Source organism: Brassica napus, chromosome C5 (genome assembly GCF_020379485.1).
Source record: "Brassica napus cultivar Da-Ae chromosome C5, Da-Ae, whole genome shotgun sequence".
Taxonomy (NCBI): Eukaryota; Viridiplantae; Streptophyta; class Magnoliopsida; order Brassicales; family Brassicaceae; genus Brassica; species Brassica napus.
Window position 1 is genome coordinate 47,267,730 of NC_063448.1, and position 72,089 is coordinate 47,339,818.

At 36.9% G+C, this 72,089-nt stretch overlaps 3 protein-coding genes and 1 pseudogene across 3 annotated transcripts; 3 read left to right on the top strand and 1 right to left on the bottom strand.

Moving 5' to 3' along the window:
- Positions 1-10,885: 10,885 nt before the first annotated feature.
- LOC106397155 (condensin-2 complex subunit H2) lies at positions 10,886-14,818 on the top strand. Its single transcript, XM_013837720.3, has 11 exons — positions 10,886-11,463; positions 11,564-11,663; positions 12,094-12,200; positions 12,292-12,434; positions 12,514-12,946; positions 13,029-13,201; positions 13,278-13,451; positions 13,528-13,629; positions 13,701-13,802; positions 13,896-14,051; positions 14,116-14,818. The coding sequence occupies exons 1-11, from the start codon at positions 11,289-11,291 to the stop codon at positions 14,428-14,430; spliced, it is 1,980 nt and encodes a 659-aa protein (XP_013693174.2). The 5' UTR covers positions 10,886-11,288; the 3' UTR covers positions 14,431-14,818.
- Positions 14,819-16,024: 1,206 nt separating this feature from the next.
- LOC106397400 (RING-H2 finger protein ATL2-like) lies at positions 16,025-17,251 on the bottom strand. The gene has a single exon (XM_048756876.1). The coding sequence runs from the start codon at positions 17,133-17,135 to the stop codon at positions 16,329-16,331; it is 807 nt and encodes a 268-aa protein (XP_048612833.1). The 5' UTR covers positions 17,136-17,251; the 3' UTR covers positions 16,025-16,328.
- A 1,103-nt stretch (positions 17,252-18,354) lies between these two features.
- On the top strand, positions 18,355-19,953 carry LOC106397399 (cyclin-A1-2-like). The gene is made up of 3 exons (XM_048757563.1): positions 18,355-18,358; positions 18,531-18,650; positions 18,764-19,953. The coding sequence occupies exons 1-3, from the start codon at positions 18,355-18,357 to the stop codon at positions 19,840-19,842; spliced, it is 1,203 nt and encodes a 400-aa protein (XP_048613520.1). The 3' UTR covers positions 19,843-19,953.
- A 26,538-nt stretch (positions 19,954-46,491) lies between these two features.
- On the top strand, positions 46,492-48,635 carry LOC125587316 (annotated as a pseudogene).
- The last annotated feature ends 23,454 nt before the right edge of the window (positions 48,636-72,089 follow it).

Sequence of the window (72,089 nt, forward strand, 5' to 3'; positions counted from 1 at the left end):
GGATGCAAAAAGTGGTATGTTAAGATGTTCCTGCTCTTCTTGCAATAATAATAAGGTTATAAAAGAATTTGATGTTTGGACTCATTTGTATATGAAAGGGTTTTCACGTAATTATAAAGTTTGGTACATTCATGGGGAAACTAGTTATGAATATGGTAGTACTAGCGAACCTCAGCCTGTTAGTGAACTTCAGCCTGATATTAGGTTAGAAGAATCTAGAACGGATATAGATTATGGTGTAGGTACTGAGCAGATGGTACATGATCATTATAGAGGGAAGAACCAAATCCTGAATCTAGGAGATTTTTTGACATGTTGGATGCAGTAAAACAACCTTTGTATCAAAATTGTAGAGATGGTCATTCAGTCTTATCATCTGCAACTAGATTAATGGGTATTAAGACAGACTAAAATTTGGCTGAAGAATGTATGGATGCGATTACTAATTTTGTCAAAGGTATTCTACCTGATGATAACCTTGCACCGGGTTCATACTACGAGGTTCAGAAACTTGTTGCAGGTCTTCAACTACCGTATGAAGTGATAGATGTATGTATTGACAACTGCATGATCTACTGGAGAGCGGATGAGACATGGAATGTATGCAAATTTTGTGGAAAACCTCGTTATCAGGAGACGAGGGGAAGAGTTCCGATCCCATTCAAAAGAATGTGGTATTTGCCTTTGACGGAAAGATTGAAGAGGTTGTATCAGTGTGAGCGCACAGCAAAAGCAATGAGATGGCATGCAGAGGTTGGGGAGTTTGATGAAGATTCAGAAGATTCTGATTAGTTTTTTTTTTATTATTAGTCCGTCGGAAATCCCGCGCAATATACCGACGACATAGCGACGACATTGGGTTTCATTGAAATTTGGAAAGGTCGTCGGTAATTCGTCGGAATATACCGACGACATTCCGACGAATTGGAAAAGTTCGTCGGAATGTCGTCGGTATATTCCGACGAATTACCGACGACATGTGTTTCTAAACAATTTCAATCATAAAAATCTATAAATTTAGATGCCAAAACTATGAAAATAACACATAATAAGTGTTTAGTATAGTATTAGCTCGCAACCGTTCAAATATAACAACTCATTAAAATATTTATGTATGCATATCATTCTTTTCATAACATCTCATCTTAACATTATATACTTATACAATCATATTCATATATAAGCTTACACTACAAAAAAAGTTGATGTGTAAAATCGTGTTATAAAACATTTTTATTGTTAAATCTTTATGCAAATACTATATATATTATCAAAGATTTGGATTTTGCATTTAGAAACTTGAAATCAACATCCTAAACACAATGTCGTCGGAATTCCGTCGGAATATACTGACGGACACATTCCATCGGAATATACTGACGGACACATTCCGTCGGAAATTAAATTTGCCCGGGAGAACCAAACCCCTTGAAAATTTTCGCGAATCGGCATTTGGTATATTTTAATTATACCGACGGAATACCGACGAAACCGTGTCCGTCGGAATCTTCAGATATAATAACCCTCCTTCTTCCTTCTTCGTTATCTCAGCCTCTCTCTCAAAACGAACTCTCTCCGGCGATTTCTCCATCTCTCCGACGATTCCGGCCCTTCTCCACCTCTCTTCACCGGCGAATCCTCTTCTCACCCTCATTTCTCTTCCCCAAGCCCCAAATCATGTGAGAATCATCCCAAACCTTCTTTTATATCAATTGTTTAGGGTTTTGGAAGTTAGATCTCAGATTTTAGGTTATTTGATTGAAAATTTTAGGATTGAATGGATAGTTTAGGATATATAAGTTAGGATTGTTGTTTGGATTGTTGTTTTAGATTTTTTTGAACATTTTTTGATTTTTAAAAACGTTTTTTGATTTTTAAAAACGTTTTTTGATTTTTTTAAAACGTTTTTTTTTTTATTTTTAAAAATGTTTTTCAAGTTTCCAAGAATGAAATATATATAATAAAGCGTTTTTAAAATTTTTTAAAAATATTTAACAACATTTTTCTATATTTACAAATTTTTTTATAATTTTGTATACATATATATATATATATATATATATAAATCATGTATAATAAAAATTTTAAATTTTTTTATAATTTTTTATAAGTTTCCACTAATAAACTATGAATAATAAAACATTTTTTAAAAAAAAATTATAAATATTTAACAACATTTTTCTTCATTTATAAATTTTTATATAATTTTGTATACATATATATATATAAATCATGTATAATAAAAAATTTTAATTTTTTTTATTATTTTTTATAAGTTTCTAGTAATAAACTATGTATAATAAAAGGTTTAATAGTTTTTTTAAAACGTTTATAAAACCTTTTGTAAATATATAAATGAAAACATTAAAAATAGAAATGATTTGAAAATATGTTTGATGTATTAATTTTTTTTTTTAGGGCCGAGGATGAACCCCGCCCCGCAGCCCGTCTTCGACGTAGTTCGGTGAGCAGTTCCCGTGCATCGGGATCGTCTCATGACTCGGTTCCCGCATATATTCCCGCTCCAGCTCCCGCTGCCCCTCACGCTGCTGCTCAACAGGATCCGGGGGTCATGCCGGTTCATCTATTGGTTCAACAACCAGGTCGAGAGCATCTCCCGGTTCTCCAACCCAACCCACGACGAGGCCATAGCACTTGGTTAGTATTTTTTTTTATTTGTACCGTTATGTTTTTTTCCTTTAGTTAACTTGCTAACTTGTATTTTTTTTAAAGGTTCACTAAGTCGAAAAATGGCATTAGCCGGAGCATCAACCAGATGATGTACTCCATGCTCCGTTTTGGATATCCAAAGTGGAGTGTGATCCCTTCCGACGAACGAGAGTTGTGGTTTCGTCTGTTTGCGGTATAGTAACTCTTTATTTTTTTAAAGTTTTTACATTTTTTTAATATATTTACTTATTAAATTGTGTTTGTTTTGTAGCAAGAGTTCAACTGGCACTCCGATCTTACGGAAACAGTCCGTAAGAAATTCAACGAAAAGGCCATGGACTCTTATACAAAGCAGATAAACGCGTGGAAGACAGTTTGGCAGAAGAACAAGAGGCCACGGTTCATCAACGGGACGGTGTGGGAGCAGTTGATAGCTCATTGGGAGAAGGAAGAAACTGCAGAGACGTCTTCTAGGAACTCCAAGAACCGGAAGAGCGATCGTGGCGGGAAAGGTATGTATGTGCACAACCTCGGCGCTTGCTCTATGTCTACTAAGGAGGATGAACTTGTAAGTTTTTTATTATTATTTATTTTTATATTTTTTAAATAAATATTTTATATATTCCTTGGCTAATAATGGCGGTTTTTTTAGATCGAAGCAAATGACGGTAATCCCGTTATTCGTCTCCAACTCATTAAGGTGGCTCACACTAACAAGACGACGGGTCAAATTCAGGACCCCGTGATCAAAGGTGTCGTTGATTTGGTGGAAGCTGAAATAGTATCTCAATCTCAGCCTCTCTCTGATGACGGCGACTCTACGAGAGCTTCAACCAACTTGTCTCTATTGCAAATAAATGAGATGGTTGAAAAGGTAATTTTTTTTATTAATATATATTTTTTATAATGTCGATTACTAACTTGTCCATATTTACTTACTTTAAATATTTTGTAGGCGGTTCCTAAAAGGAAAGGAGGCCGTTTAGTTGGGTTGGCCCGCCGTGCTTCTTCGTATCTGGCATCTTCTTCGCAAGCTCCGTATGCCGATCCCATGATTCTCGAGGAGATACATGACAAAGATGAACGGATTGGGGCATTGGAGGAGCAGAACACCACTATCCTTTCGGAGAATGCCACTATCCGTTCGGAGAATGCCACTATCCTTGCTGAGATGGCATCCCAGAAGAAGTTCAACACCGAGATAATGCAGAAGCTAGATCGCTTGATGTCTTCGAGTTCATCTTAGTTTTTTCGGCTTTTTAAAACTTTCGAAATGTTTTTTTTCTATTTCAGTTTGTATGAATTTTAAACTTTCTGAATGTTTTTTTTCTATTTCGGTTTGTATGAATTTAAATTATATAATATTATTAGTTTTAAATTTCTGATTTTTTTAATTTATTAATATAAAAAAATATATAAAAATGCAAAATTAATTCATTTTTAAAATTTATATAATTCGGTATATTCCGACGGATAATGGTCGTCGGAATATACCGACGGACAAATATCCGTCGGAATGTACCGACGAACCAATTTTCGTCGGAATATACCGACGATCAAATATCCGCCGGTATATTCCGACGACCATTGTCCGTCGGAAAATACCGACGCCCAAAGTTCGTCGGAATACACCGAGGAATCCACTACGTCGGAATTGTCCGAGGATTGTTCTCCGTCGGTACCTAATTTTTCCGATGAACTCTGGTCTCGTGTGTCCGCATCGTAATATCGTCGGAAGTTCGTCATAATGACGTTTCTCGGTATTCGTCAGAAAGTCGTCGGAAGTTCTGACGAAATTCCGACGAATTTTTTTTTTCCGACAAAACGATACCGACGGACAGGTTCGTCGGAAATTCGTCGGAATCTGTCTATTCCGACGAATTTCCGACGATTTCGGCCATCAGAAATTCAGAATCCCCTTGTTTTCTTGTAGTGCGTTATTAGCCTTTCGTGAAGATTTTGATCCGAAACCAACCAAACAACCAAACGGATCCTTGTCCGAAGGAAGACCAGAGCCACTTAGATTGCTATGCTCCCAGACATACTCTTAACGTTACTATTAGCATTAACACCTTAACCTGAAGCTGGAGGTGCTTTCTTCGACGGCACGTTTCCACTAGATTTCCCAAACAAGCTCGGATCTTTATTTACAATCCCAATACCCGAACCGGATCCGTTTAGAGGTTTGCATTGGCTCGATCCGAGACCGAGATCAAAATCAAAGGTATTGATCGACGACGACGATCCGGATGATCTCTTCCCCAAGTTCGAATTCATGTTAAAGTTTCAGATCGCGAAGAACCCGCCGCGGAGATTCTTTGAATACATAACTAAAATAAAACTTTACAAAAAGACCCCTCTTGTTTGAGTTTCCATTCAATTTACCCCATTACTTTTATTTACCATTATATAACAATTTTTGCAGTAAAAACTTTATAAAATCTAAAACAAACAATAAAAAATAGAGAAATTCCCTAGGATATACCTAAAAAAAGTTTTTTTTATCACAAATATAAACCTTAAAAATAAAAATGACCAAAAATAGACTTAAATGTTTTATCAAAAGAAGTAAATATACACTTATAAAAAATACATAGACATTACGGTTTAGAGTTAAGGGTTGGAGTTTAGTGTTTAAGGTTTAGGGTTTAGAGTTGAGGAGTGGGGTTTTCAGGATATGATTTCAAATTTTAAAAAATTAAAAAAAAATTAAAATTTTCAAAATAAAAATTGTTATTTTGGTCATTTTAGTTTTTGAGGTCTATTTTTGTGACAAAAACTTAAAAATGTCTATTTGAGAGAATTGCCCATAAAAAATATCTTTTTTAATTACATAAACTGTACATATATATATATAAAATATTAATTTATAATTTTAATGGAACTACATATTTATATATAATTTTTAAAAATGTGGTATCTTATTAATCGGTAAAATTATTAATTTATCAAGTTAATTTATAAAACTTATATTGTAAATTACTATGTTATAATGATAAAGTATGTTTTATAATTCAGTTATTTCATAATTTGATTACCCTTAGTTTTACACATTAGAAGCTAATTTATAGTATAGTTAGTTTGTTACAACTTACACGTCAACCTATGTGAATTGTTGATTCTGTTTCTTTGTCAAAAAAAATTATTGCATATGTTCATATTATGTTAACTGCATCTTTGTGATTGGAATAAGTTTGTTGGTAAGATAATGCAATGATTATGTGAATTGCTGATTCGGTCTAAAATTAAAATTGTTAGGTGAATCGTTCATAAATGGTAAAGGCTTATGTCTATACTGACAAGTATCATGGGCTTGGTATCAAAACAACACAAAACAATATATGCTTCACTAGAACACTGGTTTTATTTCAAAGAAAAAGTTGATAAAAACTTTGAAAGAATTCATAAACGATGGAATCTCAGGATGACAGTGGTGGGACTGGGAGGCAAATGAACATTTGCAAAGATGGTGAAGCTATGTCATTATTATCATCAACTTTGTTATCATCATCACAATAATTTTACCATCATAATCGCATCAACACCACTACATTATTACTACAACATTATCCCTTATCACTATAACATCATTATCATTTTTGATCCATGCATAAGCATATCACCATACAAATCTAAACAAAAGAGAGTAAATAATATTCAGTAATATTTTTAATTTGTACTGCACTATACATTGCTCATAATTTACTCATATTTTTATTAATTTTTGCTCCAGTGAGTTACTATTATTATCATCAACTTTGTTATCATCATCGCAATAGTTTTGAAATATGATGTAGACTTATGCACTACATATACACACCAACTAAATTATAAACAGATTTTTATCATTAGAACATTATTATCTCAATAGAAACTCTATAAATTAATATTCCATCTCTCTCTTTTTTGGCCGCATCCCTTTTTTTCAATTCTAAAAGTCTTCTTTTCATCTTTCAATCATCTAAGTAAATGTAGTTCTTACGAAACACTAGTTTTGTTCTTCGTGATCTGTTTATAAATTGCTAAATTTAAAGGGAAGCTTCTGATTTTGTTGATCAACAGGCTTCTCTTCCAAATCTACAACACGTAGAAATGAGTTTGTACATTGTATTTGAGTATCATGTTTTTGGTTCTCCGGTTGAAGGTATCTGGAATGATTTCCAGGTTCCAATGTACGACGACGACGAGATCAACGCCGTTGATACTTCTTATGAAGTTTCTCCTGTTAGAAAGCCCATATTGTTGAAGAAGCTAGTAAAAATATCAGTTCTCAGAGACAATACAAAATAATCGGTTAAGAAGAAATCATTTAAATTCTTGAAAGATATTAAAAAAAAAATAGCAAAAAAATTAAATCTTCAGAAGCAGCTGATCCAGTCTCAGACATCTAGAATTGATAAAGATACAGAAGGGACGTCATTCTCTATCATCTGTCCATTCTTTCTGCTGCAATGAATTCAGTCAACCTCCAAGACTATCACTCTGATCTCTCTAGAGTTTGTAAAGCAGCTCAAGTCAAGTATCTTCTACTCCGTAAATGATGAAGCTTTTTATGAGTGGCAACTTGGTTTGTGATGTTAACTCAAGCTTATCTTATCTCTCTCTTAACCCTTTTATGATAGATTTAGAATCTCTGATGTGATTTCACATTAAACTAGACACATCTCAACTGAATATAATATTATTAGACAATGTCTTTATAATCAGAAAAATTAATATTCAGTACATCAATAAATCAATAAAATTTAGCTTAAACATGACATAAGTTGAAAAATAATAAAAGAAAGATTTTTAAAAATTTATATAAATACATAGCCTCGTAAAAATCATTAATAATAAACTTAATTACGTGAAAACATATCATATGAATACTATGATGGTTGTGGTGGGAGACGAAAGAACGTTTGCAAAGATTGTGAAACTACGTTTCAGGCAATTGGAGAAGGTGATAACATCGGGATGAAGTGTATGTATGTGACGAAGCTCACACCTCTGATGGATGTAGTTTACGTTTGTAACATCTTAAACAACTTTGGAGTATACATCATGTGAAGGTCATTAGCAACTTCCATACCAGTTACGCATTTGTCAACTTCTACAAGGAAGAAGATATGTTTGATGTTATTTTGGAGTTGGATGGATCTATTTGGGATAAACAAGTCATTCGAGTGGAGGTTTCTCGAATAGGATTTTATAAGTTTACTTGAGGATATGCTGATGTAGAAAGGTTGATGGATAGTTTTGTTATCTTTGATGGTTTTTGTAGAACTTTGGATACCATTTTTTGGTTAAGGTTTTGTAAAGAATACAATGCTTCAAAATAAAATTCGATGATCATGTTACTCTTTTAATTTTTCTTGTATGATTTATGAAAATTTTCCCTTACAGAATATATGTTCATGTATTTTGTGCATGAAATGACTAACTCTAGTCTACTAACTCGTACCAGCCTAGTGCAAAGTAAACATCCCACTTTCTTGTGTAGTAATTGTTGGACCCAATTTCGGTCAATATGATTAATGGACCACGATCAGCAATGTGGGCCGTAAAGAATCAAAGCCCGCAGCAAGCACCCGAGCTCGAGACGGAAACCTCAAGGGCCCAAAGATCACGGATCGGTTACAGAGATCACGGAGTCGACCTACTATAAAGGAAGGAGAACGGACCTGAAGAGGGGCACATTGAAAACCCTAAAGAGAGCTACACACATACATCGACCTTGTTTTCATCCAATCTTAGATCCTTTCTTTTATCGATCTCGTTTGTAACATTCGATCTAGTCCAACTCATTGTATTCGATCTTATTCATCAGTAAAGTCCATTTTTACCTACTGGAAACTGATTACATCGTTGTGTTCTAAAGATATCGTTGCCTACATCATTTCTCTTCCCCAGATTGAACTTCCGGTCACTATTAAATACTTAGTGTAGATTTTAGGATCTATAGTCAATCTTGTGAATCACAAATTCACATAATTATTCAATTATCTTACCATCATATTTATTAAAATCACAGATAATGCATTAAACATAATCATGAACATATGAAAAAATTGACAAAAAATAAAACCATTAATTCATATAGATCGACTCGCAAGTTGTAATCAACTAACTCCTCTATAAATTAGCGTACAATGTGTAAAATTAAAAGTAATTGAATTATGGATACGCAATAAATTAAATATAAACACATTTATATCACTATAACATTGTTATCTACCGTATAAATTTTATAAATTACTAAACACAATAAATTAATAAATTTTGCAGGTTTCGAGTCAGTACAAATCGATAAAATAATAAGATAATAAATTTTCAAAAATTCTATATAAATACATAGTTACATTTAAATAATTAATAATAAACTTAATTACGTGAAAAGCTATATATTATAAGAATACGTACTAAACTTTGGATTAATAAATACTAGGTGGTTGTCCGCGATTTCGCAGGTATAAATATTTCATGAAAATTATATATTATGTTTATAATTTTATAATTTTGAATAATAATCATAAATATTAAAAATAACCTTTTTATTTTAAATAATTTGAAAATCAAAATTTTTGGTATTGTATAATCTTAGAAGATTATTGAGATATATTGTTAATTCTAATAATTTTGTTATAAGTTTCCAAAAAGTATTTTTATGACATAGTTTTTTATTAATAAAAAAAGATAGAGATTAATGAACAAAAAGTTATTTTATAACACTTTCTATTTTCGGACTCAAAGCTATGGAACTTGGTTGGGGATGGGTATTTTGTCGAAATAGTTTTGTCTACCACTTTATTTTTTTTTAGAAGTAAAATAGTTACAAATAATTAATTAACAGTTATAGTAATTCGTAAAACACATGTATTTCGGCATACATATAAAAAATTAACTACGTAAAAATATAAAATAACAAAGAATACAACCAAGAATATAACAAACAAGTTTTATTATTCTTCACTGATGTTTTATATATGTATCCTTCCTTTTTACCTATTACAAAGTAAGCATGTCAATTTTATTATAATCACGACTATATCAATAAAGTCTTAACTCTAGTCATGTATTAATATATTGTTCTCGTTTTTTTTATTTATATTATAATAAAATTTTTATTGATTAATATTATTTTAAAAAATTTACCATATAATTTTATTATAATCAAGGCTATAAGAATTATATTAATAGAGTATATTAACTTTAGTCTCGTATTAGTATAATGTTCCAATTTTTCAATTTTATATTATAATAAATATATTCAATAATTAATATTATTTTAAACGACTTACTATATATTTTTCTGTTTATAAATATACAAATAATTTAATCATTTATGAAAGTAATAACTCAACTATACAATCAATATTTGTCACTGAAAAATGAATGAATGTTTTTAAAATTGTATATTTGACTGTTTTGCATTCATTGGACACATTTTAGAAAAAATATATATAGTGAGTATAACAAAATATTATTAGGTGTAGGTTAATTAGTTTTTTTCGTAATCTATAATTTATTGCATCCACTATTAATATAAATATGTTAAAATCGTTTATATAATTATTTCTATCATACCACATGTATTTATTTAAATTTATATAATGTAATCTATGATATTTAATTGTTTCTATAAATAAATTATGTTAATTCTTTTATCTTAAAATGTTTAATTGTTTGTACGGTAATATAGGTTAGATTAGGAAGGTTGACAAAAAAAAAGGTTAGATTAGGAAGTTCTAGGATTAGTTTCATTTTTAAAATTTTAATTAAATAAATAAAAATTCAAATACCAACAACCAATCAAATTAAGAGAATTAATTGTAAACTTCACCTGTGAATGACACTGTCACTTTAGGGGGATATATTCAACTGAGAGTTTCAGGTGATTTGTATTAAAATGACAAATCCACTGTTATTGAAACATGAATTTTAAAAATTCATTTAAAATCCACTGTTATTGAATTTGACATTTCTTAAAGTACTCTGAAATCTAGTGTTTTTGAAAATATTTTAAGTTGTGGAGTTTTAAAGTTTTCAGATGATTTTAGGGTGTTTGGGTATGATTTTTTAGTTAAAAAAATTAAAACCCAAATGCCATAGTTTTAGGTGATATTCTAGAGTAGTTTAACAAAAATCAATTAAATCTCTGCAACTTATTAAAATCATCTAAAACCCCGTCAAAAATCAAATAAATGAATTGAATACGTCCCCCTTCGTATATTAGTAGGATGAGCCGATCTCAGACAGGAGAAGCCCAACAAATGAGTTAAGCCCAACAATATTTGGCCTTTTATGAAAAGCGGGAAAATCTCGAGAGTCCAAAATATTTCGTCTCTCTCACTTTACTTACCCCCAAACATTCTGTCTCTCTCTCTCTCAATCTCACAGATTTGTTCCTCCTCTCTCTTCAGTAAACCACTTGAATTCTCTCGAGCTGGATCCTTACGCCCATTCGCCTCCCAGAAAATTTCTCAAATTTAAATTGAAACTCTCTGATTTGCTTGGAAGTTCCCAATTCACTATTTCTAGGGTTTTTGCCCTTTTTCTCGGGGGTTTACGCTAAAGGGTATGAATCATCCGATCTCTCCCTACAGAAGCTTAATTTCGGAGCGTCTCTACAGTAAATGACGAGTAACGGCGGGGAGAGGATTCACACGGTACAGCCGGAGAGAGATTTGGTGGCGAATTGGGAAGTTGATTTGTCGGAGAAGCTAGAAGAGTACCTCCTCAAGATATGTACCGGAGAAATCACCGGAAACGAAGAAGAAGATGGGAAGATTCCTGTTAATTTCGCGGAAGGTCTGTGCTTTGATTCTCAAGCTTCTTATCATTTGATTTTTTTAGGGTTGTAAGAAAAAATTGGGGTTTTGAGTTTGTGTTGTCGTGGGGGGGTTTGTAGCTGCTTTGTTGCTTCAGGGCTCGGTTCAGGTTTACAGCAAGAAAGTTGAGTACTTGTACAATTTGGTCTTACGTACATTGGAGTTTCTATCCAAGCAAAGGTTTGTCCTTTTTTTTTCTTAATTTAATGAATCATAGCTAATCGAACATGATAAAAGATTATTACTTTGTGTTAGAAATCATGCTTAGGCATAGCTATAAACTCGACTTCATCTTTCTCTATGTGTATGGGTTTGTTTTGAATTTATACAATAGCTGCACCTTAAATGCTTTTCACTGCATAGGTTCTGTGTCTAAGCTGTGACTTGATGTTTTTTTTTAGTATTCAAAGTTGGTAATCGTCAGCTCTAATCACCTTATCACTCTCTTGATTTCAATTGGAAATTTGCATCATTAGCGGTTATTGGTGAAAGGATAGTGTAACCATGTATCTAAATCAGACAAACGCCACATCTATGATAATTTCAGAATTAAAAGAGGAATAACAAATCTTCTCTGATTGGTCAATTGTTCTTGCTATTTTTCTAATAGAGACCAGGAAGAGTCCAAAGGTACATCAAACGAGGCTGAGGCAAGCTCCTCTCGTCAGGTTGATGAAGAAGAAAATGATCTCTTCTGGAACGTGGATGATATCCCAGGTAGGTAAAGTTTTGAAATGGTAACTAAACTTGATACCTTTGTGCCATTCAAGATAGCAGAAAACTAACCCAGTTGGTGTTGCTAATATAGTGGACGCAAAGAATAGCTTGGACGACTTCGTTGGTGGAGATTCCTGCCCAAATCAGTTTGTTAAGCCTCCAGCAAATCTAGTTGTTCTTGAAGGTGACTGCTTGGATACTAGCGGTGACGGAGGAGAGCTGGAATCTTATCTGGTAACAGCTTGTTCCTCCACTTCTCAAATAATAAAAAGAGTCTGTGTTTGAACTGCTTTTTTACTTTCATGTCTTGCAGTTGGCAACTACACATCTCTACCGGGATTTTATTCTATTAGACCCATGTGATGCTGTAGTGGTAAATGAATTTTTAGGTGATAGCTACGCTGGTAAAAGAAGGAACAGTGCTCGTAGAGGCAGCTCAGCTCGTAAAAGTTTTCACTCACCAGTAGGACGTTCTGGAGGAAGCGCTCGCAGATCGTCTGTGGGAAAGAATCAAGGAACCAATTTCAACCAGTCACCAGTAAATGGGAATGGTCCCGATGCTCAAAACTGTGACCAAGGGTGTCAGTCTCCTCCTGCCTTTGGAGACAATGATCATGGCTTTGACATGGATAACGACCATGGAGGAACAATGGATTTGAGTGATACAGATGCTGATGAAGATGATCCGTGGAAGCCATTGAATCCCTATGAGCCAGGGAATTTGAAAGTGAAGCCTTTTAAAAAAGGTTGGAAATGTCTTCTTCTTTTCTTTTCCTGATGATCTGCGCCTTACTTCTATCTCATTTTATACTTTTATTTATTGAGCAGTTAAAACTTTGAGAAAGTTTGGAGCGAGCCTTACCAAGGACCATATGACTACCATGTTTCCTCTTGCTAGACCCAACGGTCCCATCAGTGCAGAGCTGAGCGGAATTTGGGAGAAACGCCGTCCTTCTAGTAACAATGAGAGAGAACCACAAGACATTCCCTATTACGAGAAGGTCTGTGTTTTCTCTATAGCTTTACATGATATTTAATGTAGGCACACAACAAAAAAACTGAGAGTTTTGAATTCAGCTTCGAGCATTGCTTGTGAATGGAGGAAACCAACCTACTGATGCTAACAGCAATCACAAGGAGGGCGTTAAGGATAACAATGATGAAGCTAATAATGGCGACTTTAATGATTTTGGAGATCATGGTGGTGATGATCATGAACATGCGTTCATGGATGAAGATGGTCCAGGCATGGTGAGTTGTTCACCAATTTGAACACATTCTAGTGGAATTATATGCAAACCTAATCCGTTCATTTGGATTCATGTAGAATCATGATGGTGGAGCTGCAGATTTCCCCAACCACGATGGGTTTGGAAACGACGACTCGCATTGTCAAGAAAGCTTGGAAGATCTTTGTCGCTCACACCTGGTAACTACACTAGTTGGTGTGTGTGTTTTCATCTATTTTCTTAAAAGATCTGTTTTTTTTTTTTTTTGTAGGATGCTCTTCTTGCTAACATAGCTAAAAGTGAGAAGCAAACGAATCTAGCTGCTCGAGTTTCAACTTGGAAACAGAAAATCGAGCAAAACCTAGAAGAACAAGTAAAATATATTTCTTCTACTTTCTCTGACCATTCACTTGAAGTCAGAGATCTGATGCATTTTTCTACATTGTCTGGTTTATTATATGACCAGGAGCTGCACCCTCCTTTTGACATTCAAGAATATGGAGAAAGGATTGTCAACAAACTCACTGTTGAAGAGAGTGGAGACGCCGAGACCTTTACTGATCTCATGAAAGACCAAGAAAAGCACGATGTAGCCCGGGCTTTCTCCGCGCTTCTCCAGTTGGTAAGTGACAGAGCAAAACATTTTTCTGTATGTTCACCATCATTTGAAGTAAATGTATATCCAGGTGAACAATGGAGACGTTGAGCTCGAGAAACCTGGGAACTCGGTAGGCGAACCAGTGTGTTATACAGCGGTGAATCCTTTCAGCGTTCGGTTACTCAGTGATCGTAACAGAAAGGCTGAGAAAACTGAAATGCGCTTACCCCGGAAACGAGAAAAATCCCCCACAGCCAAAGGCAAATCTCCAGAGTCACCACCACCAAAGAAGGCAAACAACACATGTTCTGTCTCAAGCCAAGAGACTAGGAAAGTGTCCTTAGAGATATCAAAGATGAACAATGTCGGCACTAAGTGCACACGGAAGAGCAAGAAGAGATGAAAAAGTTCGATCTGATGAGGTAGTAAGGCTAGGTAACTGAAGTTTCTTCAGAGTCAAAATCAGTCAGCGGAAAATTGTAAAGCTAAAATGGGTAATGACTACACAAATTAGATTATAGATTTTATCAGACAGTTAGGAAACTCCGTAACTGTGAGTTATGTATAATGAAGGCATTGTCTGAAGTAGTAGCAGCCTATTTAGTTGTAATAACAATCAAATACCACTTTTGATGATCTTTTTAACTTATTAGAGAGGGTGATTTTGGAATTTCCTTAAGGTTTGGATTGTAGTTCATAAAGTGAAGTTCTTTTTATCTCAAGGGAATAAGAATCATGTTCAAAATTGTTCATATATATCTTTTATGTATTTAGATGCCTTGTTATATCAATTTCAACTTGTTTGCAACTCCATGTTTAGATGCCTTGTTCAGTCAGTTTCAACCTGTTTGTAGCTCAAGTTGTATCGGTTCAATATTGTCGTTCGTTTATTTTCGTTATTTTTAAAAGAAGAAGCATATATAGTGCCAAATCAATTAAAGAAAAAAAAACACAGTAAACGTTCTATATAAAGTAACAAAAAGGCAAAGAAAAATACCAGGATCAGTGTCTGACACTGTATCTACATGTAAATTCCTTATTTTCAACACTGGTTTTGGACTTTTTGGGTCGCAACAAAAGACTTTCAGGTTATCTAATTGACAATGGAAAGTTCCTGGAAATTGTATTCTCGTGATATTTTATTTGTCCTCTACTTGTATGAGTTAACATAAACACGTACCTTCAAATCGCCCCTTCATTTACGTTTCTATTGTAGTTGCTTTACCCACCTTTGATTAGTTGTTTAATTTTGTTTTTAGTCCTCAAAATATTTGTATCAAACGCTAATCATTTACGCATACTTCTTAACGACAATCGTCGACATCAAATACGTTCTTTAAGTATTTTTTTATTTGAAAAAATTGATTATTGGATCTGGTCCTTTGTATGTAGTGCGAGTTTGTTATTTTCAATTAAACAAAAGATGATGATTGGAGTTGGAGAGTTAGTGCAAGTTGTTAATCCATTTTGGCTATGAAACATGTAAATTAATTAAATACCCCACGTTGTGGTGTGGTTAGGAGGCATAAGAGACTTGGTCCACTTACGCGTAGAAACCATGAGTCATATTACAATATAGTTTACAAATCTGATACCAATGTACATTGACATAATTCCTTTCTTTTCTAAGGGGTTTTCTTTGGAGGAAAACTAACTAAAATAATAATTTTCGTAATGAAGTAAACTAAATGGCGTCAAGACTCGAAAGTCATAGTCGTGTTGAGCATATAGTTCTAATTTCTTAACGTGTGAAGACTCTTTTATAACATGGATTCAGTCGTTGGAATCTAATTGCCTGCATGTTTATAACTATATATTACTCTCATTTGCGCAAACATTATCACTTCATCTATGTACATTATCACCTGCTTTCATAGAGAGACATTTTTTGTAGTGAAAGTAGCGTGTCATAGAGTATTAAATATGGCTTTGATTGTTCAAACGATGCATTTACATTTACGATGGATTAAAGATATTGAATTGGTGATAAAATAAAATTAGGTTAAGTCTCTATCATGATTTCATGACCATTGAATTGGTGGTATTACATAAAGAGTCTATAGAGACTGGGAATAAAAACAAATGGAAAAAAAAGATTCAATATAACATCATCGACAACTGACAATTTTATGTACATCTTCAGACAATTCTATCTAAACTAACACAAGTAAACACTCGGTGAATAAGATTCGTTCAGACCACGCAACGTGTTACTGGAGCTTAAATCAACCGTCGGCAAAGGCTAGTTGACTTTATCAATCCTGTAATAAAATTTATAGTTTTTACTTTCCGACCAATAGCTCACCTAGTCTCTTCTCCTCCACGCTCTATATCTGACTCAGTCATCGCTATCCGGCAGTTAGACGACGGAGATTGAGGCGGAGCTCCGGCTATGGGCGACGAGGAGTTTCCTCTGCTCAGCATCCGAGTGAAAGATAACATACGACTCATCGGCGACCTAAACGAGTGATTCGCCGGCGAGTTCCGATCGTCAAATTCACTGAAGTTCCTCCTCGGCACCTCAATCGCCGCCGGTTTTCTCAATCCAGAGCTCGAACCCGGTTCAATTGCAACAGAAACCGGTTCAGGAGAAATCGTGATCGCAACTTGCTCCTCCACGGGAGGCTCGACGAGAGAGCGGCAGAGAGGACACGTGGAATGAGAATGAAACCACATATCTATACAGTCAACATGAAACGTATGCTTGCAACCGGGCAAAACCCGACCCGACTCGCCTTCCTCGAACTCGGAGAGGCAAACGGCGCACTCGGTCAGATCTTTGTGAGTCAACTCGGAGAAAGCGAAAACGGGGAGAGACTTGATCACCGCGGGATCGAGGCCGCGCGAGGCGGCGGCGGCGGCGGAAGGATCCGCGGCGAAGAAAACCATCGTGGAGCGACGGTTACGGCTGCGGCGGCGGAAATGACGGCGGCGAGCGCGGAGGAGGTACCAGCGGGCGTAGAGGTGGAGGAAGACCATTAGGATGACGACGAAGAAGAGGATGACGATGGCGCTCAGCATGATCTTCCCGCTCATGGCGTAGGTTCGAGAAGAGCCGGAGGTGGTTTCGTCGGGCCTGCCCATTGGATATTGGTCGTTGGAGTTCATGAGTTTGAAGATGGTGGCGAATGAGAGATTGAGAGGGAGAGAGAGAGAGAGAGAGAGAGAGTCAAGTGGTGGAAGGAAGAAGAAGAGTGAAAAAAGTCAGTTTAGAGTAATGGCGAGAGAGGGAAGGTTCGTGAGAAAGCGCGCTATTTAGAAGACGACGCCAAAGTTGACGCGCAAGTTTCGTATTTGACCTTTCTACCCTTATTCTTCTTTCCTTTTCTATTGAATGCTAAAGTTATATACTATTTACTAGGTAATATGTGATTATTAGTTTCGTTATTTTTTTAATAAGGAGATATTAATCTGTTTAATCTGGATATCGGTTCGGTTTTAAGTTGTTTTAGGTTTTTAATCTCCTAAAATATAACTATCATTTTAAATAAGTATTTATTTGGTTTGTTCGGTTAAAATGTTTGATGTTTTTGTTTTTTTTTCCTGTGATAATAAAAAATTACTAATACTTGTTTGTTTTCATGTTATGAATCTTAGATAGTCGTGATGTCGAACCAATGGTTTCATATTATATTTTCTAAACGGATAATAGTTAAAAAAGAAAAGAGAATTATGAAGACAAATCATTTTACTACAATTTGGTTGACAGTGAAAGAAGTATTAAGAAAAAAAATATTTTAACTTCCAAAAAAAAATATTTCAGTTGTGGTAAATACTTAGTTATAAGGTGCTCACGTCAATGTGCACATGTATGTGTATGTAAATATATATAAAGATGGTTAATAAATATATAAAGATGATGTTAATTAATATTAAATGACATTTTTTTTCGAAATAATACATGAAAAATAAAATTCTTGAAATGAAATTATTTAAAAACAAAAAATATTGTAAAATTTATATAAACTATAATATATAACTTATATATAATTCTTTAAATATATGTATATAAATATATGCATATAACGGATCAAATTGAATATCCGTTCCTATAAATATTGATATTTGTGATTTGTTTTTTTTACGGATATTTCATTTTAGTATTTGATTTGCTTCGTAGAGTAATAGATATCTGAATTTTTCGGTTCGAATCAAAACGAATAACGAGTCGAATCAAAATTTATGAATAATTTGTCCAGCTCTATTCGTAAACAGTAAAAATAACGTAAAGAAGAACCATGCAAGTGAGTTTTATATTAAAAAAATTTAAGTACATAGTGTGAACATATTTATGTAGAGTTTGGTTGAGAAGCTTTCTACATGTAACATGTGTCCATTTTAGTGTGAACGCATTTATTATAATGTTTCTACACGTGACATGTGTCCAGTTTAGTGTGAACGCATTTATTGCAATGCTTGTTCTTTAATATATAAAGGGATTATTACCTTTTGTGTTTTTTACTTTTACCAAATTATTAATTGTACGTTCTTATTTTTTCACAGATTCTTCTTCGTTGTTCACTCGCTCAAGATCTCTCCCTCTCAGAAGAAAAACCCTAAAGATTGACGACGACACGGCCTCCGAATCGGAGATCTTCTTCAACTTCCTCGTCAACGAACACTGTCTTCCACGGCTAAACGGACTTCTTCTTCCAAGGAGAATCCACTCGGCGACGTCCGTAATCCTCTCTGAGATATCACAAACCAGAAGAGCTGATCTCCGTTGTCTACTCTAGTAAACTTCTTCTCTTCTTTTCGGCAGCGAAAATTAGGGTTAGGGTTTAGTGTGATCTGTAAATTCGTTCAACTACTCAAGTTGTTCAGTTACAAAAAAAAACTACTCAAGTTGCACCATTGTTCCAAAAAAACCAACCAATCAAAACCTCCCAACACAATTGCGAAATCAAACCTACTCGTTCCTTACGAAGATGCTTCATCAGAAGGATCATTCTTCCATGCAGAGTCAGATTTGGGAGATGATGATGATGATGATGAGGAGGATCCACAGCTTTGTGGTGCCTTTGCATGCGAGGCGAAGAAAAGGCCTGCTATCGATTACATGGAGAGGTTTCAAGCAAACATCAACTCCACCATGCATGCCATCCTGATCGACTGGCTCGTGGAGGTTGCTGAAGCGTTTAGCCTTTCGCCAGAGACTTTGTACCTGGCGGTGAACTGTTTAGACAGGTATCTTTCGGGGAACGTGATCACCGAGCTAAACCTGCAGTTGCTTGGTGTTTCATGCATCATGATTTCAGCAAAATATTATGGTCGAGGATCAGTGCGTGCGCCTCCTCGTCAGGTGGAGAGTTTCTGTTACATCACCGATTACACCTACTCGAGCAACGAGCTCCTGGAGATGGAGTCTTGTGTTCTCAACTACTTGAAGTTCGAGTTAACAACTCCAACGGCAAACTGTTTTTTAAGCCGCTTTGTCCCTCAAGGCAAAAGAGAGGAGGAGGTCCTATCCCACCTCTTGTTTGAGTCGCTAGCGAGCTATCTTTGCGTATTATCTCTCTTGGATTACGCTATGCTTCGCTACGCTCCATCACTCGTCGCAGCCTCTGCTGTTTTTTTGGCACGATACGTGTTACATCCTTCGAGAAAACCATCGTGGAGCTCTACGCTGGAGCATTACACACGGTACAGGGCTGAACATTTGGAAGCGTGCGTTAAGAATCTTCTTCGGCTATGTCATGAGAGTCCCTCAGGCGATAATGTAGTCGCAGTCAGAAAGAAGTACAGTAAAGCCAAATACAAGTTTGCAGCAAACATGATTTACCCCACCTCACTGCCACAAGAGCTCTTCCTCTGATTGGCTTCCTTTTTGTTTTTAATTTCCTCGTCTTGTTGATAGAAACTCATTGGGTCAGAGACCAATGTATTCAGTTCGATTGATGGAATCAACATAAAACAATTTATAAAAGACAAGTAATCCACACCAAAATTTTTTTTATGGCCTTTCTTATTAAAAGATTATAAATCTAATGAGATATGTGATTTTTGTTTTTTAACACTGGATTTGTATATCAAAATAAAAGAGTTACAGAAAGGGAAAATTCCTTAAAAGTACACGTACTAATTTTCATTTGATAATAAAATACACGAACTATTTTGGATCTCCATTTAATACACGAACTAATTTTTGTTGCCTATTAAATACACAAATTTTTGAAATTCGCAGATTTTACACATCATTTACACATATATTAACACATGTTTAAATTGTGAAAATAAAATTCCTTAAAAATACACAAACTATTTTTCATTTGCTAATAGAATACACAAACTATTTTGGATCCCCGTTTAAAACACAAACTAATATTTGTTTTCTATTAAATACACAAACTTTTAAAATTTTCATATTTTACACATCGATTTAGACGATGTCAATAATGTTTAGCAGAAGTGAAGAAAATGTTTGTGTTTAATTGAACAAGTGGTTAAACTGTGAAGACAAAATTTTTTAAAAGTCGTCCAATAGATTATATTGTTAGTTTTCTTCTCCATTACGCTTCCATAATGTAAATTTTTTTTTGATAAAATTTCAAAATTTTTGATCATAGTAAATAGAATATATGTAGAAATTCATAACACTAAACTTATTTATCATAGTGTAAATTAACCTTGAATCATTATCACTACTATTAAAGTGAAGAACAAGAATTAGAAATGCATAACACTAAACTAATTCCAAAATCAGAAACTCGTTTAAAATTACGTAGTTTCTTCGTCCTTTTTTACAACATTGAAATCGACTCCACTTCAAATCAATATAAAGGGAAATCAAAGTAAAAAAGAAGAAAATAAACATAGTTTAGAAAATAAAGGAGGTTGGAACAGATTATAGTGTCAAAATTGAATTGAACCTAACTCAAATTCATTTCAATTGGCTGGGTGAGAGTGCTTTTCACAGTTAAACCACTTGTTTAATTAAAACATTGTCTTCACTTCTGTTAAACATAATTGACATCGTCTAAATCGATGTGTAAAATATGCACATTTTAAAAGTTTGTGTATTTAATAGAAAACAAAAATTAGTTTGTGTATTAAACGGGGATCCAAAAATAGTTCGTGTATTTTATTAGCAAATAAAAAATGGTTTGTGTATTTTAAAAAAAATATTTTCTAAACTTAAAAACGTGTTAATTAAACACTAACGCCGTCGTCACTGCCGTTAAATATAGTTAACGCCGTCTAAATAGATGTGTAAAACCTGCGACTTTCAAAAGTTTGTGTATTTAATAGGCAACGAAAATTAGTTCGTGTATTAAACCGAGATCCAAAATAGTTCGTGTATTTTATTAGCAAATGAAAATTAGTCCGTGTATTTTTAAGGAATTTTCCCTTACAGAAATTATTAAGTGTGTTATGAATCATGAAGTGGATGGTCCATAACCTAGACCATACAAGTTCAAAACTAGAGTCCATTGGAGATTTACATCCAGTCACATGGAAGACCCATTCAACCTTAGTCTTTATGAGTTTGACCATGTCATTATGTAGAGTATCTTTGTAATCAATTCTCCCTTTGACTCCACCTTGTATGAACCACTATATATTGTGGTGTAAGCAATAAGAAATATACAACACATTCTCACAAATCTTCTCTCAAATCTTAACACGTTATCAGCACGAGACTCTCTCCACCTGAGCAATCCCATCCGCCGGCGATCATCTCTTTTCCGGTCATCTCTTCCGGCCCTCAGCCTTGCTCCGCCGGCCAAGTCTATCTCTCTCACGGTTTTCCGGCCAGCTCCTCCACCTCTCTCTCAACCAGCCCATCCGCGGATCAGCTCTCTCTCACGGTGGTCCATTCAGATCAATTTGGTGTTTTCTAAAAGGTAAACTAATCAAAACCTAAAGATCTAAGAACATCTTATATCTAAATCTTGGATCTATATGAATCCTAAAACTTATAAAAATCTATAGATCTAAAATTATCTCGAATATTAATCTTGAATCTAAGATCTATATGAATTTTGATTCTAAAATTATTTGAATCTCTAAAGATTTAAGAATCTTTAAAAAATTATAAAACTTATTAATAATCTAAGATCTATATGAATCTTGTTTCTAAGAACTATTTGAATCATAAAAAATATTAGAGAAAATCATAAAATCATAAGCCTTTAAATTGGCTCTCCCTTTTTCTCCTATTTGATCTGACCTTAAATCCGGATTGTCTAAAGGATCAAAACCCATAATCAAACCCTTTGATCATCCGCATCACCAGCTATTCTAGGAGGATGAATAAGCCGGCCATCAAAAACCTCACCATCAAAATCCTTAAATCTAAATATGTATCTTGATGGCCATTATACATATCAATCCCCTAAATCCTTCTTTCTTGGTTTTCTCAACAAGCAAATCCAAAATTCAAAACAATCAAAAACATCCTAAGCCATATTCGGCCAGATTCTTTGAAAATCAGTCAAACCAAATAAAATCGAAATAAATCCTAATCGATGCATATCTTTGACCATTGATGTTTGTTTTATATTGTAACTGATCAAAATTTAAAACTTTTATGATTGTTTTAAATGCATATCATTGACTAGGTAGTATTTATCAAAATATTATAACATATAGTATTGATTTAAATAGTTATGACATAAGCTAAAATAAATACTAAGTTGAAATCATTTGATCACATAGTTGTTTGTCAAAATTTATCTAAATCTAAATCAGCCTTGAAATCGGTCCATTATAGTTTGAACAAATGATATAAATTTATCTTGATCTAAAAACCAACCTTGAAAACTGATTTTGTGATGATTGAATTATATACTGATCATATATACATACCTGATAGCATCTATTAGATCAAACATGGATTAGTAAATTGTTAGATCATACACATATCATGAACTGATCATTTCCATGCATCCGCTTGTCATATAGTTTTATTAAAACTGAGCATGCATACATATAATAGATCATTCTAATCATGGGGTATTTAAAATAAAATCTAAATTGGTTCATATTGCTTGCATCTAATTAGATTAAATCGGTTATTTTTAAAGTTAAGCATGTTTGTTTAATTTGAAAACATAAACCAGCTTTGAAACCGATTGATTGAAAATCTAATTGAATTTGTTCTAGAGATATCCTGAAAATTATAAAATTTTCTTGTCTTGGTTTACCATGTAAAAGGGGGAAGAAATCGGTTTTTGCTTTATGATCTTTGAAAACCAAATATCCCCATGCATTAAGAATCACATATAGATTGTTTAAGTCCAATGCTTAGTTCTGAACATGCATTCAGGTATTTCTTGATCCATGCATTTGCTTGATTTCATCCATTTTACTTGATCTCATTTAATAAAATGATGATTGATCCTTATTCAAATTCTAAAGGGCCTTAATACCCTATATATAATCAATCCAATTTGAATTATAATTAAAAGGATTACTAGATGCAATGATCAATTGATCCTTCTCATACTAAGATTGCTTAAGCAAATAGATTATATGATTTGGGGGAAAGCCTTATTGAAATCATATACATTGATTTATTCTATGGCTTACATAGAATTCTAAGTGCTTGAATTACTCGTTAAATATTCAGATGTCGAGATTTGAACCCTCAGATTACTCTGCCCTAAATCTCTCTGGAGATAATTACCTAGAATGGGTAAGGAATACTCTTGTTGCCCTGAGATCCAGAGGACTCGGACAATGCATCAATGAGTACAATGATATCATTGACAGTGAAAGGCATAGAGCTATAACGATTATTCGTTATCATCTCACTGAGGAATTAATAGACATGTATCTCCATGTTGAGGATCCTTGTGACCTTTGGTTACAGTTAAGGAAAAGGTTCAAACCGGTATCGTGGCAAAAGGCCAACCATGAATGGGAGATCCTCATATTCCAAGATTTTGAATCCGTGGACAAATATAATTATGCTCTGATGGATATTGCTTATAGTCTTGAACTATGTGGTGAAAGGATAACACATCTATATTATTAAAAGAGAAGTACCCATTTGAAAATGTTCTTACTTCATTAATTAAACTCTTTTTTTTTGCTTGTCTTTTTCAGTTGCATTTATGAAATATCCTAAAACGAATAAAACTGCCTAATTTATTACTTGTCTTTTCAGTTACATTAATGAAATATGCTTAAATGAATTTAAACTTCCTATTTTATTGTTTGTCTTTTTCAGTTACCTTAATGAAATATCCTTAAATAAATTTGAACATAATGTCATTTAATCAACCAAAAAAACTCATGAGTTATCCTTACGTGCATAATTTTAATAATAGAGATTTTTAAAAATGTGCATCAATAAAACTAGAATTTGACTCACACAATTGTACGGAAATTATTTTCAGTTGATTAAATTTAAAAATAATTATTTATTCAAAAAAATTTAAGAATGACTATGTTTTTAAAACTTATATGGTATTATTTGCTCATAACTCATTTATCATTTGATAAATTGTTGGAAAATTTTTTTTAGCATAATATAACTCAGTTGTCATTTGCTAAATTTATGGTTTTTGCTTATATTTTTTATTATTTAATTATAATATTTTCATTTTATATTTGAAAGATAAATGAATTTCTATCAATCAATATTTTTGTAAATGTATTTTTTAAAAAATAACCAATTAAAATTGTTATTATCATTGAATATAATTTTTTTTTGACATAGTTTGAGTTTTCGTTTACATCAAAACTTATCATATTTTAGGATAATTTTAATTTAAAATGTAATTTTCATATTTTTCAAACAAATTCTAAAAGTATTTTTTAAATATTTTGTTATAATTGTTAAAAAAATATTGAGTTGCATTTAAAATAAAAAGGTAAAGATATTAAAAATATTCTAATTAAAATATGTAAAATTTAATATAGTTTTAAGGAAATGGTCAAAATAAAAAAAATTACACATAACATAATCATAATTTTTGTTAACTGGGCGGATCATTATTTATATGATATCGCACACGAAAGAAAAAAAATCTGTTTTTAAAATTATCTATTTAACTCTATACTCATTTTTTATATTTTTTATATGATATCACACATTCGTAAAAAAATAAATAGTTTAAGATGCAAAAAAAATATTTACTTAATGAATATAATATGAACGAATATTACAAATACATCATTTAGTAAAATAAATAATTAAAAACTGAAAATTCATATCCGCGCTGGCGCGCGGGTCAAGGTTTAGTTATTCTTTATTATCTAAGACCTACTCCACATTCCATCCAAAGGATGTACTGTTGCTACACACGGCTAAGAAGTTCACCACTTATAATGACCTTTTGTCATATCTTTTGGCTTCTGAACAAAGAAAGCAGAAGATCAAAGATACCATCAAAAGATTTGACAAGCTTCAGAAAAGATACATTGAGCTAAAGAATAATGAGATGAGGCCTCCTATAGCTGATGAAGCTGAAGTTGAGCGCCATATGGCAACACATGCATTGTGAAGGCCATATTATATAATTGTCTTTTGAAATTCTCATTTTCATGTTTCCTGAGTTTATGTTTCATGAATTGCTTTGATACTTTGCTTTATACACGACTTCATTAATAAAATGAATTACTTTGAGTTCATCATTATCTTATTCAAACTGTTGTTTGATAAGAAACTATATCTATATGCCTTTATTGTGCAAAGATAAATATGATTGACGATTAATACCCCAACTCACTTTTCCAAAGAGTTCAAAGAAGCCTTTGACAAATGGCACGACATGCTCTGTCATCCAGGCTCAGTTATAAAATACTCTTGAACTCAACTAGACATTCCTTGAAAGAAAGGAAAAGAAGCTCGACCAAGGCTTTGCCTAAATGGCATTATATTCACCCTATAAGGTCCATTGAATTAAGAAGAAAAATGGTTTCCAACAATGGACAAAAGGGAATAAGAGTACCTAAATTAAAAACGCCTAAGTGGTCGAGACTACATTCTCTATTGATCTAGTGATCAATATGATATTAGGCAAATAGCCAGGGCAATCATGTTTGATTAACCCACAAAATTTATCACTTAGATGGCATTACTATACTTAGCCATTCGGATTATGATGCAAATATTTAAAAGGGCACAAATGTTATCCCATAAGATCTCACGTGTGTGCAATATTTCTATGCACAAGGGAATTTATTGTCCCAAGCACCACGAATTTGAGTATGTTCATGAGGGGGAGTGAGGACAAATCCCATGATACATTACCATACTAAAATCCGTGAAACATGGTCCACAACCATATTATATATTGGTTGAATTTGATATAAATACCATTACCTATAAGGTTCAAATTCTAAAAGTCCATATGCTTGGGGACACCATGAGTTATAAAAGAATGAACCTGCATCAGGCCATAGTAATTATACCAGGCCATATAAGTGATCATAGATATTCCCACCTCAGACTGATACAGGTCATGAGTCCAGACATATATCATCTTAAGATATTATGAAAGAATCCACCACAAATATATGTGCCATCTAAGATCATGTGATCTTAGAATCTCATAAAGAGGATTGAGAATATATGTTGGATATATATTATGAATATACTTTCTCCATAAGTTTAAAAGAAACCTTGAGCCAAAATGGGTGATCTAATTATAGGCCAAGGAACAAGGATTACATAAGGTTTATGAATCCGAATATCCAACAATGAAAGGAGAAAAGTAATAAGCTGGTATAAAGAATGATAAAGAATGGTATCTACCATCTGGTATCAACCATCAATGTCTTGGCAAAGATCCTCGGACTAGAAAATAATTTATAGACGTCCATATGCTACAATAATAGCAATATAAAATGCCAGACACATTGACCCGAGAGAAAGAATGACTATGTCATCCCAGCTTAGCACCACACGGTTTTGATGTCTTAAAGACACAACCAAGTTGCTACAAAGTCTATATAAGATAGACCAAATAAATGTTCCAAATAAAGTTCCATAAATTCTAAGGAACCTCGGAAAGAAAGAAAGGTGCATGAGATAAAATCCGAGTTTTATTAAAGGAAGTCATTCCAGACATTGAGATATAAGGTTGGCCAGCTGAACAACTAGGTATCATACCATATAGCTTGGGACGCCAAGTTATAAGGTTATTAAGGTCCTAGATAATGAAATTTCAAATTGATTTATACCATGTCTAGAACTAAAAAGGAACTGTATATATATATATAAGTGTGTCGACACATACATTCATATAAAATGCGCAAGTATGTAGCACATGAATACAAAGATATGTATCGAGGATCATAAACCCACACAAGAGTACTCATAATGAATAATGAAAGAAACTTGGGGTTTAAAATGATATATAAAAGGCGTATTGTATTGGCCATGAATATGTAAACGCCATATGATGCCCATTGAATATATAAATCCTGAAAGAAGGATAAATCGTGAGACAGACCGGGAAAGGTCTATATAATCCAATGTGGTGGATACTACTACATATTTCACTACATATGATGTCTAGAAGAAATTCAAAAGATGTAGTATGCTATATATGACTCACTGGATGATGATGATAATATTATTGGTACCAAAAGGTTTACCAAACGGTATTGAGCTCAGAATCAAAAGATGAGAAAAGAAGTTCTCTTGAACAGCATTTTCCTAAAGTTGTTCATGGACTGAATTAAATTACTACATGTAAGCAAGTGAAGAGTTCTATAAGAACAATTCAAATCAGTCCATAGAGGAATTTTAAATTCCTTGTGTTTTATACTAACCAGCCTAAGATAGGTTAAATGGTTATTCATTAAACCTTAGAAAAGGTTATAGACCATCACCACAAATTAGCCAAATTTTGGTAATACTTATGGTTGGTCGAATTCTCAGCATGAACCAACCAAGCTGTGATATGAATGAATAAGCTATCATAAAGATAAGCTATAAGATCGAAGTTCATCTTTGAACAAAAAGTATAGGACCACATTATGCGTCCATATGCAACCCAACGGGTCCGACCATCATATATGAAGATAATGCAACTTGCATTGCTCAACTCAAAGACGGGTATATCAAAGGTGACCGAACCAAACATATTCTACCCAAGTTCTTCTTTACCCATGAGTTGCAGAAAGCTGGAGAGGTCAACGTCCTTCAGATCCGGTATAGTGAAAACTCAGCCGACCTCTTCACCAAATCATTGTCCTCTTAAACATTCAGGAAGTTCACGCAACAAGATTGGCACGCGTAGACTCAAGGACCTTCAGTGATGTCCAAATCAGGGGGAGTAATGTGTGTTGTACTCTTTTTCTTTTCTCTGGTTTCCTTTTTTACCACATTGGGTTTTGAGTTTTCCGGGAGAGGTTTTAATGAGGCAACATTAGCATGTTACAAACCCTATATGGTTATTGCATCCAAGGGGGAGTGTTATGAATCATGAAGTGGATAGTCCATAACCTAGACCATACAAGTTCAAGACTAGAGTCCATTGGGGGTTTACATCCAGCCACATGGAAGACCCATTCAACCTTAGTCTTTATGAGTTTGACCATGTCATTATGTAGAGTATCTTTGTAATCAATTTTCCCTTTGACTCCACCTTGTATGAACCACTATATATAGTGGTATATAGTGGTGTAAGCAATAAGAAATATACAACATATTCTCACAAATCTTCTCTCAAATCTTAACAAAGTGCATTTTTTCACGGATATTAGGAGGATTTTGTTATTTTACTTTTATTGTCGCCACCCCAGCCAGAGATCGAACCGGTTTTGGTTCTGCTAAATTCCGTTTATTTTGTCTTTATCTCCTTTTGCTAGAGTAGTTCGTAGTTTCCTCTGATCCTTTCATTTAGTAAAGTCTAAAAGGATTTCATCACAAAGTGTGTTATTTCATCACAAAATGTTGACACACTTACAAGACTGGTTAGATTCACAAAGCACTATCTCAACAGTATCTATCTATACATTGATTAGCTCTCTTAAAAATGCTCTTTGACTTCAGTACTTCAATGTACAACTTTGGCCTTGATGCAGAAAACATTGAAGATAGACACAAGTCTTCAGCGCAGAAAAAATGTCAAGATTTAATTGGGCCTGAAAAGATATAGGGCTATCTGCAAAATTGACTCAAAACTCAAAATCAAACACAAAATTAACATACGATTTTTTTGGAAATTTCATTTGCCTTATTCACTACAAAAGTTTGGATTATTCACAAAAATACTATTAATTTTTTTTTTCCGAAAATGGCTTTTATACTCTCTCAACCTCATCATCTTCAAGTATTTACAAGATTGTCATTGCCATCAATACACCAACCACTATTAACAACCAATTTGAAGTTCTTAATGCACCCAAAATTGATTTACACTCATTCTTTCTCATTTCTTATGAACTAAAAACAACATCTCTTTTACTTTCTCTCTATATTCATCCAAAAAACCCAAGATTTTGATTCTAAATTTTTTTATGGTTCATTGAGCCATTCAAGCTTACGATTCTTGGTGGGTCACATTTGTTTAAGCTTATGGATGCTTGGAGAAGACTTTTGTGTGCTAAAAAAGCTATCTCACTGGTTGAAACTATGATATCAATTTTTTTTTTCAGATTTGTTTGTCGGAAGACTTCCGTGTAAGTCTTCTGGCAGTAGAAGACTTACACGGAAGTCTTCTGGACAATGCAGATGTTAGTTTTGCAATTGACTTTTATATGTGTTTGTAGAGACGGCTTCTATGGAAGTCTTCCACTTTCCTTTGTTAACAAAAAAACTCAAAAATACCAGAGAAGAATTTCCGGTAAGTCGTCTAGGATAAACATGTTAGTTTTGCATTTGACCGGATTGTCAAAATCAGACAAAACACATGTTAGTTTTGCATATGAAAGTCTTCCGGTAAGTCGTCTAGGATAAACATGTTAGTTTTCCGGTAAGTCTTCTAACATGTATCTAATCAGAAGAAGAAAAAGTTGTCATTTTCCCAAACATGAAAACTGGGATCACCTGATTTGAAAGTGAGATAGCTTCTCCATCCTAACTCCTATGAGATTTATTCAATTTCCTGGTTGGTGGTTCTCCACTACTTTATGTATCCAAATCAAGCTTCTTACATCGCGATTCATCCTGGTTTGATTAGAATGACGAAGAAGTTGTCATATTCCCAAACATGAAAACTGGGATCACCTGATTTGAAAGTGGGATAGCTTCTTCATCATAACTTCTATGAGATTTATTCAACTTCCTGGTGATTCTCCACTACTTAATGTATCAAAATCAAGCTTCTTACGTCGCGATTCATCCTGGTTTGATAAGAATGACGAAGAAGTTGTCATTTTCTCAAACAGGAAAACTATGATCACCTGATTTGAAAGTGGGATAGCTTCTTCATCCTAACTCCTATGAGATTTATTCAACTTCCAGGTGATTCTCCACAACTTAAGGTATAAAAATCAAGCTTCTTACATCACGATTCATACTGGTTTGATTAGAATGACGAAGAAGTTGTCATTTTTCCAAACAGGAAAACTGGGATCACCAGATTTGAAAGTGAGATAGCTTCTTCATCCTAACTCCTATGAGATTTATTCAACTTCCTGGTGGTTCTCCACTACTTTATGTATCCAATTCAAGATTCTTACATTGCAATTCATCCTGGTTTGATTAGAATGACGAAGAAGTTGTCATATTCTCAAACAGAAAAACTGGGATCACCTAATTTGAAAGTGGGATAGGTTCTTCATCCTAACTCCTATGAGATTTATTCAACTTCCTGGTGGTTCTCCACTACTTTATGTATCCAAATCAAGCTTCTTACAACGTGATTTATCCTGGTTTGATTATAATGACGAAGAAGTTGTCATTTTCCCAAACAGGAAAACTGGGATCACATGATTTGAAAGTGGGATAGCTTCTTCATCCTAACTCCTATGAGATTTATTCAACTTCCTGGTGGTTCTCCACTACTTTATGTATCCAAATCAAGCTTCTTACATCGCGATTCATCCTAGTTTGATTAGAATGACGAATAAGTTGTCATTTTCCCAAATAGAAAAACTGAGATCACCTGAATTGAAAGTGAGATAACTTCTTCATCCTAACTCCTATGAGATTTATTCAATTTCCTGGTGGTTCTCCACTACTTTATTTATCCAAATCAAGCTTCTTACATTGCAATTTATTCTGGTTTGATTAAAATAACGAAGAAGTTGTCATATTCCCAAACAGGAAAACTGAGATCACCTGATTTGAAAGTGAGATAGCTTCTTCATCCTAACTCCTATGAGATTTATTCAACTTCCTGGTGATTCTCCACTATTTAATGTATCAAAATCAAGCTTCTTACATCTCGATTCATCCTGGTTTGATTAGAATGACGAAGAAGTTTTCATTTTTCCAAACTGGAAAACTGAGATCACCTGATTTGAAAGTGGAATTGCTTCTTCATCATAATTCCTACGAGATTTATTCATAGACGACTTAGCGGAAAGTCTTCCGGTAAGTCGTCTAGGATAAACTTCAAGCACCACAAAAAAGGGGAATAGACAAAACACATCAAAATCAGATTTTAAAAAGCTAACCTCAGCTTGGTATTCAAACTTGTCACCTGACCATTCTTTAGTCATCTCTTTCTCCGCCACGGCGGCGTCACACTTCGCTGGTTACATCTCTTTCTGAGGTTCCAACTACAGTAAACACCGTGTTATATCTCTCTGGGCCAGCCTCATCTTATGTCTCTCCATTAACGAAATCAAACCATTGCAGTGCCAGGAACTCATACATCTGATCCAAACACGATTACAACTTCATGAACTGATCAAGAGAGAGGGGTGAAGAGAAGACGACGAGGGAAGGAAGGAGAAGAGCCGTCAGAGAGAGAGAGAGAGAGAGAACAATTTTTTTTATGAGACTAGTGTTTTGACTTTTTAGTTTTAGATATTCTCAGTATGATTAATGTTTTCTAACAAAAATTAAATTTTAATTTAATGTTTAGCCAATGTGACAAAAAAAAAATTAATTTTTAACCAGGAACTTTAAAAAATTTAGTAAAATTTGAGCGGAAAGTAGTAAAATTTTAGGCGGGAATATTAGATACGGTTAGGACGATTTCCTCTAAGACTTCTTGGAAGTCGTCTAGACCTTAATATTCACCAGACGACTTCCAGGAAGTCGTCTAGACCCTAAATATAACTGCTAAACTAAATTAACTAACTTAACACTTCATAAAATCAAATTAAACGTAAAAAGTGTTTACTATACACATAAATAAACACATATAGGTAAAATTTTAATTTTTCAAAAAAACATTTAAGCTTTCCAAAATCTAACCCTAAGAATACATACAAGAGTACAACATATGTTGTCAAACCCTAGACCAAAGAATATCATGATTCACTACTTTAACTCATCTATGTTGAAAACAATTCAATTTTATTATATCTTAATTTATATCACTTAAAATTGTGAATAATTACATGATTTCAATTTTAGGTTAGTTTTGCAATTTCACAACACTTTTAGTTTAGTTTTGCAATTGTTTCAAGTTTGGGTATAGTTTTACATTTAAAGTCAAGTTTTGAATCATATTTGTCAAATCCTCCGAAAATATAATTTACAATCATACTTTTCGTTTTGAAACACTTTTTTTTTAAACACTATTTACGATCATACTAAAGGTTAGATTTAAGTTATATCCATAGTACATAAATCAACATGCGCTTGTCATATACAACATCAACACCATACAATTTACAATGATACTGAAGCAAATTGCATGCAGCTTCTGCATAATCATATGCAACATGCGCTTGTGAAAGATATATATACACCTAACCTGTGTGTACCATCATATGCTTGAGATCAAAAGCATGAAAGTAACGCATGAGTTTCAGCTAATGGTGTAACCTACTTTTTCATTTGGTAAAGAACTCATCAGCTTCATGAATTAGGCCTCGTCTACTAAATCCCGATATCATTGTAGTATGTTACAACGTTAGGCTTTATTATTTTAAGAAAAGTACCAAAATAAAACCAAAGCATCTTAAACCTTGCACACCTGTTGAATAATGATAGTATACTACCAATACTAACATCCATTTATCTCTTTCGCATGTACTCAAATATTATTATCGCTTTCTCTACGTTCCTGTTATAGCATAGACCATCTAGCAGTAGCAGAACGTTGCACCAGGAGAACCCAAATATTTTAATTGATTAAAATGTTTCTTTGTGATATTAATGCTCATTGACCAAAAAATCATCTTCTGCAAGTGCTTTGAGATGAATTGTCACGCCTATGATTCGTGTAGAGTTGTTTAGGAAAATGTTTGTTTAAAGAATATTAATGTACATCATTGTAACAGAAATTTAACGAGATATGATAATAGCTACAGTGAAATCAAGTTGATCTTCCGGTGACCTAGCGGTTCTATATACCTTGTGGTTGTTGGAATTCATGAGTGATTGTCTCATGTCAAGAGAGTATTCAGTTAACTTGTAACTGAATCCCCTTCAACCACACAACAGGAATTCACCATTCAAGATCAGAGACAACCAACTAGTGATTGAATCCTCACACAAAGCATAAATATAACTAAGAATCCTAGACAGGTTACTTGATTATATAAGGCAGAGAATCTCTACTTTGAATCTAATCCTTGAGAAGTAACACAACAATTTAGAGTTTGTGCACTAAGATGAATGGGATTTAGAATCAGTAAGCTAGAGTTTAAGAAGAGATAAAGAAGAGTTTAGAGTGAGTTTTACAAGTATTAGGTTGCCTTAAGAGAGAAAGAGTTAAGGCAGCCTCTAACCATAATGCTTAACTCTCTACATTGTGAATATTGTTTAGACACAAGATAGAGAGAGAGAGCCACGAATTTAGACTGAGAGAAACTTGTATATTGATTCTAGTTAGTGTTACAAGAGATGGTGAAGGTCTTTAAATAGAAAATCACTTACAATAAACAATTACTAAATCAGGGAAAAACTAAACAACTAATATAATGGAGAATTGGAAGAGACCAAGAGGATATGGACAAGGAGATGCACAACCAGATGAGGAGAAAGAAACATAAGAGAGGATGACACAGTCTGCTTGAGTGAAAGTGACATGAGTAAGGTGCATTCTTCATGGTTGGATAGTGACAAGTCTGGTTGCTTCTCCAAGCTCCCATGTGACTTCTTCTTGTCCAATTCTGACCAGAAATAAACCTTTGCATCCAAACTTAGTTTACTTGAAGCTTAAACATGTTTATGAACTTTGGATTCAGCTGTCCACAGTTCAGTTGTCCACTATTTATTGTCCATGGTCAAGTGTCCACGATTTGACTATCCATGATTCAACTTCAATAATGGATCATTGGCTTCTCTTGATGAACTCTCCGTTGATCTTGAACTAACTCCTTTCCTCTGGTTTTATTTTCTTCTTCATTTCAACACTCCCCCTCAAGCTTGACCATAGGAGATCCTTGGGCAAGCTTGGAACTGAGAGTACTCGCCTCATTAAAAACCTAAGTGTAGAAAACCTCATGGGATAAAACCATCACTTAGGGAAAAAGAGTGCAACCATGTCATGTCCCCGATTCTGGATAGGATCGTCCGGACGGACTGAGGTGCGTGGAAATGCACCAGTATGGTCATATGGCCCAAAGACAAGTGTGTCATAGCCTGGAAGTAAGGTTAACGGCATCAGGAAGCTAAGGCATAGCTAATCCAAGAAGGAGACAAGCTCAAAGGAGCTGGACAAGATCCAGGTGAAGCTCGATGAAGTGAGTGATCAGAATGGATCATGGGAAAACTAAGTCTAGGTCTGGAAATTGACCAAGGGACTTAGAAGGATTGAAGAACATAAAGGAAACAAGCTGGACACAGTGTATAACAGCTGGGCGATGCAGTAAGCAAGCTCGACCAGCTAGGTGAAGTGTAGTGCAGCTCAATGTAGCTCACTGAAGAGTGTGTCAGCTCCCTGAGCTAGATGGACCAGCTCACTCAGCTGGGACAGCTGGGGATCAGCTCAACTCAGCTGGACTGAGTGTTCAAGTCATGGGCAGTTGGGCCGGGTCTGGACAGTGGCCGGGCCATGTGGGTGACCCGTGTGTGCCGATGGGCTGGTGGGCTCTTGGGATTGAGCCAGGGGCGTGGGCAATCAGTCTGGGCCTTGTTTGGCCTTGTCCAGGAGTGGATTGGCAGTTCCAGGGCGTGTGGTAACTGCCAGAGGCGAAAGGGTGTGATCTGGACCATTGATTAAATCAATGGCCAGGATTGAAACTGAAGGGATGCAATGGTTAAAAAGTAACCACCAAAAAGTAACCACCCCTTCTTCTATAAAAGGCAGGCAAGTCCGTGCCTTTGCAGGCACACCAGGGCTTCCTTCTACACCCTGAAACACAAAGAAAACCAGAGAAAAATAGAGAGAGAGTTTGATTGATCCATCCAAGATCAAGAGTGGTGTGAAGGCAGCAAAGAGGCAGTTTTGTGGGCAATCACAAGGGGAGTTGAGAACGACCCTTTGATGGTGATTGATCATGGATGATCATGTCCTAGGCTTCCTCTGTGCCCTGGGAACACACTCAAATGGCCAGGAGGGAAGGGAGAAGGCCGGACTCCACTCTCAATGGCATGAACAGCCTTAAGGGCAGATGTGTGTAGAAAGGCAGTTTCATGGGCACTGAAGGGAGAAGTGATGGTCGACCCTGTGATGATGTTTGATCATGGATGATCACATCCTGGGCTTCCTCTGTGTCTTGGGAACACACGCATTTAACCAGGAGAGAAGGAAGAAGGCCAGACTCCACTCTTACAGGCCAAGACAGCCTTGAAGGTAGATGCAGTGTAGAAAGTGGTTTCATGGAAGTTCCATGGAATGACTGATGGGTGCGACCCATGAATGGAACTTATCAATACTGGAAGTATATGATAAGGATTGATAGAGGCGTGAACTGGAGGAGCATGGCCGAACACAATAAGGAGTGACACATGATCTAATCAGATCATGTATAAGGTAACCGGTTTTATGATTACCTTTTGAATTCCAATTCTGTTGACTGAGGAATTGATCATGGCCAAGTATGGCACGTCCTTGAGGAATATATATATTATGAATGATTATGGTGTAGTCTGTTGGATCAGACTTGATGACACTAAACCATGACCTTGGCCGGTTAGGAGAAATCCTCCATGGCCTTGGTTTGGAAGGTATGATCGGATCTCATAGTTCCTGAAGGACTTGAGGGGATCTGATGATTGATTCTTCTTATTGGGTATTTATAATGAATTATCATGATTTTTATTGGGTTTTATCGAATTGATTTAGAGATGGTCAGTTTGGCCGGTTTGGCTGTTCGTGGCCGAGATCTCTAGGATCGAGGCCGGTTCTGCAAATTCTGATTATGGCATTCTCTTAGTTGGGAATTATCATGAATTTACATGAATTTTATTTAGTTTTTGGATCACATTTGAAATCGGCCAGATTTGGGTTTAATGAGAAAATGATCGATTAGTTATGGAACCAGCCATGCAATGATAGATCCTTGTGTTAGGTTAACGGATCATATGTTTGTGTATTGTGAAATGTTTGTCACTTATGATTATTGATCATAAGGAATGTTAGTTATCAACCTTGGGTTGGTAAGTTATGTGCAAAGCATTGGCTATGTTTTTGGAGCAGGTTTGCTTGCGGTCGAAATTGCACCTGAGGGCATATTGGGGTCAGATCCTTGTGTTAGGATATCTGATCATATGTTTGTGTGCTGGAACATATTGTCACTTATGATATTGATCATAAGGAATTGCTGGTTATCAACCTTGGTGTTGGTAAGGCAGGCCGTGTGTGATCTGATCATGGGTAAGGATGGACGACCTGATCCTTGGATGATGGATCAAGGTGTCTGATCTGATTGATCAAAGGATGCACCAGTGATAAGAGCAACACTAATCAGGTTCAGTGGGACATGGTTCCATGACTGATTAGGAAGTGTGAAGACTCATCAGTTCTGAGTCATGTGGGGTGGTTGGTTGATTGACTCAGGATCTGATGGGCATTGTTAGTCCATGAGCTGGACTTGGTATCATAAGTTGATAAGGCAAAAAGGATGTGGGACAGTGCATGAGCCGGTAAGGGCCAGATGCATGTCCTTAGCTGTTTGAAGACTTCTCAAGGGTTACTTATGTCTGTGGGGATGGTTGGCTGAATGACTAAGTACCCAAGGGAAGAGTTTATGCAGGTGTAAGGGAGTTGGACGAGTGGACGGGGAGCTGGGCAAGGCTACCTCGCAGCTCGATCAGCTGGTTTATGAGTTCATTCAGCTAGTGTAGCTGGACCGATGAGCTAACAAGCTCCGTGGATGTGGCAAAGGTATGATCTGTCAATGTTGCATAGATCTAGATAGAATGGCTTAGGGGAACGGAACCTCTGATTCTATGACTTGGTATAGGTTCAGGATTGACCTTGGAGCTAGCTGGCAGTTGCGTTTACTGACCAGTAGTTGAGGTGATCTGACCAGACAAGTGTTAGATTGGTTTTAGACCAATGGTTAAGTAGATACTATTCCGCTGTGCATAAGTTGAAATGATCTAAGCTAGGGAATGACTAAGGTAGTCTTGAGTTAAGATCTGAGTTAGCCCTCGCCTATGGGGGATGTTTTAATAAAAGGGCAAAACTTTTTAGAGGTTCGGTCCTGGTATGGACTGAGTGACGTGAGGCATCGACCGCGGCCTAGTAGGCCGGGATCGGGTCTTACAAACCACCCTCAGCCTAGGGATTGGCCAGTGAGTTTATGAGTCTTATGATCAAGTTTAGGGACTCATAAACCCTGGGTCATTGCCTTACTCAATGGCAAGCAGGCACCAATGCCTTCCTTGCTTCACACTCAAAACTACTTGAAAGTCTCAATGTGGCTGGTTCTTTGTCTCCCCCTTTCTTCTGACATCCTGCCATCATCAAAGGGTTTGATCCACGACCAGACTCTTATCATGAGCTCCAAGTGCCTTATTCAAACAATGCACACACATGCATCAATTCTCAAGGGGCAAACCTATTCAAACAAGAATAAGTATAGTTTTAGGTACTTCCCTTGCATAAGAAGATGGACATTGGCTTCTCATATTAACACCCCTCCTCAAGCTTGACCTGAGAATGAGAATATGTGGCCAAACTTGGAAGATGAGAGCCAATGATGATCACCAATGCCTTGAGACCACAACCTTCTTAACTTGAAGCTTCATTAACATGCTACTAGCACACATGCTATGGGCTGATTCATAGCTTCCCCACCAGAAGGTAACTGTTCTAACTCCATGCCTTGGGCTGATCCATAGCTTCTCAACTGAAGGTAACTGTTCTAACTCCTTGTAGAAGCTGATCCATAGCTTCCCAATCAGAAGGTAATTGTTCTAACTCCAAGTTATTGATGTCCTTGTTGAATTCTTCTTGCAATAGCTTTTAGACAGACCATGAAAGCTCATTTACAGCCCCCCTCATGCTTGACTCCGAGTATAGGGGAGGAGATAAGCTTGATATGAGATTTTAAGCCACCTGGTCTACTCACAAACTATTTCTCCATGGTTAGGAATATGCATCTTGTGCAGGCTCTGATCAACATGAGAAGTCTGTCAAACCAACACTAAGACAAGCATCAGTAGACAACAAGAGATCAGAACATGGATTTTCACCAAGTCTGATCTTTAAAACCGAATTTAAACAAGCAATGTGCATATATCTCTAAGATTCTATCCTAGCAAAACTCTTTGAATCCTAATCATCAAGACTAAGCATTCAGGCAACTAGACAATCAATTTTACTAAGAGCAGAAGCAAGACAATTCTCAAGACAGCTAACTTCAAGACAGTTTAACAACCTTAGGCAGATTCTAACGAGAGATTATGAGAATTGAGAATTACGTAACCAGAGAGTAAGTATAGAGTAGAGAATAATGTAACCAGAGTATGGGAGAATGATGGAGAATAAGTAACCTGAGAATCAGAGAATAGAAAAAGAAAATTGCTCAAAAGTTCTAATGGACAAAGTTTTGCTCTGTTTTCTTGAGTTTTGCGGAAGCATTAACAGCCATGAGCATCCAATACTCAAAGAGTTTGGTGCTTTAGTAGCTGAGCACACTGGACCATTAAACAATTAATTTATCCATTGATCTTTAGACATGTGCCACTGGAATAACTCATGAACTGATGTTTTCCAGGGCCTGCAACAAGAGAACCATCAGAATAACACATGAACAAGTGCTTTCTGTGGCTTAGACAACAATGAAACCAATGGATCAAAACAGTTTTTCCACTTGTCACTGAGATGCTCCATTAAGAGAAATAAACTATTATCCAATGGATAAATCATAATGGTGAAGCATTTTCGAAATCCTATCTCTCCCTCAAGCTTGATACACAGATACTAGAAAGTATTGACCAAGCCTTCACTATATCAGAGTGAGAGAGAAATGATTTATTCAAAAACAGAGAGAAAATAGGTGAGTTTGATACCAAAGAAAAGCAACAAAGCTCTGATACCATGTTGGAATTCATGAGTGTTTGTCTCATGTCAAGAGAGTATTCAGTTAACTTGTAATTGAATCCCCCTCAACCACACAACATGAACTCACCATTCAAGATCAGAGACAACCAACTTGTGATTGAATCCTCACACAAAGCATAAATATAACAAAGAATCCTAGACAGTAAACTGATTATATAAGGCAGAGAATCTCTAGTTTGAATCTAATCCTTGAGAAGTAACACAAAACTTTAGAGTTTGTGCACTTAAGATGAATGAGATTTAGAATCAGTAAGCTAGAGTTTAAGAAGAGATAAAGAAGAGTTTAGAGTGATTTTTCAAGTATTAGGCTGCCTTAAGAGAGAAAGAGTTAAGGCAGCTTCTAACCATAATGCTTAACTCTCTACATTGTGAATATTGTTTAGACACAAGATAGAGAGAGAGAGCCACAAATTTAGACTGAGAGAAACTTGTATATTGATTCTAGTTAGTGTTACAAGAGATGGTGAAAGTCTTTAAATAGACAATCACTTACAATAAACAATTACTAAATCAGGGAAAAACTAAACAACTAATATAATGGGGAATTGGAAGAGGCCAAGAGGATATGGACAAGGAGAGGCACAACCAGATGAGGAGAAATGGACATAAGAAAGGATGGCACAGTCTGCTTGAGTGAATGTGACATGAGTAAGGTGCATTCTTCATGGTTGGATAGTGACAAGTCTGGTTGCTTCTCCAAGCTCCCATGTGACTTCTTCTTGTCCAATTCTGACCAGAAATAAACCTTTGCATCCAAATTTAGTTTACTTGAAGCTTAAACATGTTTGGGAACTTTGGATTCAGCTGTCCACAGTTCAGCTGTCCACTATTATTGTCATTGGTCAAGTGTCCACGATTTGTTGTCCATGATTTGTTGTCCACGATTTGACTGTCCATGATTCAACTTCAACAATGGATCATTGGCTTCTCTTGATGAACTCTCCGTTGATCTTGAACTAACTCCTTTCCTCTGGTTCTATTTTCTTCTTCATTTCAACACTGGTGTACCTATACATGGTACTTTCATCAAATTTCTTTACAATACAAACCTAGTATCTTGATTGTTCTCTAAGTATAGTAAAAATCAAGTCGTATCCAATGTTACAAGTTTTTGGTTCAATTACCAGAATCTTCAAAATGAGAAACTTTTAATTACCTGTCAAGATAACATCTTGATAGAGAGGCGAAAGCTATAAACGTCAGGTTCAAGGATTAGAACCCTAAATCGATAACTTGTGTTTGAAGGTAGCTGTAACAGAGGACGCGAATACTCTTCGCAGTGCTCGAAAGCTCTTAAAACCAAACTCAAAAACTTTATTAATCAATTCATGCCTTACAATGTTTGCTTGGCTCTCTTTATATAATAACAAAGTCATCATTATCCATAAGGATTAATGATTCCTTTTCTAGCTAGAAAACATAATAACTTTTAATAAAAGGAAAACCCAAAACGAAAGAGAAAAGGAAAGTCCTAAACCTAAGAGGAGTTGTGATCACCATTGATCACATGTGCTGCTACATCAGGTCCCGCCGGGGGAGAAGGCTTCGTCCACGAAGCGGAGGGGAGATTGTCGCCATGGAAACGGGATAGGTGCTTAACGTTGAAGACGTCTGATGTCCGAAGATGATCAGGCAACTTGACTCGATAAGCATTTGCATTAATCCGCTCGAGAACTTCAACCGGTCCGATCTTCTTCGACTTCAACTTGTTGTACTCTCAGAGAGGAAGACGTTCCTTCGTGAGATAAACCCAAACAAGATCACCAGTAGAGAAAATGACTTCCCGACGTTTAGTATCGGCAGCGGCTTTGTACTTAGCAGCAGTTTCTTCAAGCTTCTGGCGTGTATGTTGATGAAGTGTCTGCAACTCGTTAACGAAGTCGATAGCCTCACCATGATGCTGTGTCTTATCAGGGACAGTTATCAAATCCAGAGGACACCGGGGAATCAAGCCATAAACAACACGGAATGGGGACAGACCCGAACTCCTATTCACCGCATGGTTATGGGCAAATTCTGCCTGAGACAACCTAGCATCCCACGACTTAATATTGTCACCAACCAAGCTACGGAACATGTTGCCCAAAGAACGATTAACGACCTCTGGTTGACCATCTGACTGTGGATGATAAGTGGAACTCATATCTAATGACGTGCCCAACAACTTCCATAACGATCTCCAAAAGTGACTAAGAAATCGAGTGTCACGATCCGAGACAATGGAAGAGGGCAAACCGTGTAACCGGTAAATCTCTCAGAAAAAAGAACAGCCACCTGAACCGCATATGTCGTCTTCTTACATGCTATAAAATGGATCATCTTCGAAAAACGATACACCACGACGAAAATAGAATCGTGACCCCGCTGAGTTCGAGGTAATCCGAGGACAAAGTCCATACTAACGTCCGTCCATGGCTGTGTAGGAATAGGCAGCGGCATATATAAACCGGCGTTTGTCGATTAACCCTTAGACTGTTGACAAATTCGACACTTTTCCACGAAACGTTCAACGTCACGATGCAGCGACAGCCAGAAGTACGAAGAAGTCACAAGTTGCAAGGTACGATCATGTCCTACATGACCTTCATTGTGGAGCTTTGTAATGATCTGATGCCGAAAACTACATTCAGGAATACATAAGCGAACTCCATTGAATAGGAATCCATCGTGAATAGAATAGTCACCAATCGGATTGCTTGCCTTCTCCTTGAATATGCGAGCAAAGAAAGGATCTGAGTCGTACAAGTCAGCAAAGGACGAAAAACCGGTGACAGAATTGTGCATTGTTGTGACCAATGTATGACGCCTACTCAAGGCATCAGCGACCTTATTAATTTTGCCCGATTGATGGCGAATAGAGAAGGTGAACTGTTGTAGATAAGCTATCCATCCTGCGTGGCGTGCTGAGACCTTTGCTTGACTGTCTAGATGCCGTAATGCATCATGATCGGTAAAGAGAACGAAGTCGCGATGGACCAGGTAATGACGCCAATGCTGACAACAGCATAAAATTCAACATCGTACGTGCAGTAACGACTTCACGGGGCTGCCAACTTCTCACTATAATATGCCACTGGCCGGCTATTCTGACTCAAGACCGCACCGATGCCAAGTTTAGAAGCATCACAATGTAGTTCGAAAGTAACAGAAAAGTCAGGAAGCACGAGAATTGGCGCTGATGTAAGCTTATCTTTGATGGTTTCAAACGCTTGTGCTGCTTCCGGAGGCCAAAAGAACTTCCCTTCACGCATGCAATTGGTTATCGGAGCCATGATAGAGCTGAAGTGGTGGACAAACCGTCGCTAAAAGGAAGCAAGATCATGAAAGCTTCGAACCTCGGAAACTATTTTTGGTGTTGGCCATGAATGTACCGCTTCAATCTGTGATTGATCGACTGATAATCCTTTATTCGAGACAATGTAACCCAAGAACAAAACCTGTTATACTGCAAATTCACATTTATGCTGAGCTGCGAAAAGTTTTTCAAGACGAAGGACTTTGAAGAACTTGGCGCAAATGACCTTCATGCTCGGTTAGGGAAGAGCTGAAGATTAGAATATCGTCAAAGTAGACGACGACAAACTTCCCAATAAATGGTTTCAATGCTTGATTCATAATTCTCATGAACGTACTTGGCGCGTTTGATAACCCGAAAGGCATAACCAGCCACTCAAAAAGTCCTTCTCTCGTCTTAAAGGCTATTTTCCATTCGTCACCAGGTCGAATACGTATCTGGTGGAAGCCACTTTTGAGATCGATCTTCGAGAATATCTTAGATGTCCCAATCTGGTCCAATAAATCATCTAGCCGGGGAATGGGAAATCGATAACGAATGGTAATTTTGTTGATCCCCCGACTATCGACGCACATTATCCACGTTTCTTCTTTCTTCGGTATCAAAAGTGCTGGCACCGCGCAGGCGCTAAGACTTTCCCGGATATGACCCTTACGCAAAAGATCCTCTACTTGACGTCACAGTTCCTCGTGCTCTAACTGACTCATACGATAATGTGGTCTATTAGGTAGAGTTGCTCCCAGTACCAAATCAATCTGATGTTGGATATCTCGCATAGGTGGTAATTCGGTTGGCAAGTCTTTAGGAAACACGTCGGCAAACTCAGTGAGAATGGTCGACAATGATGGCATAGTTGACGCTGAGAGTGTGTGGCCGGGTGGAGATGGAATGATGGCGAATGCTCGGCCTTCCGTACGATGTTCTTCGATGAAGGTTGCTTATGAGCAAAAGAGATTGGGGTTGCGTGTTGGAGAAGGCAGAGCTTCTGGCGGTGACTCTATAGGAGCTGGTTGTAATGGTGGTAGTGGTTCCTTGGATGACAGCAATAAGATCTTGTGTGTGTTCCAGGTGAATTGATAGGTGTTGTCAGCTCCATTATGAATAACTTTACGGTCATACTCCCACAGACGTCCCAATAGGAAATGACTGATGTCCATAGGTGCCACGTCGCAATAGATACGGTCCGTATAGTAGGGGCCGATGGAGAAAGAGACCAAAGCTCGTTGAGAAATACGAACGGTGGCGCTGTTGTTCAACCATCCTAAGGTATATGGCGTGGGATGATTCTCACGAAGGAGACCTAGCTTCGTAACGGCATCGTCGGAGATGACGTTTCTGCAGCTTCCCAAATCAATGACGAACCTGCAAACACGGCCGTTAATGGTGCAGGATGAACGAAAGATGTTAGTACGTAACCATTGGTCATCATTGCGGCGAGGAGTTAAACACGATCGTCATAGAACGAGCAAATGTCTCTGGTCTCCCATAGTTGGATGAACAACGCTTGTCTCTTCTTCTTCCTCTTCTTGAGAATCATAAATTTCTTGTTCGTCATGTGTTTCATCAGCTATGAGACCTCGTTTATTTTCGTGCAGGCATGCCTTTTGGCGATGTCCTGGTTCCCCACAAGAATAGCAACATAGTGCATTGGGACGCGTTGAACGTCTCAAAGTTGGGTCGTCCGCGGTCGGAGGTTTTGTTGAAAAACCAGTGTCTCCGGATTCTTTTTCTGGAGTCGAACCAGTATTGCCTACTGCTTCTTGTGGTTTTGATCGTGTGTTTGCATTGTTTCAGCTCGAAGAATGTCTTTGCTGTTCGAAGGTTACTGCACGTCGGTGTGCTTCTCCAATCGTCGAAGGGTCGTATTGTGCCATAGCTGATTGAAGCTGGGAACGCATTCCTCCAATAAAATGTGATACGAGCTGGATCTGACTATCATGATTCTCTGTTCGAGTTAATAACGATGCGAACTCCTCAGCACACTCATCGACGCTGCGATTTCCTTGCCGTAGGTTTTGTAGTCGATTATATATATTGCGGTCGTAGTTATGAGGTAAGAAGGTTTGTCGTAGGTGTTTGGTTAGTTTTTCCCAAGACTGGATCGGATCTTTCCCGGTGCGGGAACGAGTTGTCTTAAGCTGTTTCCATCACGTTGCAGCATGGCCGCGAAATCTCATGGCAACGAGAGGTACTCGTCGGGGAGGAGGAACCTGCTTGAATTCTAGGATCTTTTCAATGGCGACTAACCAATCAATGAGATCATCACCTTTTAAGCCTCCATGGAACTCTGGTATGTTGACTCGAAAACCATTCTCCCATCGATTGTCTAAGTGATCTCGCTGCCTCAGGTCATCTCGATAGACGCGCCTATGAAGCTCATCTTCTTCGTCTTCGGTGTTTCCTTCGTGGTGATCTCGAGCATCACCAAACGGATTTAGCTGTTGCCGACGTTGCTGGTTTGGTCGAGGATGATGAATAGGTGGAAGTTGTTGCTGGTGTTGTCGCTGAAGTGGTTGTATTGGTGGATGTTGCTGAACATTAACCACTTGTTGGTTCTGTGGATCCAAACGAGTGAGTATCGTGTTCATGGTGTCTAAACGAGTTGTCAATGATTCGCCCAATCGTTGAATTGAAGTCTGCATTGACGTCTGAATGGTGTTTTGAATGGTGGTGGCAAAAACCGTGTGCATCTCTGCAAGAAGGGCTCGTAAATCGGTCAAGTCCGAAGATGACGCATCTGTCGTTTTCTTTGTCATGATAACGAAAGAATAAATCGAGAAACGTGTTGATTCTGATACCAATTGATAGAGATGCGGAAGCTATAAACGTCAGGTTCAAGGATTAGAACCCTAAATCGATAACTTGTGTTTGAAGGTAGCTGTAACAGAAAGCGCGAATACTCTTCGCAGTGCTCGAAAGCTTTTAAAACCAAACTGAATAACTTTATTAATCAATTCCTGCCTTACAATGTTTGTTTGGCTCTCTTTATATTACAACGAAGTCATCATTATCCATAAGGATTAATGATTCCTTTTCTAGCTAGAAAACATAATAACTTTTAATGAAAGGAAAACCCAAAACGAAAGAGAAAAGGAAAGTCCTAAACCTAAGAAGAGTTGTGATCACCATTGATCACATGTGCTGCTACATTACATCTCCTTTGAAAAGGGGTCTGTACAGAACTTATGTAGCTAATGAGGTATGTGACCTTGAAGATCATATCCTCGTACAACCCTTTTCTCTTGTCTTATCATCAACATATCACAGAGATGGAAATTGAACCTTTAGCCAGAGTTCCAGGTTACTGGGACCAAACAAACATCAAAAGAACCAAATAAAAATTGTCATAACAATGACCAGATAACCATCTTTAGGGTAAGAAACTATCCGACCCGAATAAAAAATCGGATCCTTATTTATATACGTAACCCAACTCTCGGACCCCCCACCCGAACCAGACCCGTAAAGCTTTCACGCGGCTAATATATTTTCCATATTAAAAAAAATAATAAGGAAATAACCTAAAATGGTTATTTCCTATATTTTAAATTTTCTGTTGTCCATCGGAAACCATCGACTATAAATAACAAAGTTACGTCCTCGTTTTAATCCCATCTTCGCTGCGTCTAACATTCTTTTATTCGTTGAAAGAGATTTAGAAGAAGAAAAAAAACAATAAGCGACAATGTTGGTGGACCAAGATCTTCTCACCGGTAAGCTTTGTGGTGCCTTTGCATGCGAGGCGAAGAAAAGGCCTGCTATCGATTACATGGAGAGGGTTTAACCAAACATCAACTCCACCATGCGTGCCATCCTGATCGACTGGCTTGTGGAGGTTGCTGAAGCGTTTAGCCTTTCGCCAGAGACTTTGTACCGAGCTAAACCTGCAGTTGCTTGGTGTTTCATGCATCATGATTTCAGCAAAATATTATGGTCGAGGATCAGTGCGTGCGCCTCCTCGTCAGGTGGAGAGTTTCTGTTACATCACCGATTACACCTACTCGAGTAACGAGCTCCTGGAGATGGAGTCTTGTGTTCTCAACTACTTGAAGTTCGAGTTAACAACTCCAACGGCAAACTGTTTTTTAAGCCGCTTTGTCCCTCAAGGCAAAAGAGAGGAGGAGGTCCTATCCCACCTCTTGTTTGAATCGCTAGCGAGCTATCTTTGCGAATTATCTCTCTTGGATTACGCTATGCTTCGCTACGCTCCATCACTCGTCGCAGCCTCTGCTGTTTTTTTTGGCACGATACGTGTTACATCCTTCGAGAAAACCATCGTGGAGCTCTACGTTGGAGCATTACACACGGTACAAGGCTGAACATTTGGAAGCGTGCGTTAAGAATCTTCTTCGGCTATGTCATGAGAGTCCCTCAGGCGATAATGTAGTCGCAGTCAGAAAGAAGTACAGTAAAGCCAAATACAAGTTTGCAGCAAACATGATTTACCCCACCTCACTGCCACAAGCACTACAAGAAAACAGGGGGATTCTGATGGCCGAAATCGTCGGAAATTCGTCGGAATAGACCGATTCCGACGAATTTCTGACGAACCCATCCGTCGGTATCGTTTCGTCGGAAAAAAAAAATTCGTCGGAATTTCGTCAGAACTTCCGACAACTTTCTGACGAATACCGAGAAACGTCATTCTGACGAACTTCCGACGATATTACGATGCGGATACACGAGACCAGAGTTCATCGGAAAAACTACGTACCGACGGAGAACGTTCCTCGGACACTTCCGACCTAGAGTGTTCCTCAGTGCATTCCGACGGACAGTGGTCGTCGGAATATACCGACGACCGTTGTCCGTCGGTAAATTCCGACGAACGAGGTCCGTCGGTAAATTCCGACGAACGAGGTTCGTCGGTAAATTCCGACGGATATATGTCCGTCGGTATATTCCGACGACCACTGTCCGTCGGTATATACCCATTTTTTTTTCAAATTAATTTTGCATTTTTATATATTTTTTGATATTAATAAATTTAAAAAATGAGAAATTTAAAACTAATAATATTATAAAATTTAAATTCATAAAAACCGAAATAGGAAAAAAACATTCATAAAGTTTAAAATTCATACAAACCGAAATAAAAAAAACATTCCGAAAGTTTTAAAAAGCCGAAATAAACTAAGATGAACTCGAAGACATCAAACGATCTAGCTTCTGCATAATCTCGGTGTTGAACTTCTTCTGGGATGCCAACTCAGCAAGGATAGTGGCATTCTCCGAACGGATAGTGGCATTCTCGGAAAGGATAGTGGTGTTATGCTCCTCCAATGCCCCAATCCGTTCATCTTTGTCACGTAGCTCCTCGAGAATCATGGGATCGGCATACGGAGCTTGCGAAGAAGATGCCGGATACGAAGAAGCACGGCGGGCCAACCCAACTAAACGGCATCCTTTCCTTTTAGGTATATCCTAGGGAATTTCTCTATTTTTTATTGTTTGTTTTAGATTTTATAAAGTTTTTACTGCAAAAATTGTTATATAATGGTAAATAAAAGTAATGGGGTAAATTGAATGGAAACTCAAACAAGAGGGGTCTTTTTGTAAAGTTTTATTTTAGTTATGTATTCAAAGAATCTCCGCGGCGGGTTCTTCGCGATCTGAAACTTTAACATGAATTCGAACTTGGGGAAGAGATCATCCGGATCGTCGTCGTCGATCAATACCTTTGATTTTGATCTCGGTCTCGGATCGAGCCAATGCAAACCTCTAAACGGATCCGGTTCGGGTATTGGGATTGTAAATAAAGATCCGAGCTTGTTTGGGAAATCTAGTGGAAACGTGCCGTCGAAGAAAGCACCTCCAGCTTCAGGTTAAGGTGTTAATGCTAATAGTAACGTTAAGAGTATGTCTGGGAGCATAGCAATCTAAGTGGATCTGGTCTTCCTTCGGACAAGGATCCGTTTGGTTGTTTGGTTGGTTTCAGATCAAAATCTTCACGAAAGGCTAATAACGCACTACAAGAAAACAGGGGGATTCTGAATTTCTGATGACCGAAATCGTCGGAAATTCGTCGGAATAGACAGATTTCGACGAATTTCCGACGAACCTGTCCGTCGGTATCGTTTTGTCGGAAAAAAAATATTCGTCGGAATTTCGTCAGAACTTCCCACGACTTTCTGACGAATACCGAGAAACGTCATTCTGACGAACTTCCGACGATATTACGATGCGGACACACGAGACCAGAGTTCATCGGAAAAACTAAGTACCGACGGAGAACGTTCCTCAGACAATTCCGACGTAGTGGATTCCTCGGTGTATTCCGACGAACTTTGGGCGTCGGTATATTCCGACGGACAATGGTCGTCGGAATATACCGACGGATATTTGTTCGTCGGTATATTCCGACGAAAATTGGTTCGTCGGTACATTCCGACGGATATTTGTCCGTCGGTATATTCCGACGACCATTGTCCGTCGGAATATACCGAATTATATAAATTTTAAAAACGAATTAATTTTGCATTTTTATATATTTTTTTATATTAATAAATTAAAAAAATCAGAAATTTAAAACTAATAATATTATATAATTTAAATTTATACAAACCGAAATAGAAAAAAAACATTCAGAAAGTTTAAAATTCATACAAACCGAAATAGAAAAAAAAACATTTCGAAAGTTTTAAAAAGCCGAAAAAACTAAGATGAACTCGAAGACATCAAGCGATCTCGCTTCTGCATTATCTCGGTGTTGAACTTCTTCTGGGATGCCAACTCAGCAAGGATAGTGGCATTCTCCGAACGGATAGTGGCATTCTCCGAAAGGATAGTGGTGTTCTGCTCCTCCAATGCCCCAATCCGTTCATCTTTGTCATGTAGCTCCTCGAGAATCATGGGATCGGCATACAGAGCTTGCGAAGAAGATGCCGGATACGAAGAAGCACGGCGGGACAACCCAACTAAACGGCCTCCTTTCCTTTTAGGAACCGCCTACAAAAATATTTAAAGTAAGTAAATAGGGACAAGTTAGTAATCGACATTATAAAAAAATATATTAATAAAAAAAATTACCTTTTCAACCATCTCATTTATTTGCAATAGAGACAAGTTGGTTGAAGCTCCCGTAGAGTCGCCGTCATCAGAGAGAGGCTGAGATTGAGATACTATTTCAGCTTCCACCAAATCAACGACACCTTTGATCACGGGGTCCTGAATTTGACCCGTCGTCTTGTTAGTGTGAGCCACCTTAATGAGTTGGAGACGATCAACGGGATTACCGTCATTTGCTTCGATCTAAAAAAACCGCCATTATTAGCCAAGGAATATATAAAATATTTATTTAAAAAATATAAAGATAAATAATAATAAAAAACTTACAAGTTCATCCTCTTTAGTAGACATAGAGCAAGCGCCGAGGTTGTGCACATACATACTTTTCCCGCCACGATCGCTCTTCCGGTTCTTGGAGTTCCTAGAAGACGTCTCTGCAGTTTCTTTCTTCTCCCAATGAGCTATCAACTGCTCCCACACCGACCCGTTGATGAACCGTGGCTTCTTGTTCTTCTGCCAAACTGTCTTCCACGAGTTTATCTGCTTTGTGTAAGAGTCCATGGCCTTTTCGTTGAATTTCTTACGGACTGTTTCCGTAAGATCGGAGTGCCAGTTGAACTCTTGCTACAAAACAAACACAATTTAATAAGTAAATATATTTAAAAAAATGTTCAAACTTTAAAAAAATGAAGAGTTACTATACCGCGAACTGACGAAACCACAACTCTCGTTCGTCGGAAGGGATCACACTCCACTTTGGATATCCAAAACGGAGCATGGAGTACATCATCTGGTTGATGCTCCGGCTAATGCCATTTTTCGACTTGGTGAACCTTTAAAAAAATACAAGTTAGCAAGTTAATTAAAGGAAAAAATATAACGGTACAAATAAAAAAAAATACTAACCAAGTGCTATGGCCTCGTCGTGGGTTGGTTTGGAGAAACGGGAGATGCTCTCGACCTGGTTGTTGAACCAATAGATGAACCGGTATGACCCCCGGATCCTGTTGAGCAGCAGCGTGAGGGGCAGCGTGAGGGCTGAGGGAGCTGGAGCGGGAATATATGCGGGAACCGAGTCATGAGACGATCCCGATGCACGGGAACTGCTCACCGAACTACGTCGAAGACGGGCTGCGGGGCGGGCTTCATCCTCGGCCCTAAAAAAAAAAATTAACCCATCAAACATATTTTCAAATCATTTCTATTTTTAATGTTTTCATTTATATATTTACAAAAGGTTTTATAAACGTTTTAAAAAAAACTATTAAACCTTTTATATATATATATATATATTATACAAAATTATAAAAAATTTATAAATATAGAAAAATGTTGTTAAAAATTTATAAATGAAGAAAAATGTTGTTAAATATTTATATTTTTTTTAAAAAAACGTTTTATTATACATAGTTTATTAGTGGAAAATTATAAAAAATTATAAAAAATTTTAAAATTTTTATTATACATGATTTAAATATATATATATATATATATATATATATATATATATATGTATACAAAATTATAAAAAATTTATAAATATAGAAAAATGTTGTTAAATATTTTTAAAAAATTTTAAAAACGTTTTATTATATATATTTCATTACTGGAAACTTGAAAAACGTTTTTAAAAATAAAAAAAGACGTTTTAAAAATTCACAAAACGTTTTTAAAAATCAAAAAAAGTTTTTAAAAATCAAAAAATGTTCCAAAAAAAACTAAAACAACAATCCAAACAACAATCCTAACTTATATATCCTAAACTATCCATTCAATCCTAAAATTTTCAATCAAACAACCTAAAATCCGAGATCAACTTCCAAAACCCTAAACAATTGATAAAAAAGAAGGTTTGGGATGATTCTTACATGATTTGGGGTTTGGGGAAGAGATATGAGGGTGAGGAGAGGATTCACCGGTGAAGAGAGGTGGAGAAAGGCCGGAATCTCCGGAGAGGGGGAGAAATCGCCGGAGTGTTTTCGTTTTGTGAGAGAGAGGCCGCGGAGATAACGAAGAAGGAAGAAGAAGGGTTTTTTTATATCCGAGGATTCCGACGGACACGGGTTCGTCGGTATTCCGTCGGTATAATTAAAATATACCAAATGCCGATTTGCGAAATTTTCAAGCGGTTTGGTTCTCCCGGGCTAATTGAAATTCCGACGGAATGTGTCCGTCAGTATTTTCCGACAGACACATTCCGTCGGTATATTCCGACGACTTAGTGTTTAGGGTGTTGATTTCAAGTTTCTAAATGCAAAATTCAAATCTTTGATAATATATATAGTATTTGCATAAAGATTTAACAATAAAAATGTTTTATAACACGATTTTACACAACAACATTTTTTGTATTGTAAGCTTATATAAATATGATTGTATAAGTATATAATGTTAAGATGAGATGTTATGAAAACAATGATATGCATACATAAATATTTTAATGAGTTGTTATATTTGAACGGTTGCGATCTAATACTATACTAAACACTTATTATGTGTTATTTTCATAGTTTTGGCATCTAAATTTATAGATTTTTATGATTGAAACTTTATAGAAAAACATGTCGTCGGTAGTTTCCGACGAAATACCGACGACCTTTCCAATTTTCAATGAAACCCGTTGTCGTCGCTATGTCGTCGGTATATTGCGTGAAATTTCCGACGGACCATAAAAAAAAAAAAAAAACTAATCAGAATCTTCTGAATCTTCATCAAACTCCCCAACCTCGGCTTCCGGCTCTGAATGTACGACAACATCATGTCCAAACACAGTCAAATTCTCAACGAGTTGAACATTTTCCAAATCTTCAACTGCCTGGGCGTTGCTGGTAGACTCTGGTTGCAATGGTTCATCATCATCAGAAGTTCCATCCACTCGTCCTCTTGGGTTGATTTGCGTTACAGTAACCCATGGATCGTCTCTGTACGTCACCCGAGGGTAACTGATGTAGCACACCTATACATATCAATTATACAAGTATTAGTAAAATATATAACATTAATTAATTATATTGGTAAAAAATTATGAATAGATTGACATACCTGATCAGCTTGCGAACCAAGAATGAAGGGATCATAATATTGAAGTTTCCGCCGCGAATGAACTGATGTAACACCAAACGCATCAATCTTCACTCCTCTATCTGGGGTGGTGTCATACCAATCACAATAGAATACTACACAACGCAATCCAACCATTCCAGGAAATTGGATTTCCAATATTTCTTTTATGTTGCCGTAGTAGACATCGTCACCAGAAGAAGATGAAACACCAGCATCATATGTTGTCTTAGAATGACCTTTCCTTGTGAATGCATATCCTCGCGTACAAAATTTAGGATATGATTTGACCACATAGTTTGGTCCCTGCACAAATTCGCGTATCCAATCATCGAACACAAGACCTCTGGCCAAACCATCATTCACCTATAAATTAAAAACATATATGATTGCAAAATTAATTAGTTTATATATATTAAATTTAAACTAATCATTTGCATAGGGTAATATGATATATGACTCACATAACTACGAAGCCACGCAGCAAATCCTTTATCTCTAAGTTGTCGAAGCTCATCTTCTGTTGCATGCCTGTGAGTCATACGCAACTCCGCCATATATACACTATATACAAAAATATTATCAATATGAAATAAAATTATTGAATATTAATCTAACAATAAATGAATAAATATTTTTACCTCTCATATTGTAGAACATCTTCACAGTTGGTGAGCAAATATGTTTGCAAATGAGCGTGCTCAGTGTCCGTAAGTCTCCGCTTCGTGAATTTTCCACTAAGTCGTCCTATTTCCTTGAACATGCTTGGGACAGTAACATGATATGTTGCTCTCTCCCCTCTATCATCATGCCGAGCAGGTCTTCGGTGTTTTGTATGCACTTCTGGTGGAAAATAATTTTCAGCAAAGATTGCAGTTTTTTCATTGATCACCTGTGCCACTATAGATCCTTCCACCCTGCTTTGATTTTTGACCATCTTCTTCAGATGATGCATATAACGCTCAAAAATATACATCCATCTGTACTGCACAGGACCACCAAGTTCCAATTCTCTTGCGAGATGAATAGCAAGATGTTCCATTACATCAAAGAATGATGGAGGAAATATCTTCTCAAGGTTGCACATGCTGACTGGTGCGTTTGTCTTCAAATTACTAATACCCTCTTCAGTCACTATTCTGCTGCATAAGTCGCGGAAGAAAACACTAATCCCTACATAGATAAAAGACATAATTTTCGTAAGTATTAAGTTTTTATAAGCATAATTGTTAAATATAAAAATAAATTAAATTGTAAAAATATAATATACCTGCAATTGCTTCATGAACATTACGTGGCAATAATGCTGAAAAAGCAAACGGAAGGAGGCGCTGCATAATTACATGACAATCATGACTCTTCAAGCCAGTAAACTTTCCTTCGCTTCTATCAACGCAGTTCCCCAATTTGATGCATATCCGTCAGGAAATTTCACTTTATCTGTAATCCAATCAAAGAACTCTTCTTTTCTAGCACCATCTAGCCGATAAATGGGAAAAGGGGCCGTACCGTTCTCATCAACGTGAAGTTCAGAACGATCACAAATATCGACTAAATCCAACCTTGACTTCAAATTATCCTTCGTTTTACCTTGGATGTTAAGGACTGTGTTCATCAGATTATCGAAGAAGTTCTTCTCAATATGCATGACATCTAAATTATGCCGCAATAGATGACTCTCCCAATATGGCAGATCCCAGAAAATACTCTTTTTGTGCCAGTTATGTAGCTCTCCAACCGCATTGACTCGAATGTTTTCATGTCCACCTACATCTGGCGTCCTTTCTGCATCAAAATACCTAAACTGCTTCAACAAATCTTTCCCACTAACTTCCTCAGGTGGACCATCAAACACCTGCTTGTTCTTCGTAAACGAAGTCTTACTCCTGCGGTATGGATGATCAGGTGGTAGAAATCGTCTGTGACAGTCAAACCAACACGTTTTCCTTCCGTTCTTTAGTTGGAAAGCATCTGTGTCATCTTGACAATATGGACATGATAGCTTCCCATGTGTTGTCCATCCAGATAACATACCATATGCTGGAAAGTCACTTATTGTCCACATAAATACTGCCAGCATCTGAAAGTTTTCTTTGCACGAAACATCGTATGTCTCAAAACCATGCGCCCATAGTTGTTGCAACTCATATATTAGTGGTTGAAGAAACACATCTAGTGATCTTTTAGGATGATCTGGCCCGGGGACGAGAATTGAGAGAAACAAAAACTCTCGTCGCATGCACAAGCTCGGCCGTAAGTTGTACGGTGTCACAATAACTGGCCATAGAGAATACTGCCTTCCATGCTTTCCAAATGGGCTGAAACCATCAGTAGATAATCCAAGATAAACATTTCTTCTCTCTTCCGCAAATTCTGGATATGTTGACTGGAAATGTTTTCAAGCCTTTGCATCTGAAGGATGTCTAATCTCACCATTTGTGGAATGCTCTGCATGCCATCTCATTGCTTTTGCTGTGCGCTCACACTGATACAACCTCTTCAATCTTTCCGTCAAAGGCAAATACCACATTCTTTTGAATGGGATCGGAACTCTTCCCCTCGTCTCCTGATAACGAGGTTTCCCACAAAATTTGCATACATTCCGTGTCTCATCCGCTCTCCAGTAGATCATGCAGTTGTCAATACATACATCTATCACTTCATACGGTAGTTGAAGACCTGCAACAAGTTTCTGAACCTCGTAGTATGAACCCGGTGCAAGGTTATCCTCAGGTAGAATACCTTTGACAAAATCAGTAATCGCATCCATACATTCTTCAGCCAAATTATAGTCTGTCTTAATACCCATTAATCTAGTTGCAGATGATAAGACTGAATGACCATCTCTACAATTTTGATACAAAGGTTGTTTTCCTGCATCCAACATGTCAAAAAATCTCCCAGACTAGGGGTTTGGTTCTTCCCCTCTATAATGATCATGTACCATCTGCTCAGTACCTACACCATAATCTATATCCGTTCTAGATTCTTCTAACCTAATATCAGGCTGAGGTTCACTAACAGGCTGAGGTTCGCTAGTACTACCATATTCATAACCAGTTTCCCCATGAAGGTACCAAACTTTATAATTACGTGAAAATCCTTTCATATACAAATGAGTCCAAACATCAAATTCTTTTATAACCTTATTATTATTGCAAGAAGAGTAGGGACATCTTAACATACCACTTTTTGCATCCGGTTGCTGTTGAACAAGCCTCATGAATTCTCCAATCAATTGAACGTATTCTTCCGTAAGCAAATTGGTGTTCGGATCCAAATGAGGTTTATCCATCCACGAACGATAATAAACTTCAGAAGACATGATTTTCACGGAATTGTTATGACTAAAGAGAATGAAGAGAGAATGAAGTGTGAATGAGTTGAATGAGGAGGGGTTGTATTTATAGGAAATTGCTTACGGACCTCCGACGACTTTCCGACGAAATTCAGACGGATGTAAAGCAGTCCGTCGGTATTCCGTCAGAATTGTCCAATCTCAAACGGCTATACAACGGTCATATATATTTGTCGGCAACGGTCACATGGTTCGTCGGAATTCCGTCGGAAAATACCGAAGGAATTCCGACGACTTTGCTGTTAATCGGAACGTCGTCGAAAATTCGTCGGAATATACCGACAAACTTCCGACGACTACAACGGTTACATTTTTTATCGGAATGTCGTCGAAAAGTCGTCGGAAAATTCCGGCGAACCATATTTCGTCGGAATTCCGTCGGAAATGGCCGACGGAATTCCGACGACTTAATTTTTTTGGATTTGGTCGGAAATTTGTCAGTATTCCGTCACAAATTTCCGACGACCTTGGTGTCCGTCGGAACCTCCGTCGGAATTCGGTGTGTTTTCTTGTAGTGAAGAGCTCTTCCTCTGATTGGCTTCCTTTTTGTTTTAAATTTCCTCGTCTTGTTGATAAAAACTCATTGGGTCAGAGACCAATCTATTCACACTACAAGAAAACAGCGGCATACTGAGGGAAAAGATCGTCGATATGTCGTCGGAATAACGCTATTCCGACGACATACCGACGACAAAAGTCCTCGGAAATAACTCCTCGGAAATTCATTTTTCCTCGGAAATCCCTCGGAAATTTCCGACGGAATTCCGAGGAACTGAAATTCCGACGAAACTCCTAATACCACTAGATCGTCGGAAAGTTCCTCGGAATATACCGAGGGAGGACTTCCTCGGTATATTCCGAGGAAATTTCCGATGGTCCAATCCTCGGAAGTTCCGACGAAATATTCCTCGGAATTTGCATCGGGAATTTCCGAGGAACGTAGCCCTTCGGAAAATTCCGAGGAACATTCTCGGATTTTTTTCTAAAATTCCGACGACTTATTCCGAGGAAAAGGTCGTCGGAAATTTCCGAGGGTGCTTTTACTCGGAATTTCGAAAAAAATTAATTTTTTTAAAAAATTAAAATTTTTGAAATTTAAATTCGAAAATATAAAATTAAAATTAAAACTGAAAACATATTAGATAATTCAAAGTTCTACAAATAAAAATAAAACATTCCGAGTTTTTGGTTAAAAAAAAAAACTACGGGTCTTGAATGTTCGGGAACACCTCGTTCGGGTACATCCTCTTCATCATCTCCATCATCTGCTCGTTCAGCCTCTTCTGTGTCTCATAGCCCGCCTGTTGAGCGGCCATCTGAGTCTCCAACGCAGATATCCGATCATCCTTGTCCTTCAGCAGAGCCGTAAGAACTTCTGGATCAACATATGGCGGTGGTGCAGAAGAAGGAGCAGCCGACCGGGAGCGACGACCCAAACCGACCAAACGTCCCTTCTTCTTTGGAACCGACTGAAATATAAATAGCCAAATTTAAATAATATAAATTGATGATAAAATAAAAATCAAGAAATAAATAAATTGAACTTTAAAAAAAAAGAACTTACCGATTCAACGATTTCGTTGATTCGAAACCGGGACAAGTTGGTCGAAGCCATCGAAGCGTCATCCTCGGTTTCAAACTGAGACACTTCGTCTACCACCTGAGTTTGGACCAGGTCGACCACGTCCCTCACAAGACCGTCATCAATCTGGCCGGTCTTCTTGTTGGTATACGCCCTTTTCATTAGGGCGAGATCATCAACCGGCTCGACATCATTTTCTTCGGCCTTGAAAAAAAACATAAATTAAAGAAACATTAGAAATTAGAAGAAATGCACAATAAATTAAAATTCTGAAACTCAAATAATCGAAGAAAAATCGGTTAAACTTACCATGCGATCTCCCAGAGTGGCAATAGATTGAGCACCCAAGTTATGCTTGTAGATGCCCTTCCCTTTACGGTCGCTCCTGCGGTTGGTGTAGTTGGTGGAAGAAGTTTCTTTCGTCTCTTCCTTATCCCAATGCGCACACAACTCCTTCCAGACCGTGTCGTTCATCGACTTTGGGACCTTTTAATAAAAAAAAAAAGAAAATAGTTTAATAAATTAAAAAATAGTTTAATAAATTAAAAAATTGTTTAATAAATTAAATCGAACCTTATTGATTTCCCTCTTCTTCCACTCGTGGATCTGCTTCCCATAGTTGTCCATAACTTTATGAACGAAGTGGTGATAGATAAAGAGCGTCTCATCGGAATTCCAGTTGAACTCTTGCTGGAAAAAAAACACAATTAGTAGAAAATTTATATTAAAGATTAAAAATATAAGTAAAAAATTAGAATACTTACCGCAAACTGACGAAACCACAGATGCTGCTTGTCGGTAAGGAAGTGAGTGAAAGTCGGACGTCCCCTGTCGAGGGCCTAGTACATCATACGGTTGATCCATGCGCTGATACCGTTCCCGGATCGGTTGAATCTAATAAAAAGAACAAACGGTTAATAATGAGTCCAAATTTAAAGAAAAAAAAATATGTTTAATTACCATGTTTGACCCCGTCCATGTGGATACGGAGTGAGATAGGGAAGATGGTCACGACCGAGCTGTTGAACCAACTCCGCAACACCCATCACTCCCGGAGGACCTGGAGGAGCAGGAGCAGATGCAGCAGCGGGAGCGAGAGGAGCAGGAGCGGCTGCAGCTCTCGCTCCCGCTGCTGCAGCAGAGGGAGATGTATGGTAGGAGCTGTGGGGCGAAGGGAAATCCTAAAAATGGCTGGAATCCCGAGAGTGTCTCCCCGTACCACCACGACCACGACGCTGTCGAGACCGGGTCTGATCATCATGAGACCTGTAAATTAAAAAAAATATATTTAATAAATATAGAAATATATAAATTAATTTTTTTTTTAAATCCCAAATAATATTTTTTAATCACAAAAAAAAGATTTATAGATATTAAAAATATTTAATAAATATATAAAAATAGTTCTAATAAATAAAAAATAGTTTTAATAAATAAAAAAATAGTTTAATAATTACAAAAAATAGTTTTAATAAATTTAAAAATGTTTAATAAATATAGAAATTTATACAATATATATATATAATTTGTTTTTTTAAAAAAATCTCAAATAATAGGTTTTAATCACAAATTTTTTTTATAGATATTAAAAATGTTTAATAAATATATAAAAATAGTTCTAATAAACAAAAAATAGTTTTAATAATATTAAAAATGTTTAATAAATATAGAAATTTATATAATATATATATATATATATATATATATATTTTAAAAACAAAATCCCAAATAATAGTTTTTAATCACAAAAAAAGTTTTATAGATATTAAAAATGTTTAATAAATATATAAAAATAGTTCCAATAAACAAAAATAGTTTTAATAAATAAAAAATAGTTTGTAAAATACAAAAATCGATTTTATATACAAAAATCAATTTTATAAATACAAAAAAAATAAATTTTTTTTTTAAAAATTCTAAATCAATTCAACAAAACAAATTATTCATCCAAATCTCAATTCTAAACCTATTATACAACCAAATCACAATCCTAACCAATCACCCTAACAAAAATCTATCAAAACTACACAAAAACCTAACAAATAGAACTTAAGAGAGTGGGATAGGGTCCTTACATGATTTGTGTAAGAGAAGGGAGAGATCGCCGGAGATATCGTCGGATTTCAGTGGGAAATCGCCGGAGGAGTCGCGCAGAGGAAGAAGAGAGAAATGGGGAAGAAGAAGCGGTTCATGGTTATAAAACCTAGAGTCCGACGGATACTATCCGTCGGAATTCCGTCGGAATTCTAATTTCAATTTTCGCGAAATATTTGCTCGGATAAATGAAAATATTCCGAGGAAATTCCGACGGATAGTAAAATATCCGTCGGAATTCCGTCGGAATATTCCAAGGAAATACCGAGGAACTAGTGTTTGGGGTTTCAAAACATCAATTTTTTTGCCCTATTTCATTTCTTATACAATTGTAATGCATACCATTGAGGATTCTTTGTATAGATGAGTATAAACCATGAAATAACAAAATTTCAAAACGAATTGTAAGTATTCTCTTTACCGTTCATTAAAGTGTATAAGTGTTTCTCTTATGTTGTGGGGATTTCGTTCATACAATCGGAAAAGTGTTTATTATAGGGTAAGAAACAATTTTTTGACTACATAATAAGTCTAAGACACTTAATAAGGGTTATATAAGTGTTATTCAAACCGCAAAACGTTGTTTTCGATTTAAAACCCCTATTTCCTCGGAATTTCCTCGGAATATTCCGAGGGAATTCCGAGGAAACCCTTATCTTCCTCGGAATTCCGTCGGAATATTCCGAGAAAATACCAAGGAACTAGTGTTTGGGGTTTCAAAACATCAATTTTTTTTTTGCCGTATTTCATTTCTTATACAATTGTAATGCATACTATTGATGATTCTTTGTATAAATGAGCATAAACCATGAAATAACAAAATTTCAAAACGAATTGTAAGTATTTCCTTTACTGTTCATTAAAGTGTATAAGTGTTTCTCTTATGTTGTGGGGATTTCGTTCATACAATCGGAAAAGTATTTATTATAGGGTAAGAAACAAATTTTTGACTACATAATAAGTCTAAGACACTTAATAAGGGTTATATAAGTGTTATTCAAACCGAAAAACGTTGTTTTCGATTTAAAAACCTTGTTTCCTCGGAAAAGCCTCGGAATATTCCGAGGAAATTCTGAGAAAAAACAAATTCCTCGGTATTTCTTTAAAAAAAAAAATGTGATCGATCGATCGAGTATATCAAGTTTTCCTCGGAATTTCCTCGGTATTTCTTTAAAAAAATATATATATCAATGGTAGTCTGTTTCCGAGTCGTCATCACCAGATGAATCTGAATCTGGATCTTGGTGAAACTCTCCAATTACTGATTCATCCTCTACGTGAACGACGGCTTCCTCTCCGAAGTCGGTTAAATCGACTACAAGGCCAATTCCAGCTAAATCTTCTGCTGCACTTAAGTTGTCGGATGTGCTTGGTTGTAGTGGGTCTTCCAGCTCAGAACTTCCCTGAACTCGGCCTCTCGGGTTGAGTCTTGTAACAGTAACCCATGGATCATCTCTGTTCCTTACCTGGGGGTACTTGATATAACAAACCTGTAACATTTAGAAAATTATTAGTAAAATTATAAATTAATACACATGATGATGAATCATTCTGAATAATTAACATTTAATTACCTGATCGGCCTGAGGAGCAAGAATGAAAGGATCATAATATTGCAGTTTTCGCCTCGAATTTACTGATGTAACACCGAATGCATCTGTTCTCACACCTCGATCTGGAGTGTTGTCGTGCCAATCACAATAGAAAACAATACAGCGCAATCCAACCATGCCCAAATACTTGATTTCCAAAATCTCATGTATGTGTCCGTAGTTTACATCATCTCCTGATGCAGAACAAACGCCAGCATCATAAGTCGTACTCGAACGTCTCCTCTTCTGAGTTGTGAATGCAAATCCTCGAGTACAAAATCTCGGATATGACTTCACAACAAAGTTTGGTCCAACGACCATCTCACGTATCCAATCGTCAAATGTTTCACCTCTGGCCAAACCAGCAGACACCTATTAATAGCACATATATATATGTTATATCAATAAATGTGAATTAGTATAAATATGTGATAAAATATATTTTAATTTGTTTAAAGCACTCACATAAGTAAACATCCATCCAGTAAATTCTCTCTGCTTCATTTCTTCTAGTTCGTCCTCTGTGGCGTATCTATACTCGAACCGCTTTTCTGCCATGAAAATCCTGTATATGATGACAATAATGTAATTAATTAAGATTTAAATTTCAACTTGTTAAAATAAAAATTTGTAAGCTAATTTATTTACCTCTCATATTGAAGAACGTCTTCGCAGTTGGTGAGCAAATATGTTTGCAAATGACTGCGCTCCTGCTCAGTAAATCAACGGTCCTTTGGTTTTCCGCTAAGTCGTCCAACGTCTGTGAAAATGTCTGGAACCGTAACATGATATGTTGCCCGTTCGCCTCTATCATCATGCCGAGCAGGTCTTCTGTTTTTGGTCTGAACTTCTGTTGGAAAGTAGTATTCGACAAAGTTTGAAGTTTCTTGATTGATCATCTGTGCGACTATAGAACCTTCCACACTACTTAAATTTTTCACCATCTTCTTCAAATGGAACATATACCGCTCATACAGATACATCCATCTATACTGTACAGGACCACCAAGTTCCAATTCTCTTGCCAGGTGAATAACAAGATGCTCCATAACATCAAAAAATGAGGGAGAAAATATCTTCTCAAGGTTGCACTGAATCACGGCTATGTTAGTCTTCAAATTTTAAATACCTTCAAGAGTCACTGATCTCGTGCATAAATCGCGGAAGAAACCACTTATCCCTGCAATTGCTTCATGAACATTTCGTGGTAATAGTTCCTTGAAGGCGAACGGAAGGAGGCGCTGCATCATTACATGGCAATCGTGGCTTTTCAAGCCAGTAAACTTTCCTTCCTTTCTGTCGATACAGTTACGCAAATTTGATGCGTAACCGTCTGGAAATTCCACATCGTTTGAAATCCAATCAAAGAACGCATCTTTTCCCTCTGCATCAAGTCGGTATATGAGAAAAGGAGCCCTACCATTCTTATCAACATGAAGTTCTGAACGAGCACATATATCGACTAAATCCAGTCTTGACTCCAAATTATCCTTTGTTTTACCTTGAACATTAAGGATCGTGTTCATGAGATTTTCAAAAAAGTTCTTCTCAATATGCATGACATCTATATTATGCCTTAGCAGATGATCCTCCCAGTATGACAGATCCCAGAAAATACTTTTTTGTGCTAGTTATGTAGTTCTCCAACAGCATCTACCAAAAAACGCTCATGTCCACCGACGTCTGGCGTCCTTTCTGCACCAAAATCTCTTAGTTGTATCTTCAAATCTTTCCCACAAATTTCCGGAGGTGGACTGTCAAACACCCTCTTGTTCTTCGTAAACAAATTCCTACTCCTACGATATGGATGATCAGGTGGTAGGAATCTCCTGTGACAGTCAAACCAACACGTTTTCCTTCCGTGTTTTAGTTGGAAAGCATCAGTGTTATCTTGACAATATGGACATGATAGCCTTCCATGCGTTGTCCATCCAGACAGCATACCATATGTTGGAAAATCACTTATTGTCCACATTAGTACTGCCCGCATTTGAAAGTTTTCTTTACACAAAACATTGTATGTTTCAGCACCTTGAGCCCATAGTTGTTGCAACTCATATATTAGTGGCTGAAGAAACACATCAAGTGATCTTTTAGGATGCTCTGGTCCGGGAACGAGAATCGAGAGAAACAAAAACTCTCGTCGCAAGCACAAGTTTGGGGGTAGGTTGTATGGTGTAAGAATGACGGGCCATAGAGAATACTGTCTTCCACTCTTGCTAAACGGACTGAAACCATCAGTACATAATCCAAGGTAGACATTTCTTCTCTCATACGCAAAGTCGGGATACTTTGATTGGAAATGCTTCCACGCTTTTGCATCTGAAGGATGTCTGATCTCACCATCTGTTGAGTGCTCCGCATGCCATCTCATTGGTTGCGCTGTGCGTTCAGACAGATACAACCTCTGCAACCTTTCCGTCAAAGGCAAATACCACATCCTTTTATATGGCACTGGAACTCTTCCACTCGTATCTTTATAACGAGGCTTTCCACAAAATTTGCATGTAACCCGCTGTTCATCCGCCCTCCAATAAATCATGCAGTTGTCGCTGCATACATCTATTACCTGATACGATAAACCAAGACCAGCTACGAGTTTCTGAACCTCGTAGTATGAACCAGGAGCTACATTATCCTCGGGTAGAATACCTTTTACAAAATCAGCAATCGCATCCACACAGTCTTCAGCCAAATTATAATCTGTTTTAATGCCCATCAATCTTGTAGCAGATGATAAAGCTGAATGACCATCTCTGCAACCTTCGTACAATGGTTGCTTTCCAGCATCCAACATATCATAAAATCTCCTAGCTTGTGCATTGGGTAAATCTTCCCCTCTAAAATGATCATTTACCATCTGCTCCATGTTCTTGCTTCCATGTTCTAATTGGTTCTTCTAATCTAACCGCTGGCTGAGGTTCGCTAGTACTACCATGTTCATAATCAGTTTCCCCATGATGATACCAAATTTTGTAACTTCGTGTAAACCCACTCAAATATAGATGAGTCCAAACATCCCACTCTTTAATAACCTTTCTATTTTTACAATTAGAGCAAGGACATCTTACAATACCTGTTTTTGCTTCCGGTTGTCGGTGAACTAACCCCATGAATTCGGTTATACCTCGTTGGTATTCTTCCGTAAGCAATCTCGTGTTCAGATCCAAATGAGGTCGATCGATCCAAGAACGAAAATAATTTGAAGAATACATGTTTTTTTATGAATCAAATTCGTGTGTAAAGAGAGTAAGAGAGAGGATGAAGATATGGAGTGAATGAAGAGGAAGAGGGGTGCTTGTATTTATAGTTGAAATCCTGCCGACAGACCGAGGAAATTCCGACGGAATTCCGACGGAAACGGCTAGTTCGTCGGAATTTCCTCGGAATTTTTAAAATCCCCAACGGCTCTTTAACGGCTATAATATATCCTCGGAATTCATCGGTTTTTTCCGAGGAATATATTTTTCCTCGGTATTCCATAAGAATACTCCGACGGATTAGTATTTCCTCGGAATTCCGTCGGTATATTCCGAGGAAACCAAATTTTGTGTTTCCTTGGAAATTCTTCGGGATATTCCGATGATTTCATTTTCCGTCGGAATGTCCGTCAGAATACCGCTGTTTTTTTGTAGTGTCAGTTCGATTGATGTAATTAACATAAAACAAATTGTTAATCCACCAAAAAAAAGAAGTTATACCTTTCTTATTAAAAGCTTATAAATCTTATGAGATACGTGATTATAAAATCATTTAGCATTTTCTTCTAAAAAACAAAATTACTAATTGCATTTTTACGAGAAATTACAACGATTTTGTTATTTTTAATTTTTTACTTTTATTGTCTCCACTCCAGAGATCGAACCGGTTTTGGTTGGTTTAAATCTGCTATATTCGGTTTATTTTGTCTTTATCTCCTTTTGCTAGAGTAGTAGTTTCCTCTGATCCTTTCATTTAATTAGTAAAGTCTAAAAGGATTTCATCACAAAATCTAGACCGCTTTACAAGACTAGCTAGTTAGATTCATAAAGCACTAGCTCAACACTATCTATCTATACATTGATTAGCCTTCTTAAAAATGCTCTTCGACTTCAATACTTCAATGTACAACTCTGGCCTTGATGCAGACAACATTGAAGATAGACACAAGTCTTCAGCGCAGAAAAAATGTCAAGATTTTATTACACCCGAAAATATATAATTTACAATCATTCTAAAGGTTAGAGTTAAGTTATATCCAGTACAGAAATCAACCTGAGCTTGTCATATGCAACACCATACAATTTTCAATGATACTGAAGCAAATTGCAGTTTCTGCATAATCATATGCAATATGCGCTTGTGAAAGATATATACCTAGCCTGTGTGTGTGTACCCTCTTCCCAAATTGCAACGGTGCCATCATATGCTTGAGATCAAAAGCATGAAAGTAACGCATGAGTTACAGCTAATGGTGTAACCTACTTATTCATTTGGTAAAGAACCCATCTTTTTTCATTTTCCTAAACAGCGCATCAGCTTCATGAATTAGGCCTCGTATACTAAATCCCGATATCATTGTAGTATATGTTACAACGTTAGGCTTTATTATTTTGGAAGAAAGGCTACCAAAATAAAACCAAAGCATCTTCAACCTTGCACATCTGTTTGAATAATGATAGTATACTACCAATACTTACCAATACTAACATCCATATCTCTCTTTCGCATGTACTCAAATATCATCAGCGCTATCTCTACGTTCCTGTTATAACATAGACCATCTAGCAGTAGCAGAACGTTGCACCAGGAGAACCCAAATATTTTAATCGATTAAAATGTTTCTTTGTGATATTAATGCTTATTGACCAAAAATTCATCTTCTGCAAGTGCTTTTAGATGAATTGTCACGCCTATGATTCGTGAAGAGTTGTTTAGGAAAATGTTTCTTTAAAGAATATTAATATACATCATTAATGCAATATAATTTAACAAGAAATGATAATAGGTACAGTGAAATCAAGTTGACCTTATAAGTGAAGAAGATTCACAACACACTAGCTCAACATTGGCTTTACACGCCAACCAACACCAAAGTAAACTTCCGAAAGAAAGACCGGTGACCTAGCGGTTATCTTCTGACGACCAATCTTCACAGGTCCTATATATACCTTCTGGTGTACCTATACATGATACATTCATCAACTTTTAATAGATTGATGAGAGTATAGAATTGAAAGAAGTATAATTGACTCTCTCATGGAGAATAGATTACAATGTGTACATGTTTATATAGAGATGACTAAACCTAGTTCTTAAATTAGTATGAAATATTACATTATAGATAATGATAAGTTTCCTATTGTAATATATTTATGTTTATCTTAATCTTGGATTTGGGTCGATCTTAGAGAACTCCCAAAACCCTCCCGCGAGCTCATACTGTCGTAACACATATGAGATTGGACAAATCTTTAAAATATAGTAATAGAAGTAACTCCATGAAGTAGGAGAATCAAAACCTCGGGATTTATAACATTGAGCCCTTCTTGATAGTAGTTGTAGAGGTAGAAAAATCGGTTGTTGTAGGGTCATTAAGAAACCACACACAAACGTGTTCACCAACACAAATTAAAGTACTTCGAGGAAATCGAAGTTGCAGCGATTTGTTTGGCGGTAGTAGTAGTTGTTGCAGCTTGACGAAGCGCATGTAGTAGATTAAATAGTTGTAGCAGCTTGTTGAAGTAGCAATGGTAGAAGTAATAACTTGAAGAACAAGCAACAGTTGTTGGATAATTCCAAGCTTGTGGAAACTTAACATATTATTAGATGTTTAATATGTTAAGATAAACACAATAAGGAAACTTAAAAATAGGAAAATGAAGTTTCTATTTAGGTTATGTTTGTGTTTTCCATATCCCACATGTTACAGAGAATTGTCTTTCATATAAATATAGGTCTAATGGAGAGGTGTTCCATATAATCTAAGTGAAACATATTAAGAGCTTTAGTTTTGAGTAGTTTCTAAAGCTAATAAGAAAAGTTGTTCTTATAACTCTTTGTGTTTCTAAGAGATCTGAATTGGTATCAGAGCCTCAGGTTGGAGACTCGATCTAAGCTTAAGTTGTAGCTTAAGATCCTGGTGCTTGTGAACAAGAGATCGCGACGGCAAGATGGCTGACGTGACTAGGGCTCCACGCACGAAGGACTTTGGATCTACATCCATCCAATGTCCGATGTTGTCACCGACAAACTACACAGTTTGGTCGATGAGGATGAATGTTCTACTACGTGTTCATGAAGTGTGGAACACAATCGAACCCGGTTCAGATGATCAAAAGAAGAACGATGTTGCGATAGCTCTTTTGTTTCAATCTGTTCCAGAGACTTTGATTCTCCAGGTGGGAGAACAAACCGCATCAAAAGAGATCTGGAATGCCATCAAGTCGCGACACCTAGGAGCTGATCGTGTAAGGGAGGCGAGACTTCAGACGTTGATGACGGAGTTTGATAGGTTGAAGATGGATGATGGAGATACGGTCGATGACTTCGCGGGGAAGATATCGGGCCTATCATCCAAAGCAACCTCGTTGGGAGAAAACATAGAAGAATCCAAGATGGTCAAGAAGTTCTTGAAGGGTCTTCCAAGACACAAGTATATCCAGATCGTAGCATCACTTGAGCAAGTCCTAGATCTCAACTCGACGGGGTTTGAAGACATAGTTGGAAGGCTTAAGGCGTACGAGGAGCGTGTAGGAGAAGAAACTCAGAAAGAAGACCAAGGGAAACTGATGTTTTCGAACAATGAAGAGCATAGTCAGAGGGGCTATGAGAATTCCTGTGGTAGAGGAAGAGGACGGAACGGTAGAGGCAGAGGTCGAGGTAGGTCACACAACCAAAACCGTGCATCACACACCGAAGATAACAACTCGAAGAAGAATCGTTCAAAGCTGATATGTTGGAGATGTGACAAGCCTGGTCACTACGCAACTGTCTGTCCTGAAAAGACAGAGAAGAATCAAGAAACCAACCTAAACGAGACAGAAGAGGCTGATGCACTCTATGTACACGAGGTGGTGTTTTTGAACGAAGATAAGGTGATTCCGAAGAATCTTGATATCGACAAAGGCAGTGCAAGTGTCTGGTATTTGGATAATGGAGCGAGCAATCACATGACAGGGAACAAGGTGTTCTTTTCGAGTTTGAATCTCAACACCAAAGGGAAGGTGAAGTTTGGTGATGGATCGTGTGTTGACATTGTAGGAAAGGGTGTGGTTACCTTTGTGTGCAAGACTGGAGAGAAGAAGGCACTCAAGGACATATACTACATACCCGATCTAAAGCACAATATATTGAGTCTTGGGCAAGCAACAGAAAATGAATGTGAGGTTAACATGAAAGATGTCTACTTAACGCTCACAGATTCGCATGGAAAGTTGCTAGTTCGTGTGACAAGATCTCCAAACCGTCTCTGCAAGACCCCTATGGAGATAAGCTACCCGGAGTGTTTACATGTCAGGGACGTAGATGCTACATGGAGGTGGCATGCTCGACAAGGACATATATGCTATGGAGTGATGAACAACATGGTAAGGAAGGAGATGGTCGTAGGAATGCAGAGTGTAACACACGAAGAAGGCGTGTGTGACACATGTCTCGCAGGGAAGCAAATGAGACACTCATTCCCGAGTGTAACACACGAAGAAGGCGTGTGTGACACATGTCTCGCAGTGAAGCAAACCAGAGACTCACTCCTGACTAAGGCCATGGTTCGTACATCAAAGCCATTAAGATTATTGCTTGGAGATTTGAGTGGACAAACCGCACCACCAACGAAAGCAGATAATCATGAGGCATTCTATCGGTTCAAAAGATCTCACACCGATAGAGGAGGAGAGTTAGCCTCAGATGAGCTCAATCTAGTTTGTGAAGAAAATTGGATTGAAGCTATGACAGGCAAGTTGAAATCTATCACAAGAAACAAGATATGGGAGCTTGTAGATAGACCGACTGGTTCTGAGAAGAAAAGAGAAGAGGATCGAGTTTGTGTGCTACACAAGAGGTTGCATGTGTTACGCCAGACACCCAGGGCATGGAATGTGAAACTCGATCAGATTCTCAAGGAGATGAGATTTGAGAAGTGCACGAAGAAACCATCAGTGTACTGCAAGACTGAAGGAGGAGACGTCTTGATCATTGCCATCTACGTTGATGAACTATTTGTGACAGGAACTTCACTTAAGGTGATTAGGCAATTCAAGGAGGAGATGTCTAAGAAGTTCGAGATGTCAGATCTAGGTAAGCTAACGTACTACCTTGGCATAGAGGTGATTCAAGGAGCAGACGGAATCAGAATAAAACAAGAGAGGTATGCTCAAGGAATCCTGCGTGACACAAAGATGGAAGCGTGTAACGCAACTCAAATTCCAATGGAGGCGAATTTGAAGATCTCAAAAGCTGAAGATGAGCAAGAGATAGATGCTACCGAGTTCAGAAGAATCATAGGATGTTTGAGGTATCTGCTTCACACAAGACCCGACCTGTGTTACGCAGTAGGTGTTCTTAGCAGATACATGCACAATCCGAGAGACTCTCACGGACAAGCCATCAAACACATATTGCGATATGTGAAAGGAACAACAAACGACGGTTTGTTCTTCAAGAAAAATGGGTCAAGGAGTGTCGTTGGTTATAGTGACAGCAGTCACAACATTGATCTCGATGACGGGAGGAGCACGTCAGGACATACATTCTACTACGGTTCATCATTGATTACTTGGATGTCGCAGAAGCAGCAGACGGTTGCATTGTCATCATGCGAAGCAGAATTCATGGCAGCAACAGAAGCAGCGAAGCAAGCTATATGGATCAAGGAATTGTTGAGTGAGATACTAAGCAAAGAATGCGAGAAGTTCAAGCTTAGGATCGACAACAAATCAGCCATTGCTCTAACCAAGAATCCAGTTTTCCATGGAAGGAGTAAGCATGTACTCAAGAAGTATCACTTCATTCGTGAGTGTGTGAAGAACGGGCATATCGAAGTGGAGCATGTGCCGGGTGTTGAGCAGAAGGCCGACATCCTTACCAAGCCATTAGCAAGGATTATGTTCAAGCAAATGAGGAGCTTAATCGGAGTTCAAGAAATTGATCTCCCTAATTCAAGTTGGAATTAAGGGGGTGAATGTTGGATAATTCCAAGCTTGTGGAAACTTAACATATTATTAGATGTTTAATATGTTAAGATAAACACAATAAGGAAACCTAGAAATACGAAAAAGGAAGTTTCTATTTAGGTTATGTTTGTGTTTTCCATATCCCACATGTTAAAGGGAATTGTCTTTCATATAAATATAGGTCTAATGGAGAGGTGTTCCATATAATCTAAGTGAAACATATTGAGAGCTTTAGTTTTGAGTAGTTTCTAAAGCTAATAAGAAAAGTTGTTCTTATAACTCTTTGTGTTTCTAAGAGATCTGAACAATCGCATGGCTGTTCAAGTTTGGAAACTACAACGGCTTGTGCAGCGGAGTTATCTTGAATAGTAAAGCAGTGTGGAAGCGGCGGCTTTGTTTTCATGAATAAAAACAAAGGCGTGGTTTTAAAGAAGAAGCGATGACTTTATGAAGCCCGATTGCTTGAGTAGAAGTAAGTAGTGTGTTGGCTCTTGTAGAAGTGGATGATGAATTGCTTGAGAACGCAGTCTTCAAGTCAAATCTTCAAACTGGCTCTATAGAATAGCAGGAGTTGTTGATGATGTTAAAGTAGAAATAATATCCGCCATGCTTCTTTATTTTTGAGGAGCACGGTGATGTAGTAGTAGATATCGAAAGAGAGAAAAAAAATTAGGTCAAAGAATCATATGCTCTGATATTGGAGAAGTATACTTGACTCTCATGGAGAATAGATTACAGTATGTACATGTTTAGAGATGACTAAACCTAGTTCCTAAATGTTTATCTTAATCTTGGATTTGGGTCGATCTTAGAGATCTCCCAATAACTTTCTTTACAACACTAATTAACCTAGTATCTTGATTGTTCTCTATAGGTATAGTGAAAATCAAGTCGTATCCAATGTTACAAGTTTTTTGGTTCAGTGACCAGAATCTTGAAGATAGGAAACTTTTAATTACCTGTCAAGATGACATCTCCTTTGAAAAGGGTCTGTACAGAACTTATATAGCTAATGAGGTATGTGACCTTGAAGATGATCATATCCTCGTACAACCCTTTTGTCTTGTCTTATCATCAACATATCACAGAGATAGAAATTGTAAAAAGGGATTATCAACATATATAGCTTCACAATGACAACAGAGTAACATAGCAGGAGGAATTGAACCTTTAGTCAGAGTTCCAGGTTACTGGGACCAAACAAACATCAAAAGAACCAAATAAAAATTGTCATGACAATGAGCAGATAACTCTATCTTTAGGGAAAGAAATATCCGACCCGAATAAAAAATCGGATCCTTATTTATATACGTAACCCAACTCTCGGATCCCCCACACGAACCAGACCCGTAAAGCTCTCACGGGGCTAATATATTTTCCTTATTTCTTTTAAGAGAAAGGAAATAACTTTTTTTTTTTTTTTTTTTAAACATATAA

Bases quoted from the DNA above. Each gene is read 5' to 3' on its own strand.
- LOC106397399 (XM_048757563.1), top strand. The intron at 18,651-18,763 runs GTCTTCCACGGC...TGTCTACTCTAG, and splicing joins CTTCCTCGTCAACGAACACT to TAAACTTCTTCTCTTCTTTT.
- LOC106397155 (XM_013837720.3), top strand. From the start codon at position 11,289: ATGACGAGTAACGGCGGGGAGAGGATTCACACGGTACAGCCGGAGAGA. The intron at 12,201-12,291 runs GTAGGTAAAGTT...TTGCTAATATAG, and splicing joins GAACGTGGATGATATCCCAG to TGGACGCAAAGAATAGCTTG. The intron at 13,452-13,527 runs GTGAGTTGTTCA...GGATTCATGTAG, and splicing joins ATGAAGATGGTCCAGGCATG to AATCATGATGGTGGAGCTGC.
- LOC106397400 (XM_048756876.1), bottom strand. From the start codon at position 17,135: ATGAACTCCAACGACCAATATCCAATGGGCAGGCCCGACGAAACCACC.